The sequence below is a fragment of the Triticum aestivum genome, chromosome 7A (genome assembly GCF_018294505.1).
Source record: "Triticum aestivum cultivar Chinese Spring chromosome 7A, IWGSC CS RefSeq v2.1, whole genome shotgun sequence".
Taxonomy (NCBI): Eukaryota; Viridiplantae; Streptophyta; class Magnoliopsida; order Poales; family Poaceae; genus Triticum; species Triticum aestivum.
Window position 1 is genome coordinate 1,990,915 of NC_057812.1, and position 71,464 is coordinate 2,062,378.

Here is a 71,464-nt window from a genome sequence, read left to right on the forward strand (position 1 = left end):
TGCTCGCCTGAGTCGAGAACGATAAATTGCACACTTCAATTAGATTTATATTTTCAGGCAACCATGAAACATGTATGACAGAAATACAATGCATTATAATCCTCATTACTCCAACTATTTATAATCCAAATATCAGCAAAATCAGCGTGATGTAGCAATATCAGCAAGTACTGACTACTAGGAATTAATTATGGAAGGCCAACAGAGCAGCTAAACTGCATTCACCAAAGTCTGAATGAATATATGCTTTAACAATTGATCATGATAGCATCGTCTGTTACACTAAATACAAACAAAAAACCACCACAGTTCAAAGTTACAAACTGGAATTCAAAGAAGGCAATACGTACTCAAGCGTTAATTACATACAGAGACTAAAACATGGGTCGATCTAGAAAAAATCCAGAGCCAGTTGCCAAGAGTTCACAGGACCCTCCCTCCCTACCCACCTCATATGCAGAGTCTTCAGTACTAGCTAGAAGGCTGTTCCATGAAACAATCACATTATACTCACAGCCTTAGCTACAGGTTGGAATCAAATGCATCTCCACTTCATCCCTGAAGCAGAATTTGGATGGATGCCGAATTTGCTTATATACACACAAATTCTGAAGCACTCTGTACATCCAATCCAGGTGCAACTAACTGATGGCCAGAATTCAGTGATGAATCTATATGGATTAGAGATAGGCACATACATGTATGTATCTGTCAACACAACAAGCAGAAGGCTGAAGATGCAGCCACATTATTCCTCTTTATTCCAAAAACATGTGGAGCTTTATTCTTACAGAATTAACTAGGGGAGCTTTATTCAACAAAAGTGGTGAGGGTACAATCAGCCAATAAATAGGCTGCTAACCACAAAAGAAAACCAACTGCTCGTCACCGCAATGTATTGTACATGCTTTTGCTAGTGATATTACTATTATGTATACATATGACATTGTGATGGGAATGGATAGGATAGGGATTTTGATTGTACATGCATGCTGCACATTCTGCTTATTTATTCCTACTGGATTGATTACTGTTTGCTTTCTCCCTTTACACAAGTAATAACTAGTATACACACATGGCCTAGGAATTTCATTTCCTACCTGCAGAAACAGAGCTACTTCTCGCCATCCTTGTCGCCATCGTCAGTTGGCGCCAGTGATGGACCGTCATCGTTGCCATGTGAGAAGTGGGATTTGAGCCCAATCCAGCACTGGTAGTAGTCGAGGTCCCGGGACGGCGACTCGAGCGCCCAGCGGCACACGCGCGGGATAAGCGCAGACTCGAACATGAAGGCCAGAGTGCCGCTCAGCCTCGTCGGCGTGTTGGCGTCCGGACCGCCAAGCTTGCTGATGGTCGCCTCGTACGTCTTGGTGTCCGGCCCGTGCGGTGTCATGCAGCTGTGCAGGCTCGCGCCTCCGGGGAGGAAACCGTCGGCTTTAGCCTGTGTTGCAAAGTTCAGTTCAGTTAATGACTTCAGGAAACAGATAGCAAGTTCAGTTCAGTTTATACCGAGGCCAGAAATTTATTACCTCGTATACACCGTAGATCAGCCCCATGAACTCACTCATGCAGTTGCGATGGTAGTACGGAGGGCGGAACGTGTTCTCGGCCACCAGCCACCGAGGCGGGAATATCACGAAATCAAGCAGTGCCACGCCAGGCTTGTCAGTTGGAGCAGTCAGCACTGCAAAATGTGAGGAACAATTCATATGCATGAGGTTATCAGACACATAACACAAGAAGCAGCTCAAATGCTCCGCCAACTGTATTATCTCAGTCAGAAGAAGCAGTCACCTGTGTTCACTGACGGATCAGCGTGATCGAACAGGACAGTGTTAAACGGACAGAACTTGCTCAGATCATACTGAAAGGAAAACAAAAATCAAGTTAGGAACATGTGCCAAGATGTAGGGCCAAAGAAAATCATTCCACATATGACCACTTACAAAATTCCTAATCAATTATGTAAACAAGAGAAGACACATTTTAACAGTTAAAAGGGACTCGATAGATGAGGCGTCCACACTGCTGGAATGGTTTATTACCTTGTAAGGGACATAATTTCCATGCCATGCGACCACATTAAAGGGCGAGAAATCCTGTGTGGCGGTGAAAAGCTCACCACCATACTTCTGCACTATTACGTACCCAGGGCGGTGGGCTTGCTCGAACCATGCCGTGGGGGAAAGAAAATCCCTCGCCGAAGCCAAACCATTAGCACCTGCACCCCAACCACACATTAGGCACCTTATAACAGCACAGCATGCTGATTCAGACTTAAGTAGAATACAGAATGCAGAGGCACGAGTATATTACCAATTGGGCCGAGATCAGGGAGCTGGAAATGGGCGCCGAAGATCTCTGAAACATAGCCACGTGAAGGCCCGTCAGGCAAGTCGACGGCGAAGCGGAAGCCCTGAGGAATGACGACGATCTCGCCGGGCGGCACCAGCATCTTTCCGCATTCGGTTGTGATCAACAACTCTGGGCTTGACACCAAAACCGTGGAAGTAATGAGGATCGACGTTCTCATCAAAGGTAATCAAAACTTAACAGGCAGTGCATCATTACATAAATAAATAAAAAATCCTTTTTCTTTCTAGAACTTTTTAAAGAGAAAAGTATGCTGTCAAACGCACGTGACGACAGAAGACGACATAAGCGGGACACTGGAAAAGGACGGCGAGCACATAAGTTTGGGGAACAACAGTAAGACGTGATCATCGCCCTATTGGTAGTGGGGTCCGGTATATGTACTAACAAAGAATGTGTGACTGAATTATGAGGCAATTTCAGTCCAGATTTTCTTTTCAAATGCTATCAATCACACATACAACAACACAAGACGGTACGGGTGGGGCACTGAAAAGGATGTCAAGCAGAGATTGTTGGGGAACAAACGGTGGGATGTCCAGGTGATAATAACCCTGCTGGTGGCGTAGCGGGGTATGGTGTAGTAACAAAGGAAACGGCGGTTGTGTTGCTGAATTGTGAGTTAGTTTATCGGAATGAAGCATGAGGTTAGATGCAGGAAGATACTGGTACGTGTGTCTGAATTTAGTGGTTTGGAGTCAAAGGCGCTGCACTCACTCCCTTGCTGTGGCACGATGAGGAAGTCGCCGTCGGCGTTGCAGAAGGCGCACCCGTCCATGGACTTGTTGGCAGCATACCTGGAACAAGAGGGCATGAGCATGAGCACGAGCGCGAGCAGAGTCAATCGGCCATTCAATTTTGGTCTGAATTTGGAACAGCTGAATAGAGTCAACTGTGGAGTGGAGTGGAGTGGTGAGGTGAACAGTCTGAACTGAAGGATGGTTCAGTTCAGTTCAGCAATTAGTAAGCTACAGTAGGAAGAAGCAGAGCAGTTGGAGTAGCAGAGTGGAGGACATACATGTGGACTGCGAATCCGTGGCGGAGGAAGGAGCTGCCGGCGCCGCAGACGGTGTAGAGGCCGTCGACGAAGTCGAGGTCCGCATCCGCATCGGGGGGCGGCAGGTCGGCGGGCCGCCATCGGAGCTGGGTGGGGGTGGCGAGGGCGGCGCGCGGGTCGTGGAAGTCGGCGAGGAGGCGCGGGTTGGGCAGGGTCCGCGGGTGGAAGGGGTCGTGGGTCACCGACGGCTTGATCCGGTACATCCACCTGCAAACCAAATCGGAAAGAAGAAAGAGCGGATCTTGATTCAGCCTCTCCTCGACTGGAGGTTGGAACGGCGGGGGAGCAGAGCAGAGGAGGAGGGAGGAAGAAGAGCGTACGTGCGGAGGTTGCGGTGGCGCGGGGTGGTGAAGGAGGTGCCGGAGAGCTGCTCGGCGTAGAGGCCCAGCGGGCAGAGCAGCGGGCTGTTGTGGCCGTTGGCCGGGAGCGCCCCCGGCACGGCCTCCGACGCGAAGCTGTTGCCCAGGCCCGACAGGTACGCGTACCCGTCGCCGTTCTGCTCCGGCTGGTTTGGCGGGTCGGCGGACATGCTGTCTGGTGGCGGTGGCCCTTCGCTGACGCCGGCGAGGCGAAGAGGGAGCGAGTGGCGAGCAGGCGAGGCGTGTGGGAGTGAGCTCTCGCGGTCGTCGTCTTGTGCGCACATGAGATGGATGAAGCGTCCGAGTTGAAAACTCTCGATGGACCTTGTGCTGACTCAGCGCCGCCGTCGCCTCTCATCTCATCCCAGATGCTCTATTAGAGCAATTCCAATGGGACGATCAATTTCGTCCGTGGCCGTTCGTTTAGCTCGGCGCGGACAGAAAAGGCGGTCCAACGCGCCGATCCAAACGGACGAGTGTCTTTTTTCGTCCGCGGGCGACCTATTCCCGGTTCATTTTTGAGCTTGATTTGCGTCGGCGCGGACACGCGACGGACGCGCGCTCGCCTACTCCTGTCTCCGGACCCGCTCGTTTGTGGCACATTGGCCTCCCCTCTCCTCGGCCAACAAGCAACCCTCGTCCCCCGCCTCCTCCGTCACCGACGCCGCCGCCCATTTTACCGGCGACTCTTCCAGCTGCCGTCGCCTCCACATCCACCCAGCAACGCCGCCCCTGCCCCCAGTCGCCCGTCGCCGCCGTTTTGCCGCCGGGGAGCAAGCTGGTTCATGCCGCCGCTTCCCCCACTGCCCAGCCGCCCGCGACCAAGAAGACACCTCGCCGCCCCCGCCACATACGATCAGCACGCTCGTCGGACGCCGTCACACTCGTCGGACGCCGGCCGGGCAGCTAGCTGGTCTGTGGGCGCCGTGTCTCCCCTCTCCGATCGTCTCCTTCTTCGACGCCCGCAAGTTGTTCGACAGTTTGCCAAGGTACGAAAATGGACTCCGCCGACGAGTTCTTTTTCCACAATTTCCTTTGCGACTCCGACGATTCGTCGTCCGACGAGGAGGAGAAGATATTGGCTGCCGTGTTGGTCCATCACCACCTCAACAACCAGCGGCCGTTGTTCCGTGGCTCCATTCCGGGCCACCTTCCGTCGTTGAATCGTAACCGGGAGAGCGGGCATTTCCTTCTCTGGAAGCACTATTTTGATACAACAAACCCGTTGTTCAAACATCACAAATTCCGCCGCCAGTTCCGTATGAGTAGGCATGTTTTCAACCGTATTAGAGAGGGAGTGGCCGGCTATGATGACTACTTCGAGTGCAAAGAGGATGCCGTCGGCAAGATTGGTTTCTCCTGCTATCAGAAATGCACTGCCGCCATCCGAATGCTTGCATACGGAGTGCCTGATGATCTCATTGACGAGTACGTCCGTATGAGCGAGTCTAGATGCCTAGAGTCCCTGTATAAGTTCTGCAAGGCTGTGATTGTTGTGTTTGGCCCTGAGTACTTGAGAGAGCCGACAGCTGAAGATACAGCCCGCTTGTTGGCGATGAATGCTAGCAGGGGCTTCCCGAGGATGCTTGGCAGTATAGACTGCATGCACTGAGAGTGGAAGAACTGCCCTTCTGCTTGGCAAGGGCAGTATAAGGGGCATGTCAGGGCTTGCACTGTCATACTAGAGGCCGTGGCGTCTCAAGATCTCTGGATCTGGCACTCTTTCTTTGGCATGGATGGATCACACAATGATATCAACGTGCTTCAGCGCTCACCTGTGTTTGCTAGCAGTGACGGATCTAGGCCCCAGGCCGGGGGGGGGGGGGGCAGGCCCGGGGCGTGAGGCCCATTTTCTTTGTGGGCTGTAGGGAAAATACTGTAACAACTGCTACAGTATATAAAGGGGGCCCGGGGCACTGGGCTGGGCTGGATCCGTCCCTATTTTGCTAGGCTTGCCGAAGGCAACAGCCCACCGGTGAACTTTACTGTCAAAGGCCACAACTACGACAAAGGGTACTATTTGGGTGACGGTATCTATCCTCAGTGGACCACTATTGTAAAGACAACACCCAACCCTGCCGGACAGAAAAGGAAAAGATTTGCCCAAGAACAAGAGAGTGCTAGAAAGGATATCGAGCGTGCCTTTGGTGTTTTGCAATCTCGATGGGGCATCGTTCGGTATCCTGCTAATACTTGGAGCACGCAGAAACTATGGGAGGTGATGACTGCTTGTGTGATCATGCATAATATGATCGTAGAAGACGAGCGCCCGGAACGTTTATACGATCAAGGCTTTCAGTTTCAGGGTGAGAATGTTGTGCCTGAGCATGGAGTAGCGGCAACATTTGAGTAGTTTACTCAGTTTCATGAAGACATGCGTGATTGGGAAACTCACGTGCAACTGCAAAATGATTTGGTTTAGCATATGTGGACTCATGTTGGCAACCAATAGATGTATTTTTTTATTCATTTGCAAAACTATGTGAAACATTTTTATTTTATTTGGCCTGTATACTATTTATTTGGGCGGACTATTTTGTTTGTTAAATTTTCATTTCACAATATGTTGAATGCAATGCAAAATTGGGCGGCCAGCCGGCCACGCCTGCACATATGGGTCGGCGCGTTGGGCGCGCTGCCGACCCATATAAAAAACAGGGCGGACGTCGGGTGGGCGCCTGACCCAAACGGACAAAAATCGGACGAAATCACCGTCTGTTTGGGTCGGCCCGTCTCAAAATAAGTATCTCAACTTTATACTAATTTTAATAGTATAAAATTTTATTACTGATAATACATTTATTTTAGAACAGAAGGAGTACATATAAAGCTTTGTTGATTATGCACAATAAGGCAGCTTCATACATTGACCCGCAAAAAAGAAGAAGAAAAAAGCTCCATGCATTGATCAAGGAAGGAACAGTGTTCATCACAGATTCGCGGTACTGTGCATCACCATCCTCATCCATAGTTCAAAACACCGGACCAAACCGGCGGTCCGACCAGAAAAAACCAGAACCGACGCCTTGTCTGGTTTTTAAGGCGCACTCATCTTCTAAAAACAAAACTGAAAATATTCATAAAATGGTGCGTCAACTTGTGACCGAACTTTTTGTTTGTGCCCAGGCACACTATAAAGGGCCGTAAAACTAGGCTAGCAACACATTCGGTAAGGGGTGGCATCCAATATTGCATGTACTCGTTTGATTTAAGGTCAATTTTAATAATAAAAAAGAATAGCCTACATGTTTCAGGGTTTTTTTAAATTGCAAATGAACCGATGAACCAGTTGTCCGACCAATCAAAAACTAAACCGACAGCCTTCTCGGTCTGATTTTTGAAACTATATATGGTTTTAGTACACTATATGCCATGTGCTGATGAACAGACAATAGTTTGATCGACAGATCAAACGTTGACAACAGATTGAAGCACACAAATAAGATGAAAAACCAGTGAAGCAAATCGCATCAATCACTATATGTATGTGCCTTTCTCATGGTAACAAGCTGGAGCATGCGTTTTTACCTCTCACAGACTGTCTGCTGTTACAAATGCACCCTGACAGCAACTCAAAAAAGGAAAGAAAAAACCCACCCTGTCAGTCCTGAAGAATATGTAGTTAGCAGTATGTCTCGACAGACGGGACCCTCTGCTGCATGTGCTGAAAACAAACCACCAAATTGCAATGCTGCTGCACATACATTCATATCCCTAGCAAGCTATATGCAAATGCGCGTCTCTTCAACATCATCGGCGCCCTAATTCTTCCCTCGCCAGGCATATCCATGTGCCCGCCCGTCGGAATGTAAACAGAACAACAACGACAACTATGAATTCATATCGCATATCGCCTATGCCTATCATATGAAAATAAAAAGGGCATTTCTTCAACATTGTTCTCCGCACTTCCTATATATCTAGAACCGGGCAAGGCAACCTTGGCCGCCTCCATTTCCCAAGGAGCTGCATATTGACTCTAAATACAGTACAACAACTCTATCCCCTTCGACTTTTTTGTGTGTGTGGAAAAGGAGGTTAAAATCCCTTCCCAAGGAGCTGCATAATGTCTGCAACTAACAGCAGAAGAAGATGAGAAACCAGTGAAGCAAACCATCTATCTACTGACCCCTCCCCTGTTTCTCCACCCAGACCTACAAACCAGCAAGGGCCTGCCTGCCTGCTCTGCAACGGGAGCACCTAGAAGCAATCCTCCTTCCGGTCCAAAGCTGCTGCTCACACAAAGTGAACCCAGCCCAAGTATAACAAGCACTCACCTAACAGGCACCAAGCCACCTTTGCATTGCTTGCTTCCACTGCATTTGCATCCCATCCCATCCCAACCCCAACCTTGCTGCTGCCGGCCACCACCCCACCCCGCCGCACTCTGCTCACCCCTTCACCCACATATACACATCCCCAGCTGAAAACTAGCTGCCTCACACTCTGCTACCGTCAACCAAAGCCATGAGGGGTTTCCCGCTGGTCGTCATGCTGCTCGCCGCCGGGGAGCTGCATTGCGCAGCAACAGCGGCACCACCACCACCAGTAAAGGCATCAGCACCACCACAGCACGCACCACCATCGCCGCCGCGACGACACCGACCATCACATGGGCGAGCCCCGCCGGTTCCCCGGAAGCAGGACCCTCCATCGTCGCCGCCACCGCCACCGCCTCCGCCTCCGTCGCCGCCGCCGCCACAGCAGGACCCTCCATCACCGCCGCCACAGCAGATCATACCACCAATACAGGTCGTGCCACCAATTCAGGACCCCGATGCGGCAGCACCCATGCCACCAAGGGCTGGCAACCGCTCCACGGTGTGCACCACGCTCCTCGTGTTTGGGGACTCGACGGTGGACCCTGGCAACAACAACCGGCTGCGGACGACCGCCAAGGCCAACTTCCCGCCCTACGGCGTCAACTTCTACGGCCGCAGGCCGACTGGACGCTTCTCCAACGGCCGGCTGGCCACTGATATGCTGGGTAGCAAGAACACATTTCTTCCTCTGTCTGTCTCCTTTTGCTCCATGTGGATAGTGCTGCCGCTGTTTCAGGATACCTGACATGGCAGATTTGCGGTGGTTGTGCAGCGGACAAGCTCGGTATAATGAGGACCATCCCGGGCTTCCTTGACCCGACGCTCAAGCTGGGGCAGCTCAGGAAGGGGGTGAGCTTCGCGTCGGCGGGCTCTGGATACGACGATATCACTGCCAACACATTAGTACGTCATCAGACTCAACTGTTAATATTTTCAGTCATATCACTGCATGAAAATGTGTCTATTTGATAGCAATCTTAGTGAATGAATCATTAAAGCACAAAGTTCATATGTGTGGTTCATTCACATGAAAAACAAACCTGCCTCCTAATAGAGTTAAACTCATATAGTAGGCATGACTGGTCATGCAACAAGGTTGACCTAAACATGACCCAAAAAAGATTCAGTACTTGTTCGATTCACTTCACTGGCAAATAAAACTTCCCTGTAGGACAAAAAAAAAAGTAATGATGTTGAAGAAATCTAAATGAAATTGAACTACTCATTCATGAATATTAATGTACGTCATGATGGCAAATGATTTAATCAGGGAGATTTCGTAGATGGCATGGCAAGAAAATTGTGCAAGCTTATAACTGGAGGGTAATCAACAATTAGTGCTGTGGTAGCTATTAGCTAAGCTTCTTACTTGCAGAGCGCGTTGCCATTCAGGAGACAACTGTGGCACTTCTGGCGTTACAAGCAACTGATCCGAGCCCTGCTCGGACTGAGAAGAGCAGAGCGGATTGTTAACAGGGCTACCTTCATCATAAGCGCTGGCACAAATGACATGCTCCTAAACTTCATTGCGTCGAACCGATCAGCTGGCCCCATCGCCATGCTGCGGTACGAGAACCACCTGATAGCACGCCTCGGCAACTATACCCAGGTAAGCATGAATCTATGGACCAAACTACCTGGCATCAATCATGCACATGTATGTGTTGGGATTTTTGTGGTCAATGCTGGATGTATCATAATGCAGGTGATGAGGATGCTTGGAGCGAGAAGGTTTGTGTTCGTCGGGCTACCCCCGATCGGCTGTCTACCAATCGCAAGAACATTGCTCGGAAGGAATCCAGATGGATGCGACAGCAACCTAAACCAGCTGGCGGCTTCCTTCAACTCGAGACTGGTTCAGCTGTCGAATTTCGTCAACTACCAGCCCCGAATGAAGAGCGCCTACATAGATACCTACACAATCATACAGGCGGCAACAGACAACCCTCAGAATTACGGTAACGCCACTTGAGATCTCTTCTAAACATTAGCGTGCATGATTAGAAAGTTCTTGAGCATGGTTAACAGATGTGCTGCTTTTGCGGAATGAATGAAATGTAGGGCTGACGGAGGTGTCAAGAGGGTGCTGCGGGTCGGGGATGATCGAGGTTGGCCAGACATGCAGAGGGCGAAGGACATGCCCGGACCCAAGCAAGTACTTGTACTGGGATGCTGTCCATCCGACAGAGACAACAAACCAGCTTATCACAAGCCTGATGCTGGACTCCATTGCCGGAATCTACAGCTAGACTCTCAAAGCTCCAGAGCAAGGCCATTTCTGTTCTCTTTCTTTCTTTTACACCGGTGTCATGTGCTATACTCAACTGTACTGCCAATGCCATGTGCCACTGCAGTTCAGTTGAGTTGTAAAACTAGAACGTGTTACTGTAACCTTTGCAACTGAAGAAAAAGACACAGAATAACTACGGTGGATCAGCATGGGCAAATTACAGGGCAGGTCGATTCCTTACCGTGGTTCTTGCGGGGCTGTTCCCCATGAAGGAGAGGTCTAATACCGGAATCTACAGCTAGGCACCGAAGCTCAAGAGGATCCTGTGTGGATCAAGCCAAAGTGTTTAAGGCTACTTTGTACACCAGTGTCATGTGCTTTATTCAAACTCTGCTGCAGTTTAGTTGAGTACTAAGTAAGACTACAGTGAAGTTGTTAAAAAGAAACAGATTAATCATGTCGATCAGCATGAACAGATTAATTCACTAAGGGGGGTCAATTCCTTACCGTCAGGCCTTGCCGCTGTAACCCAGGGAGGAGAGGTCTATGCACAGCACCAAGGGTAGGAATATGATCCTGCTATGAAATCACAAATCTTAATCAGGTCAATGTTGTGACTTGCACTTTTCTTCGCAACATCAAAATACAGGGAAATCACAATTACCAGTACAAAATAGGCAACTACTAGAAGCAGTATGAGATGGCAGCAGACAACAGGTATGAGGACTCATGGCTGATACACATCTTCTATCTCCAACCTGGAAATTAAACAACCTGCAGAGCCGTAGATAGATAGACAGATAGATACTGTAGATAACAGTTGTTGACAGTTTAACTAACACTGCTTCTCATGATTCATTCAGAAGAGCACATCACTTGATAATCCCAGAATATTGCCATCAGAACAGCATCCAAAACTCCATACCAACAAAGTTTAATAGGCTGGCCAGTTACACGACGCCACCACCGACACAGAACACGATCCATCCATCCATAAACCCCAAAGAGACCAGGCCTTCCTTCCTGCTGAAGCCTTTTTCACTACTACTAATAGCGCATTCCAGGATAATGAAGCGAACCTACTACTGCTACCCACTGCCTCCCAAAATCTATGTCCACAGCCAGAGAGAGCCGGCCCGATCCGCCGCTCACTTCTTACGCTCCTGCTTCTTCGGTGGCACGCTCACGAGCTCGTACTCGATCTCCGACATGTTGTTGTCCTCGTTCACCTTGAAGTCAGCGGGCTCCTCGACCACCTCGATCAGGCCCCACTTGTCCACCGCCAGCCTCATCGTGTCCTTGAACATGTCGATCCTGGCGTTGCGGAAGATCACCGTGTTGCCTGGCTTCAGCATCTCAACTGTTGACAAGGAAATGCCACTTGTTAGATGAGTTGTCATGTGCTGCAACTTGTACACAGCACATAAATGTACACAAAATGTTATCCGTTCAAAATCAGATAAATAAACCATTAAAATGTGATGAACTAAACTGACTTTGGTTACTTATTAGAAATCTGCAGCAGTCATTATACATAGTGAAAACAGATTATGTAGTATGGTTTCTATCAGGAAGTGAAAGCGTAAATCACACATCGTCCCACCAGTTTCAATAATCAGCTTACGGGCATCCTCTATTTCCTACCACATGTGACAGATCATTTGCACAAAAGGCAACCTAACTCGGAACAAGAAGAAATTTGATGATGTGCACAAAAGGCAATCTAACTCGGAACAAGAAGAAATTTGCCCCATGCATGTCCCTCTACAGCATGCACAACAATTTTACAGATGTTTCAACAGGGCAGACAAATCCATCTGGGTTTGGCATATCAGCACATACAGCATGATAGACTCATCCTAACTACTGTGGTAGTAGCACATGGTCATAAGACAGATGTAACAGACAATAGAATGCTGCTAAGGCCCATATGGTAATTGCAAGCAAGTGGATTTGTGTCATTCATCTCCCACCCTGGTTACCCATCATAGATGTGAGTTTTACTCCGTCCGTAAAGAAATATAAAAGCGTTAGATCACTACTAACATTTCTTTACAGAGGGAGTACTTCAGTTAAGCATGCACACAAGTTTTATGTACTCAGAAATTCGAATTTCATGCATGACCCTTCAAATCATACATAAGCAAGTTAGTTTATCAGGTATTTTCCCTGATGCATGCCAACCCATATTCCATAGAGAAACCTATGCATTCTGACCAACATTAGTATACCAGAAAATCAAATGACGATGATTATGCCAATGGTAACTGTAACAGAGTCCCAACATTTGATGAATAAATAAGCGTGCAGTGTTAACAACAATACACGCTACATACCCCTTGAAATCATGTATAGGCAGGCAATTTCAAATATTTCTCCCCCAATGCAGGACCAATGATACCATGGTAACTGAAACTGATTCCGCGACAGTTGAAGAATAAAGAAGCACGTAATGCAAGCAAGAATGTAGCTTGGCTACATGCCTATTGAAATTATCATGTATACACAAGCTGATTTCAAACATTTATCACCCAAAATGTAGGACCCAAGACATCACTGCCAACTTTAGTGTAACACAGGAAATCAAACGATGACCGTACTCATGGTAAGCAACTACAAGCAATTAACTGTACAAGATGTTATCCATCAAACTAAAACTAAACTAAACTAAGATAAATAGACCATTAGCATGTGATGAACAAAACTGACTTTAATTAATTAAAAATCAGCATCAGTCACTATAGATATGGAAAACAGATTATGTGGTACGGTTTCTATATCAGGAAGTGAAAGTGTAAATCACACATCAACCAGCAGGTTCCAATAATCACTTTATGGGCATCCTCTATTAACAGGATATGAGCTTTCAGCATCCACAGTTTCACTTCAACAAGCCTTGATGATATGCATAAATGGCAATCTAACTCGGAACAAGAACAAATTTGCCCCATGTATGTCCCTCTACAGCCTATAGAGCAATTTTACAGATTCTTCAAGACTCTACAGCCTATACAGCAATTTTACAGATGCTTCAAGAGGGCAGACAAACCCAGCTTGATTTGGTATATCAACCCGTATATACAGATATCATGTTGAATAAGTAAAGTATGCATGATACACTCATCCTAATCAGTGTGGCAGTAGCACATTCTCATAAGAATGGAACAGAAAATAGAATGCTGCTAAGACCCACAGCAATTGCAAACAAGTGACTTTGCATACCCCCATTGGTTACCCATCACAAATGCTTCGTTTTACTTCAGTTGAGCATACATGCAACTTTTATGTTCTACAACTTGCAATTTTGTCCATGGCCCTTCAATCATACATAAGCACCTCAATTTCTGAGATATTTTCCCTAATGCAAGGCTAACCCATATTGCACAGGCAAAACTATGCATTCTGACCAACATTAGTACTATAACAGAAAATCGAATGCTAATGATTACACCAAAGGTAACTGCAGCTGAATCCCCAACAGTTGATGAATAAAGAAGCATGCACTGTTAACAACAATTTCAGGCAATTTCAAAGATTTCTCCCCAAATACAGGACTCAATACATCACTAGCAACATTAGTGTAACATAAAATCAAGCGATGATAGCATGGTAACTGCAACTGATAATACAAGCAACAATGTAGCTAGGCTACATGTCCCTTGAAATCATAATGTACAACACAAAAGTTGATTTCAAAGGTTTCTCCCAAAATGCAGGGCCTGAGACATCACTGCCAACATTAGTGTAACAGAAAATCAAAAAATGGCTGCACCCATGGTAAGCAGCTGCAAGCAATTGTCTGTCCTCAAACAGTCGATGGATCAAAAAGCATGTAAACAACATAAACAACAATGCAGCATGCCCCCCAGATGTGAGTTTTACTCCAGTTAAGCATACACCCAGTTTTATGCTCTAACTTGCAATTTTGTGCATGGACATCCAAATCATAAGTGCACAAGTCAGTCGATTTTACAGATAGTTTCCCTGATGCAGGCTAACCCGTATTCCACAGGGAAACATATGCGTTCATACCAATACTAGTCTACCAGAAAAACAAAATATGATGGGTATATATACACATGGCTACTGCAACTGATTACCCAACGATTCATGAATAAATAAGCACACACACAGCTTAAACAACAATGTAGGCTACATGTCCCTTGAAAATCAACATGCACATACAAGCTGATTTGAATGCTTCCTCCCCCACAATGCCATCGCTGTCAACATCGGTGAATCAGAAAACGAAATGATGACTGCACCCATGGTAAGTAACTGCAAGCAGTATTCTGTCCCCAAAGAGTCAATGGATGAACATGGACATCAATGCAGGTAGATGAAACTGCTCAATCGAACAGGACAGAAGGCACAAGAGCAAGTAGATCTACACAAATCATCTACAAATGTATACTAGGGGAGGGCGTTGTCAGCAAACAGCACGGGGCGAATCCATCCATGGGTCCAACAAACACAAGGGCAGAGGCAAGGTACATTATTCATCCACACATGGGGCAAGCAAAGCAAGGCAGAGCGGATGAGATGGGGCGGAGGGGAAGGGGAAGGGGAAGCTCACTCTGGCCGTTGCGGGCGGTGAAGAGGACGGTGGCGGTGGGGTCTCCGACGAGGCACTCAGCGACGCGGGTGCGGGCGGCGGGCTTGTCGAGGACGGTGCGGGCGGAGAGGACGCGCGCGGTGAGGTTGTGGCCGTGCGTCTGCGGCAGCAGCTTGTCGATGGTGGTGAAGACGGGCTTGCGCAGCACCACGGCGGGCTGCGCGGGGGAGGGGGAGGGGGAGGGGGCGGGGGCGAGGCCGCCGCGGGTGGCGGTGGGGCGGGGCTTCGCCGTCGACATCTCGCCGGAACCCTAAACCCTAGAGAACGAGCGGCGGAGGGGGGGAGATTCCGGTGGTGGGGGTGGCGGTTACTTGTGGGAAGAGGAAGAGGAAGAGGGAGGCGAATGGACGGGCTCGTATATGGGTCGCTGGACAGGCCGGCCCAGGTTGAAGTGTCTGTGAGCGGACCAACACGCTCCTACTGGACTGGGCTCGTGGTGGGATGTTGTATGTACCCGGCCTCTGCATAGCAGGGATGCACAGTTCGAGATGTGTGTGGGCACTAGTTAATGTGAGGAGCTAGCTCAGAGCCTGGTGTCGAACACGTAACCCAGCGCCAAGCAGTGGCTCTTCACCTTCATGCAGTCACTTGATCATAATCAGTTCGTTTTGTTGGCCGTCACACTTTGGGCGATATGGACTGCACGCCGAAAGGCTATACATGAAGGAGTTTTCCAATCGCCACAAGCAACTAATTTGTTCGTCAGGCGATTCATTGACGAACTCAATATGATTACCACGAGAAGCCCGACGACGACAAGTGCAGTTCCAGCTAGGAGGCAACCACGGGCGTTCCGCCCTGTTGGTTTCGCCAAGATCCATGTAGATGCTGGAGTGAGAGCAAGAAAGGGGGGATCGGCAGCGGCAGTATGCATGGATGGGCAAGGAAATTATCTTGGCAGTTCAGCATTGGTGGTAGCTGGCCTAGAGGACCCAGCAATTCTGGAAGCAATCGCTTGCCGTGAGGCATTGGCGCTGGCAGAATACCTTAACATACACAACTTTGTCATTGCATCCGACTCCAAACAAACGGTGGCTGATATTTCATGTGGAGGCAAAGGAAGGAGTGGTTCTATCATACAGGAGATAAAGAGTAGAGCTTTTATGTTTCAATGTAATTTTTGTTTTGAAGGTCGTGCGGCTAATGCCGACGCACACAAACTTGCCAAATACTCGCTTAGTCTCGGTCCGGGGCGCCATCTATGGTTAGGCCAACCCCATGATCCGAGCTGTATCCCACCCAGTGTGGTTTTTGATGAATAAAATTTGGCTTTCCCCTCAAAAAAAACAAGACAGACATGCACACAGGACATGCGGCAAAAAGCAAAGTTATATAAGACAAACAAGCTATGCATAAGCCATGAAAACAATTGAAGCAATCAAATCCGTGATCGAAAACGTACAATTATGACCCGCCCCCGAGACACGAAGGGGAGAGGGATTCCGGTGGCGGTTACTTGAAGAAGGCTTGCAGCGATGGGATGGGATGGGATGGGGATATCTCTCCCATCTTGTATCAAAAAGAGGAGGAGGAAGAGGGAGGCGAATGGACAGTTCATATACATGCCCAAATGTTTGCGGCATAGGAAGGCTCGTGCGGATGCTTGACGTGGCCTTGCTCGGGTTGAAGTGTCTGCGCAAAATACATGCCAAGTGGATTGGACTGGACTGGACTGGGTTGTGCCACGGTGTAACCGGGGCGAATCCGAAAAGGTCGACCCATTCTCTCAGCATTAACCAAATCGTCCAAAATCTAGCCCGATTGATTGTGGGGCCTCCTATTCAGCGCATAGGGCGTTGGGTGACCCTGTTTTGTTCGCAATTTCAAAAAATGCTTCTGTTTTCTATTTTTTAACTAAAAACTGTTTGCGATCTCAAAAAATGTTTGTATTTTTTGTAATTTGTTTGTTTTTTAGAAACATTTTTGAAAATTGTTCGCGTTTTGGAATCTGTTTTGGGTTTGCAAATTTTGTTCGTGTTTCAGTTTTAAATTAGAATTATAAAACATCTTCACTTTTCCAAAAAATTGGAATACGAAAAAATGTGGTATTTCAAGAAATATTTTCAAAATGTTTTCAACGCTGCTATCTGTTCTTATAGATTTATGTACCTTTATGTTCAGTTGGTGGTGTGTTGTGTAGTGGCTAATGGCTCACGGTTGGAGTGTGCGGTTGTGGTATCGATTCATGGTACCCGTTGTTGATTTTCAGCTTCTTTTGTCGCGCGCGAAAGGAAATGAAACAACGAGAGGGGTGGTGGGCTGGCCCAGTCGTGCGTCAACCCTGTGCGTCGAGCTGTTGTATGACACAAAATGCGTCACATAGGAGGTCCCTCTTTGGGAGCTCCTATTGGACGCATTATGCGTCAAATTGGGGGCGCAACGCATACAGGAGCTCCCGAAATAGGTCGGCCATTAGCGTGCGCCCGCTTTCGTAACTGTAGAGCAACGGAAAATAAGTTCAGAAAACAACCACTGTATACAGGAATTGAACCCCAGAACAGTCAGTTACAGATCCCCGTCGCTAACCAATGCACCGAACAATTGCACGTTACTAATCCTTCAAGCCAGCGCTAAAAGAAAAGAACTAATCACAGCACTTGAAATGAACACCTGTTGAAAACTTTCAAACATTTTTCTTGCAAATTGTAAAAATAAATAAAATGCAAGTAATCTTTCAAAATCTTAACATTTTCTGAAAGATGCAAACAAATTATGAAATTTCAATTTTTTACGAAAAAGAGATATTTTTTAAAAAAAATAACGTTTTCTGGAATATCAAATTTTGAATATTTTTTAACAACTCGAATTAACTTCAAAATATCGAAAACAAATCGACAAGTGCGAACAATTTTTGAAGGAAATGAACATTTTTTGAAACTACGAAAAAAATTAAAAATTATGATTTTTTAAGTTCTAACAATTTTAAAATTCTGAAGAAATTAGGAAATCTCTGAACAATTTTTTGAAACAACGAACACTTTTAGAAAATCTCGCACATTTTTTGAGTTTGGCAACAAAATTCTAAAAACAGGAAAATTATTTTAAATTTGTAAAAATGAAACCAGAACATTTTTCAATTTGTGAACAAATTTGGAAAAAAGGAACAGTTTTAAAGTTTCTGAACAATTTTTTAAAACAAGATTTGTTTTGAAAATCCTGAACATTTTTTGAATTCTTGAACAAATTTAGAAAAAAGGAACATTTCAACTTCTGAACAATTTTGAAAAGTTTGAAAACCACATTTGAAGCTTTCAAAGGTGGGTTTGTTTATACGTACTAGCTAGGTTTATATAATAATCACCTAGTGCCGTCCTGGGTAAGGTTCAAAGGTCCTCCGTCCATCTCTTTGACTGAATTCATATATCCACAGTCGATTGGTCGTGCTCTATAGCTAGCTTTACATCATCCAGGCTATAAATAAATCTCGCCGCAGTGCAAACTACAACTCCACACAGCTAGCCATGGCCAGCAGCATGAAGCTATCTAGTCTGCCTATCCTCCTGGTCCTCATCAGATGCCTCAGCCTTCAAAGCCCGGCCACCGGCAGCCAGGACCAAGAAAGCTTCCTCTACACCGGCTTCGCCGGCAGCAACCTCACCCTTGACGGCGCGGCCACCATCACGCCGGCCGGCCTCGTCAAGCTCACCAACGAGACGTTCCGGATCAAGGGCCACGCGTTCCACCCGGCGCCGGTGCGCTTCCGCGAGGCCCCCAACGGCACGGTGCGGTCCTTCTCCATCTCCTTCGTGTTCGGCATCCTCTCCTCATTCGGCGACATACGGGGCCATGGCTTCGCCTTCTTCATCGCCCCGAGCACCGACCTCTCCGCCGCCTTTCCCATCCAGTTCCTGGGCCTTATCAATGCCACTAATAATGGAAGCACGAGCAACCACCTCGGCACCTCTTCGCCGTCGAGCTCGACACCATCCAAAACACCGAGTTCGGGGACATCGACAACAACCATGCCGGCATCGACATCAACAGCCTTAACTCGGTGAAATCCAACACCGCCGGCTTCTACAATGATGAGCTTTTTTACGGTACCCTATACTGCTGAAGCAGGATGGACCAGTATAACTAAATCTGACCATTGAATTCTTGAAGGTAGAATAGGCATTAAAATTAAGGGCGGCATGTTTTTGCCACGGGCCTAGGTTTCAGCCCATTTTGTACGCACACGGCACACCCAGTCATTCGCCTCCTTCTCCCTGCCGCCGCCGCCAGTCGCCGCCGCTCGCCTCCTTCTCCCTGCCGTGGGCGCCGCCGGCAGTCGCTGCCACTCTCCCATGCACAGCCCTGCTCCTGCGGCCGCGCCACCCCGCCAGTCGCCGCCGCTCGCCTCCTTCTCCCTGCCGTGGGCGCCGCCGGCAGTCGCTGCCACTCTCCCACGCACAGCCCTGCTCCTGCGGCCGCGCCACCCCGCCAGTCGCCGCCGCTCGCCTCCTTCTCCCTGCCGTGGGCGCCGCCGGCAGTCGCTGCCACTCTCCCACGCACAACCCTGCTCCTGCGGCCGCGCCACCCCGCCAGTCGCCGCCGCTCGCCTCCTTCTCCCTGCCGTGGGCGCCGCCGGCAGTCGCTGCCACTCTCCCACGCACAACCCTGCTCCTGCGGCCGCGCCACCCCGCCAGTCGCCGCCGCTCGCCTCCTTCTCCCTGCCGTGGGCGCCGCCGCCAGTCGCTGCCACTCTCCCACGCACAGCCCTGCTCCTGCGGCCGCGCCACCCCGCCAGTCGCCGCCGCTCGCCTCCTTCTCCCTGCCGTGGGCGCCGCCGCCAGTCGCTGCCACTCTCCCACGCACAGCCCTGCTCCTGCGGCCGCGCCACCCCGCCAGTCGCCGCCGCTCGCCTCCTTCTCCCTGCCGTGGGCGCCGCCGCCAGTCGCTGCCACTCTCCCACGCACAGCCCTGCTCCTGCGGCCGCGCCACCCTAGTCGACGAAGCTGCTTCCGCCCTTGTATATCCACGCTTGCCGTCGTGGACCTCTGCGGCGCGTCCCTGTATCTGGACGTGGTAAGGATTACTCTTGTGAACACTAAAGTAGAATTGGCATGTCTTCAGTTCATGGACAAATCATGTTGAGTAGTGCTGCAGGATGGAAAAAATCACAGTTAATTAGATCTTGCATGATGGGGAAAATCAGAGTTAATTAGATCCTGCAGTGCATGCTCGTCAAAAGAAATGTTCTTACGGAATGCATTGTCATCTGGTACATGGTGTTTATCAGTGGGTCATTTGTGCTGGATAGTGGGGGGGAGGGGGGGTAGCCTCGGTTTATTAAGTGTAATGTTGTTTTGTGCTAGAATTCATATGCCTGTGTACTGCTGTCTATGAACGTCAAAACATCATGGCTCAGTTTCGGACAATAACAAAAATAGTACCAAATGTTGTTCAATGACATACTGGAGTATATGTAATGTTCTGTTTGATTATATACGCAAGCATTGTTACTGATGCATTTTGATCTTATTGTTCATACTTTTAGCACGACATACTAAGGCTATCTTATTCTTCGTACTGAAACGAGTTTCAGTTTCACAAGTGGAATTCAAATAAGTTAGATTTGATTCTTTATTAATTGCAGTGTTTGACATGGAATATGGGAGTGCCACCCTGGAGGACATTGCAGAAGACACGGTAGTCAGTCAAATTTTTGGCAGCGAGGAAGAAGGTTACAATTACTATAATGCATATGCTCGGTCAAAGGGTTTTGGTGTTAGAAAGGAAGAACTGACTAGGAAGTCGGACACGAACATAGCTTTTCGGCGCCTCTATGTCTGCTCTAAAGAAGGATATCGGGCGAGGAAGCACTTTGAGAAGACTAAACGGGTGCGAACTCCTAGGCCGCTGTCACGTTGTGGATATGGCGCTCGGATGGAGATCGAGCTTCGTATGGATAATGGTGAATGGTTTGTAAAAGATTTTGTGGACGAACATAACCATCCACTCGCTAAGCCTGAGCAGACAACTTACATAAGGTCACATCGTGGGCTGAGTGATGTGCAAAAGGCTGATGTCATTGAGTATGGAATTGGTGGCCTTCGAACACATCAAATAATGGAAGTAATGGAGAAGGATAGTGGTGGTTTCAGCAAGGTAGGCTTTATACCTCGGGACCTGTATAATTTTGTTGCCAAGTACAAGAAGGAAAGGATAGAAGGCCGTGATGCCGAATTTGTGCTCCGTTATATGGCAGCCCGAAAGGACATGGATGGCGAATTTTTTTACAAGTACACAACTGATAGTGAAGGGCATCTGCTGAACATCTTTTGGGCAGATGCACAGTCTCGGATTGACTACGATGCCTTTGGTGGCGTCGTGATCTTTGATAGCACTTACCGTGTGAACAAATACAACCCGCCGTTTCTCCCCTTCATAGGAGTGAATCACAATCGCAGCACGACCGTGTTTGGCTTCGGTATTGTCTCAGCTGAGACCGAGGCATCTTTTGTGTGGTTGCTTGAAGCATTTTTAGAGTCAACGCAGCAGAAACATCCTAGATCAGTTATCACAGATGGTGACCATGCAATGGCGAAGGCAATAGCGGCGGTTTTTCCCAATACAGATCATCGGTTGTGCAGCTGGCACATCGAGCAAAACATGATACGACACCTACGAAAGCAAAAGCTCAAGGATTTTAGGAAATTTGTTTATCACATCTGGGATGTCGATGAGTTTGAGAGACGTTGGGTTGAGTTTATGGTGGATTATGATATCTCTGAAAAAGATGCTTGGATTATGACGATGTACGGGCTAAGGAAGAAGTTGTCTAGGGCCTATACGAAAGGTAGATATTTCCTTGGCATGCAGAGCAATCAGCGTAGCGAAAGCCTAAACTCTAGGCTTCATAAGAATCTGGATAGGAGAATGTCACTTGTTGATTTGCTAGAGCACTCAGATCACTGTTTATCGCATATCCGCAAGAATGAGGCCGAGTTGGATGCTATAGCTTCATTGACAGTACCTTTTACTGAATTAACAGCTGATCCACTTGAGAGAAGTGCTGCTCTTATTTATACTCCAGTGATGTTCAAGAAGGTAAAACATCAAATCATGCAGTTGTCAAAATGGGAAGTAGCAGAAGTGACCAAGAATGATGCTTTTGTTCTGTATACAGTAGCTCGCAAAGAGAGTAGGCATGTGACGTATGATGTGAGGTTTGTCATGGCAGGCCCGTTGCTTCAGAGCTTGAATTGCCGTTGTCTGAAGATGGAATCGGAGGAGATCCCGTGTGCTCACATTTTTTCTGTTCTAAAATACCTTGGCTTAGTCAGCATTCCTAGGTGTTGTGTCTCAACAAGATGGACGATGGTAGGCAAGTCCGCATTTGACTCAGAGAGGAATGGTAATATGCATGAATGGTCTGAGCGGATGGATCGTTACCATGAACTCCGGAACATTTGTAGTCTGTATTTATTCAAAGCTTCAAACAGCCAGGAGACGTCACAGAAGGTGGTGGATTTTCTCAAGGGTATTATAGCTGAAGGCGGCGAAGATGGTGGGGAAAATGAGGCGGCATCACTGGGCCCTCTTCCAGCATATTTTTCAGGGTCAAGCCAAGCATGTCCAGGAAATGTCCGGAATCCAAAAATAATTAAACCGAAAGGTGCTCCATCCAAGACATCCAACAAGAGGTGGAAGCCGTTTAACGAGATTTGAAATGAAAACAATGTTCCGAAGAAGTGAATTTTATTTTTATAATGCCTGACTTTTATAATGCCAGACTTATATGAATTGATTTGTTTAGTGGTGGTGCCGCTCATGTACTCGTCTACTCATGCTATTGATGCATCTCCTGAAACCATTATTTTGTTGCGTTGTGTGGCAGAAGATTTATTGTGTTGGTGTTTCCTGAATGATTTATCTTATCGCATGAAGGTCATTTTATTGGGATTAGGAAGTGCATAGTAAGCGTGTTCATATGATCTCGCGAGTCAATTTCTAATTTCTTGGGTGAGTTATATATTCTGTTCTTGAGCTGAAAAGTTGGCTATGGCGGTATCTGGACGGATGGTTGCATGAAAAGGCCTACTAATGGCGCACCTAATTTGGCCATTAATGGCACATTAGTGGTGCGCCATTAGTGCCACGCCATTAGTATATTTTACTAATGGCGCACCTCAGATGCGCCATTAGTATATACAACAGTACGCCATTAATATGCCTCCCAGGGGACCATGTATACCCAGGTGCTTTGGCATACTAATAGCGCACAACAACAAGATGCGCCATTAGTAACTTCGGCATACTAATGACGCACTGTTTAATGATGCGCCATTAGTATCCTTTGGCATACTAATGGCGCACTGTGATGTGATGCGCCATTAGTATGAATATTATGTTTTTTTATTTTTTTATTTTCTATTTTTTGCACAGGTTACAAAATGTATAATTGGACAAAATATAGACAGCACACATCAACAACAGATTCATCGAATACAATAGAAGATTAGTCTCTGAATACAATTCATCATATTAGTCTCCGAATACAATTCATCATATTAGTCTCCGAATTAAAAAGACCGAACAAAGATAGAACATTATATTACAAGTCTCGAGACCACGAGTAGCGAGTTTGTCTTCACATTACAAGTCGATATCGATTATCTAAACTACCATCACATAGAAGAGAGCTGCGGTCATCACGATGAGCATCATCATGATGAAACTCGTCTTCATCCGGTTCCTCCAACGCTCCCTCCCCTCTCCCGCTAGATAGCGGGCGTATCTAGAAAAAGTCCTAAACTAAACCTATACTAAACTATCTAGTTCTTCATCTTCTGCTTCTTTCTTCCAGTTCATCAACCTGCAAAACAAGAAACAACAAACATGAAAAACTTGATCAAGGTTTAAATGTAGCATTCCCCTTACAAAATGCCTTTGCTGTAGGAGCTAGCACTTACGAGTTTGGAAACATTAGTCAAACCCCAATCAGATTAAGTTGATCAAAGAAACAGTAGAAGAGAGCCAACACTGCATAAATGGAGCCAATAACCCAAAAGACAGAAGTAGAGCCAGCAAAGTATAGATCAAAGCCAAACCCAAAGATCAACTCAAACTAGAAGTAACTCCATGATTAGGGGATCCCTCAATTAAGCTTGGGTTAGTTTTCAGATGAAATCCAACAAACCCACTACTAATCAACTAGCCCAGAGGTAGGGTTTGAAGTAGGGATTGTCCTCAGGCAGCCTAGTAGTGCTAGGACTATTGCATCATTGGATCAAGTAGTGCAACATCTTTAAGTAACGATGAGAGCCTCAGGACACCATCATTGGCATGGCAAGATTAAGGAGCACCTGTTCTTATCAGTGAGAGTAGGAGAGAAAGAAAGAAAGTGAAGAGACCAGTGCAGCATCTGTTCAAATCAGATTTAAGAGAGAGGGAATTGGCAAGGAAAGATATACTCCATAACTGCAAGAAGAAATAGGCCATTGATAGCACATTTACTAAACATCTGCTATAAGCAGAACACATACACCCACTTACACATGGGTACTATTCTGTATATAGGTACACAAGCACAACACATGCACCTGGTATAGATAGGAGTATAAGCATGCATCTAAATTATCTGAAACATATGAAATAGCTAATGTAAAGAAAGAATTATCACTACATGCAACCGTCAGGACTATGTCCTGTACAATATACAACTAAACCACCAGTAGATGATGTACTAAACCATACAAGAAATACCAATACATGGTATTTAGATAAAGACTAGTATATATCAAACACAGATACCAGCTTGAAAGAGAAACTATAATTTTATACCACTACAGGAGCAAATCATGAAGTACACAGAGTAATTGCAGTAAAGAGATGAATCAGTATATGTTGATCAATAAGAGAGTTACGGCTATATACAAATGAAGGACTATATCCTTTATAAGATAACAAAGAAACAATAGCACTTATGCATATGAACAAACAGAACCAGCAGCCAACCAATAAAGAAACTAGCATGTGCTATATGACAGGAACAATAACATCTATAAGACCAAGATAATTGAAATGATAGGCCAACATTAGGGTCATGCAATCATTCGATCCCATCATTGCAGCACTAGTTGAGCAACAAATCAAATATAACAGTAGTTCCATTGGTTCAACCAACAAGTTAACAAAAGTTTACTTCCCACTACTAATTTTGCAACTCGTGATAATAAAGAAAACAGAGCACAAATAAATAGGAATGATCTTTTCCATGACACAAGCACAAACAAAATCACCCATACGCATGAAACAGAGCAAGGTACTAATATAGCAGCACAAGAGCGGGAGCTACAGGTAGGAGACGGATTCACAGGAGAGGAGGTTGGTCGATGCCGCACACGACCACGTCGCCGTCACGCGGTGGATGTTGTAGTCGAGTTGGACCATGTGCGGGGTGTCGTCGTGGCGGTGGATGACCTGGTTGTCGTCATCGTCCACGGAGGATGCCTGCTGCTCCGAATCTAACAAACAAGTAAGTGCTAGTGTCGTTGATCTAGTACAGAAATTAAGCAAGCTAGTATAGGAGACACGCGTGCTGCTGCTAGTATCTACAAAAATAAATCAAGCTGCATGTGTGTGTGCTTGAGCTAGCTTAGTACGTACAGTCCATGGTTGGGCTCCAAAACTAATAGAGCATGCTAGCGTCAACAGAATCAATCACAAGGTTATTTTGTTGTTGTTGCTAGCAGTGCTAGCTGTATGTATTGATCCATCCATCCATGACCTAACTAATGTTGTTGTATCTCTAGACTAAGTGCAGCAACACAAGAAGGACTAAAACTACAGAGCACATGTGTACGTAACTACTATACTCATCCATGGCAAATTGTATCAAACCATCCATACATAGCCAGATTGCAATGGAGTGGATTTAACACAAGACATGAAAAATTGATGAGCCAAATGATTTTTAGTATTACTAACTTGAAAGGAAGCTCACTGTTTCCATCTTCTATCTATCCATGATTTTATTTTTCTGAAGCAAGCATCAAAAAGCACAATGACAATCGAATTTCACACAAAAATTGAACCAATACTTGCTGTTATGTAGTGTCCATGACAATTGCAATTCATGTCCACTCCAGATCAGATTTGCAAGGGCTAGAAAGAGAGGTTGTAGCTCACCATGTATGGGGGTAGGAGGTGGATGCAGGGGAGGGGTGGAGGGTGTCCTGCAGAAGAAGCTTCGCCATTAGAGCAACCTGCACAAAACAGAGGAAGGGGAGATGAATAAATCATGGTGAGGAAAAGGGCCTTCCACATGATTAGATCGGGAAGAGAAACAACAACAAAAATACCAAAAAAATCCCTTCCATGGCGTGCTGTACTAGGAGCAGCTCCTCTCTCTCCGCTAGGGTTTGGGGCGCTGGGAGGCTCCATGGTGCCGCTGCGTGGTGGCGGACAAGGGAATCCATCTCCATGGCAGCGTCCCGCCCCACGGAGGTGCGCCCCTCCTGCCGTCGTCGTCGGCAAGCCCATGGCGACCTGCAGAGAAGGAAGAGAAGATGAGGTGAGGTGAGGAGGAGATGGTGGGCGAAGAAGGAGGGGGAGGGGCTTACCAGTGCTGGATCCGGTCACCTATGGCCTCGCCGTGGCCTGCCATGGCGGATCCCGGTGAACAAAAGGGGATGCAAAACCCTAGCCAGTGGGGGAGCCGCGGATCTGCATGGAGGTAAGCCAGATGCGGACCAAGGGGATCTCGCCGGCGTGCTGCGCGCGGCCGGAGCTCGCCGGAACCGGGCGGCGTGGGTGGCGACGGCGGCGAGGGAGAGAGGGGTTCGGGGGGAAGAGAGGAGGCGACGAGGGTTTGGGTGGGTCCGAGCGAGAGAGAGAGATGGATGGATGGATGGATGGATGTCCAAAATATCTTGTTGCTGCCCACTTACTAATGGCGCACCAACTCTAAATGCGTCATTAGTAATCCAGGTTACTAATAGCGCACCTTCTGGTGATGCGCTATTAGTAGTTTTGCAAAAAAAAAACATACTAATGGTGCACTGTTTCACAGTGCGCCATTACTAGTTTAAACTAGTAATTGCGCACGGTGGAACAGTGCGCCATTAGTAGTTTTGCAAAAAAAAATATAATAAAAAAAATAACATTAGTGGTGCACTTTCCGACAGGTGCGCCATTACTGTGTCTGGATGCACCATTAGTATGTTTGGACAGGCGCACTAGATCAAAAAAATTGATACTAATGGCGCACCCTGGGCCAGGTGCACCATTAGTAGTTTCAGCTCTAATGGCGTATCAGAAGGTGGTGCGCCATTAGTATATACTAATGGCGCACCACTTGTCTGGTGCGCCATTAGTGTCAATCCCATCTATAGCCTTTTTTCTAGTAGTGGCACATGTATGCAAAGTATACACTGAAAAGGAGGCAATAGGTGAAAATCACAAAATGAATTACCGTTTTGGGCTACAGATAATAAAAAATAATTACAAGCAAAATATAAATAATGTCCATAATGGGATTCGAACCCGTGACCTTGAGGACATTACTAGACAACCTAACCAAATGAACAAATATTTTTTATGTAACTTTTCAGATATATAGTTATTTATGTCACTTCAGATAGCTTGCAATAAAAAAATACTCCCTCCATTCCTTGATATAAGGTGTATAGATCTTTTAGAAAAAGTTCAAAATATAAGGTGTCTTGCGTTGCCCCACTTGTTTGAATAATTTTTTTAGGGATTTGATTACATTTACTTATATTAGGCAAACTCCTCTATTTTCTCATGTCAATTAGTCAGGTGTAATCTCGCCTAAAACTTGTGAAATTTTCACTCCACGTGCGTTCTTTAATTTTCGTACCAAAAACTATACACCCTATATTTGGAAAATATTATAACTAGGGTCGCAAATTATTTTGTACAGATAATTGGAGTCACCTAATATCCTTCTGTACATCCTAAAAATTGGAAAAAGTTTGAGCTCATTTGGTTGAGTTGGAAAAGAAAATACCTTTGAGACTTGGCCTCCGGCAGACCCGAACGGTCCTGATTGCACATGATGTACGTGATGATATGGATGAAATGACACCAAATTTTGCCAGCATGTGTGCATGCCCAATCTATCCCTCCACGCATGATTTGGACGAAAACGGACACTGAACGCACATTGCGTCATGTCCGGGCGGTGTTTTAGGGTTTTTTCACCGGGAAAACCCTAAAATATGCATCGAACGTCGGGAATCAACAAAAATTGGCATGCATTATTGTCATGGTGCTGTGAGGGTGTGGAAAAAGTTTGGGCTCATTTTTGGTTGAGTTAGAAAAGAAAATGCCTTTGAGACTTGACCTCCGGCAGACGTGAACGGTCCTGATTGCACATGATGTACGTGATGGCATGAATGAAATGACATCAAATTTTTCCAGCACGTGTGCATGCCCTATCTATACCCCCCACGTAAAATTTGGACGAAGCCGGACACCTAATGCACGTTGTGTCACGTCCGGGCAGTGTTTTAGGGTTTTTTCACCGAGAAAACCCTAGAAAATGCATCAAACGTCGGGAATCAACGAAAATTGGCATGCATTCTTGCCATGGTGTCGTGAGGGTGTGGAAAAAGTTTGGGCTCATTTCGTTGTGTTGAAAAAATACATGATGGCATGCATAAAATGACACAAACTTTTGCCAGCATGTGCGCATGCCCATTCTATACCCCCACACAAGATTTGAACGAATTCGGACACCGATCGCACGTTGCGTCAGTCCAGATGGTGTTTATGGTTTTTCAGCCAAAAACCATTAAAAAAATACATCGAACGTCGGAAATCAACAAAAATTGGCATGCATGCTTGCGATGGTGCTGTGAGGGCGTGGAAAAAGATTGAGCTCATTTGATTAAGTTGGAAAAGAAAACGCCTTTCAAACTTCATCTCCGGCAGACCCGAACGGTCTTAGTTGCACATGATGTACGTGATGGCATTGCATGAAATGGCATCAAATTTTGCCCACCATGTGTGCACGCAAGTAACCTAGCAAGGTCTCAGCCTGCAAATCACACAACTGAACATATAAGTGGCTACGAAATTCAGGAACAAGTTTTAGCTTGATCTAAACTAAATAGAAGGCAGTCATGGGGTGCGATCCCTATTTTTGAATCATTTAGTCATGACAAAGTAGACAGACTCAACTGGAGAAACTTATAATTATAAAGCACGTACATGAGTATTTCAGTGGGAAATCTCAAGCACATGGTTTCGCACAAAATTTTAAGTTTGATCGGTTTCTAGTGACAGCAAGCATTGTTTGACCTGGAGGCCTCTTTGACTTGTAGGACAGAGAGCACTCATCCTCCTGTACTTGCAAGGTTTAGCAGATCCTGGACTGTAATTAATAAGTGTGAAGTTAAACAAGTGAATATCTCGGCCATGTGAACTGAATGTACAAGTCAACACCTTCTTGATCAGTACTAGCATGACAAAATACACGTCGATTTGGGTATTTTTGAAGACCAGAGAGAAGAAATCTACCAAACACTCAAGTACATGCACGCTCTAACTGACGAATTCATTCGACGCTGTTCAGTACAATCACAGTTGCATCACAAGCTCAGACCTTAGACTGATATGTCAATAAGTACTCATACCAATCGCCAATTGTTGCAAATAGAATAAAACAAGAATTTTGGGACGAGGGAGTATATACTAACAGTCAGTATTTCTAATCAAGCAACCAATTTCAAAAAAAAATAGATGGCAGGAAAAATATGTTCAAAATACTTAGTAATTGTCTACGGAAAAAAAATCTTAATGATTGGCTTTCCATCTCAGGTACTCAACCATGTGGTGTACTACCATGAGCCACAACTCAGGCTACATATTACACAGGTGTTGATCAATCCTAAAGTATTATTGTTGTTCAGATCAAAGATAAAAATAATTACTTGAAAACCCTCTTCTCATAAAAAGCACTGAAAACCAGAGTATGCACGATATCCCTCCAACAGGATTTTCTTGGTATGAAGATCAATTAATGACAGGAAAAAATGACACGGTGCAAACCTATATATAGAGGTACCTCATTTAGTATCACAAACAGGGAAGGCCCTGCTAATTACAATGTACATACATGGCCCCAAATTTCAGATGTGACATGAAGAAACTGCACGCACCCAAGACTGAAAACTACAGAAAAAACTTCGAAGAAGTCATGAAGAGACATTTTCCAAGTATGGAGTTTTCTTAGAGCAGAAACAAATGGAAGAAACATAGCAAGAGAGAGGCTCCAATGAACATCATTCTGTTTTCTACAGAATGCATTATATAGTATATCACAGATTCAAGAAATAACTATAGAAGATGGAGCTGAGCTGCTTCGTGATGCTTTTCGTCCATTTGCTGCTGGAGCCCGAGAGTGAGAAGGGAGGATAGCACATCCAAGAGCTGGAGCACGAAAAACTGATCACCAACAGATAATAAAATTCAGACACTAAAAAAGGTGTATGTATTTTGTGAGGAATGGTATTAGAGGTAGGCAAATACTGAACGACAACTATTCTATAACTTCAGCAATAAGGTTTTTCTTTATTCAGAGATGTACATGTGAACTTGTACAATCAACGGCAAAATACATGTCGTAGTAGGTACAACTACTGCTGTAATAATCTCTCATACTACGTGCTCGTGCTATGAAATATATATTTCTCAGAAACTACTACTGGAATTAAGCAAATCACATCCAATTTCAGCCTAAGATTTGCAAGGAGGATTAGAACGTATACCTAGAGCTTGGCACGAGCAGAGCCGGACTGTGAGGGCGCAATATTGAAATTGCCGACGCGGCCAACTGGGTTCGGGCGACGCGTGCTGCCGGAGGGGAGGTCGGCCCAAAGCTCCGGCGTGGACTGTCGGCAGGGGAGCTCCATGGAGAAGACGAGGCGAGAGAAGTCAGGGGTGAGCGCCGGCCTGTCCCGGAGCGCGACGGGGTCCAGGGGAGCAACGGCGTCGGGGGACGGCGAGTCCTCCTCGAGCGCCTCAAATGGCAGGCCCTCGCCGGCGGCGGCCGGAAGGGGTGAGCGCAGGCCAGTCCCGGAGCGCGACGGGGTCCAGGGGAGCAGCGGCGTCGGGGGACGGTGAATCCTCCTCGAGCGCCTCAAATGGCAGGCCCTCGCCGGCGGCGGCCGGAACCCTAGAGCCCGGTGGAGATCGGGGCCAAACGGTGGGGACGAAATCGGATTTTTTTTAGGGGAGGGAACAAAATTGGATGGGGAGGACGGGGTGGGCTAGTTGGACACGAGGGACGGATGGGCCTGTTCGACAGGCGGCCGGACTGATTACCTCTGTCGATTTTTTCTTCCCAAAATGCCCTCAGGACATCTATACTGGAGGACGGGAGCTCACCAGTGCATGGTCTACCGCTCGCGAGAACTGGAGCAGTATATGTCACCACACACCGTACGATTTCACGAACAGACGGTCAGAATTTACCCCAGGGTACCATAAAAGAGCTCATGATGATAGTAGGGGCGATGGCATGCTCTCAAACATGTCCCTTATTGGCTCCGGGCCAATACAAGTTTGGGTGGAATACCATGGGGAGTCCACACAAATCAACGTGACCTTAGCACCCCTTGGTGTCACAAAACCAGTGAGGCCATTACTCTCAACCACCTATGACCTCTCACCGGTGCTCACAGACCAAGCCTACCTTGGCTTCTCATCTTCAACAGGTTTAAGCACAGGCCATCACTATGTGCTTGGTTGGAGCTTTGGAATGAACACCCCTGCTCCATTTATAGATACCACCAAACTACCCGGGCTACCTTACCTGGGCCCAAGACCTCAATCCAAACTCCTAGAGATAGTTCTGCCGATAGCTTCCGCGTTGTTTGTGTTAGCTGTCGGCATTCTATGTGTTATAATGGTGAGGAGACATATTAGGTATAAGGAGGTGCGTGAGGATTGGGAGGTTGAGTACGGCCCTCGCCGATTCTCTTACAAGGATCTGTTTCGTGCCACCAAGGGATTTAAGGACAAGAATTTGATCGGCGTAGGCGGGTTCGGAAGGGTGTACAAAGGGGTTCTATCGACATCTAAATCGGAGGTTGCCGTAAAGAGGGTATCGTACGACTCGAAGCAGGGCGTAAAGGAATTCATCGCTGAAGTCGTAAGCATTGGCCATCTTCAACACCGTAATATCGTGCAGTTAGTTGGATATTGCAGGCGGAAAGGTGAACTTCTCCTAGTATATGACTACATGGCAAATGGAAGCCTCGACAACCACTTGTATGGTCAAGAAGGAAATGCTACTTTAGGGTGGGGGCAAAGATTCCGGATTATCAAAGAGATCGCGATGGGTTTGCTCTACCTTCATGAAGAATGGGACAAAGTTGTCCTCCATCGGGATGTCAAGGCAAGCAACGTGCTTCTTGACAAACAGATGAATGGAAGACTAGGAGATTTCGGTCTCGCGAGGTTGTACGACCATGGTACCGACCCGCAGACCACACATGTTGTTGGCACAGTAGGATACCTAGCTCCAGAGCTGGTACTCAGAGGTAAAGCAACCACTCTCACCGATGTATTTGCCTTTGGCATCTTCATTCTTGAGGTTACCTGTGGGCAAATGCCTATCAAGGAGGACCCACAAGGCAACCAGCTCGTCCTGGTCGATTGGGTGCTTCAGAACTGGCACAAAGGATCACTTCTTGATGTAGTGGATGCCAATCTTCAAGGTAGCTATGACACCAGTGAGGCGTGCCTTGCGCTAAAACTAGGGCTCTTATGCTCGCACCCATTTCCCGAAGCAAGGCCCAGCATGCAGCAAGCTATGCAGTACCTTGACGGTGACATGCCACTCCCGAAGCTGCTGCCGGCGTACTTCAGCTTCCACATGTTGGCCCTGATGAAGAATGAAGGCCAAGTTGACTCGTCCACAATGTTGCCCTATCCTTCGCCGATGATGACGAGCTTTGGCTCAATATCAGACTTCTCGGTACATGGGAGGTGATATGTGCACACATGGCCGCCCTCAAGTTATGATGTTGGGTGTTTGTGCGTAGCATTTTTTTCTTTGACAAAGGGTGGGTTTATGTGTAGTACTCCCTCCGTTCCAGTTCCACAATGTAGTGCTTATAATTTTTTTTAAAAATCAAACTTTACAAACTTTGATCAAGTTTATACAAAATATATATTTATATCTATAATATCAAATATATAAAATATGAAACTATGTCTTATGATGAATCTAATGATATATGTTTGGCATACTAGATGTAAATATTTTTCTCCATAAACTTGCTCTAAATTTGTGAGGTTTGACTTTTGAAAAAATCTATATGTGTTGTATTATTGAACAGAGGGAGCATATAGTTGTAAACATGATACTGGATGTATATATTGTTAACTATATTTCTCCTTTTGTAATGAGATATAGTAGTCATATCTAGATAGATTCTCCATTGACCCTGTAAACCTGGGAAGCTGGCCTCTCAACATCGGGCGATGGAGCGCTTGTTTGGATTTAAAAAGAATGAGCTGACTATTTGGGCGTGGGAACCGGGCAACTTGTCGTTATCATATGATGATGCTCAGCTTGTTCAAACAACCCATGAGAAACAAACACATCATCACGCACGGGACTTGACTTGCCATTGTTTTCTTCATGTTTTCTTTCTTTAGTGAGAAGAAGGTGTAGATGGTGGAAGACCTACAGCACCATGAATATGTGAACCGCCTGCTTTAATAATTTTCGAAGAAATACACCGAAAGGGACCGGCTGCCATTTCTGCTCCGTTCAACAAAGACAATGAAATCGACGTCTAAGAAGCAAAATGTCTACAGCTCTTGACTAGTTACCTTCCTCTTGGTCTTTTTGTGTGTGCGTGTGTGTGTGTGTGGGGGGGGGGGGGGGGGGGGGTTTGATTCATTCTTACCTGATTCTGATGTAGGGTAGAATAATGCGACACTATGAATGCGAGGCAGCTCCAACGGTCGGCTTCAATTGAGAAAAAACTCGAGCTAGCTGGCTACGATGAAAATCGCTTACGCTCTTTCCACCGAGACATGGAAAGAAAAGGTAAATCGCATCATTAAACACCTATCCCTACAATACCCTTCATCTTATGCTAGCATTAATGCTCCGGTGGAGACAAATTCTTCCGCTCTAGACTTGACTATTTTTTATTTCTCTTTCGATGATGTAATCAATAGTTAAATACTTTCTCCATCCCGCAATGTATGTTGTTTTAGCATTTGTCCTAGTCAAACATTTTAAGTTTGACCATATTTATAGAAAAAATTCTAACATTCACGACACCAAATTGGTAGTATCATTAGATCCATTATCAACCATATATATTTTCATATTGTACACTAATTTTTCACACGACATAGTTTTGTAGAAATTAATGGTCAAAGTATCACCGTGGAGGCGTGTCAATGTCTGAAATTGCTTCATATTTTGAAATGGATGTAGTAGCAAAACATGATTCGATAGGGGGGGGATTCTACAATAACACAATGAGCAATATGTTGGAAATATGCCCTAGAGGCAATAATAAAAGCATTATTATTATATTTCCTTGTTCATGATAATTGTCTTTATTCATGCTATAATTGTGTTATCCGGAAATCGTAATACATGTGTGAATAACAGACACCAACATGTCCCTAGTGAGCCTCTAGTTGACTAGCTCGTTGATCAACAGATAGTCATGGTTTCCTGACTATGGACACTGGATGTCATTGATAACGAGATCACATCATTAGGAGAATGATGTGATGGACAAGACCCAATCCTAAACATAGCACAAGATCGTATAGTTCGTTTGCTAGAGTTTTCGAATGTCAAAGTATCTTTTCCTTAGACCATGAGATCGTGTAACTCCCGGATACCATAGGAGTGCTTTGGGTATGCCAAACGTCACAACGTAACTGGGTGACTATAAAGGTAGACTACGGGTATCTCCGAAAGTGTCTGTTGGGTGACATGGATCAAGACTGGGATTTGTCACTCCGTATGACGGAGAGGTATCACTGGGCCCACTCGGTAATGCATCATCATAATGAGCTCAGAGTGACCAAGTGTCTGGTCACGGGATCATGCATTACGGTACGAGTAAAGTGACTTGCTGGTAACGAGATTGAACGAGGTATTGGGATACCGACGATCGAATCTCGGGCAAGTAACATATTGATAGACAAAGGGAATAGCGTACGGGATTGATTGAATCCTCGACATCGTGGTTCATCCGATGAGATCATCGTGGAGCATGTGGGAGCCAACATGGGTATCCAGATCCCGCTGTTGGTTATTGACCGGAGAGTCATCTCGGTCATGTTTGCTTGTCTCCCGAACCCGTAGGGTCTACACACTTAAGGTTCGGTTACGCTAGGGTTGTAGGGATATGTATATGCAGTAACCCGAATGTTATTCGGAGTCCCGGATGAGATCCCGGACGTCACGAGGAGTTCCGGAATGGTCCGGAGGTAAAGATTTATATATGGGAAGTCCTGTTTCGGGCATCGGGACAAGTTTCGGGGTTATCGGTATTGTACCGGGACCACCGGAAGGGTCCCGGGGGTCCACCGGGTGGGTCCACCTGTCCCGGGGGGCCACATGGGCTGTAAGGGGGTGCGCCTTGGCCTAATGGGCCAAGGGCACCAGCCCCACATAGGCCCATGCGCCTAGGGTTTAAGGGGGGGAAGAGTCCTAGGAGGGTAAGGCACCTCCTAGGTGCCTTGGGGGGGAGGGAAACCCCCTTGGCCGCCGCACCCCCTAGGAGATTGGATCTCCTAGGGCCGGCCACCCCCCCTTGGCACCCCTATATATAGTGGGGGAGAGGAGGGACTTCATACCTGAACGCCTTGGCCTTTGGTTGCCTCCTTCTCCCTCCCCAACACCTCCTCCTCCTCCATAGTGCTTAGCGAAGCTCTGCCGGAGTACTGCAGCTCCATCAACACCACGCCGTCGTGCTGCTGCTGGTGCCATCTCCCTCAACCTCTCCTCCCTCCCTTGCTGGATCAAGAAGGAAGAGACGTGGCTGTTCCGTACGTGTGTTGAACGCGGAGGTGCCGTCCGTTCGGCGCTGGTCATCGGTGATTTGGATCACGTCGAGTATGACTACATCATCACCGTTCTTTTGAACGCTTCCGTGCGCGATCTACAAAGGTATGTAGATGCATCCAATCACTCGTTGCTAGATGAACTCCTAGATGATCTTGGTGAAACGAGTAGGAAAATTTTTGTTTTCTGCAACGTTCTCCAACAGTGGCATCATGAGCTAGGTCTATGCGTAGTTCTTCTTGCGCGAATAGAACACAATTTGTTGTGGGCGTAGATTTGTCAACTCTCTTCCCATTACTAGTCCTTTCTTGCTTCAGCGGTATTGTGGGATGAAGCGGCCCGGACCAACCTTACACGTACGCTTACGTGAGACCGGTTCCACCGACTAACATGCACTAGTTGCATAAGGTGGCTGGCGGGTGTCTGTCTCTCCTACTTTAGTTGGAGCGGAATCGATGAACAGGGTCCTTATGAAGGGTAAATAGAAGTTGACAAATCACGTTGTGGCTTTAACGTAGGTAAGAAAACGTTCTTGCTAGAACCCTAATTCAGCCACGTAAAACTTGCAACAACAATTAGAGGACGTCTAACTTGTTTTTGCAGCAAGTGGTTTGTGATATGATATGGCCAAAGTTGTGATGAATGATGAATGATCTATATGTGATGTATGAGATGTTCATGCTATTGTAATAGGATTCACGACTTGCATGTCGATGAGTATGACAACCGGCAGGAGCCATAGGAGTTGTCTTTATTCTTTTATATGACCTGCGTGTCATCGAGAAACGCCATGTAAATTACTTTACTTTATTGCTAAACGCGTTAGCCATAGTAGTAGAAGTAATAGTTGGCGAGCAACTTCATGGAGACACGATGATGGAGATCATGATGATGGAGATCATGGTGTCAAGCCGGTGACAAGATGATCATGGAGCCCCAAGATGGAAATCAAAGGAGCTATGTGATAATGGCCATATCATGTCACGTTTATTATTTGATTCCATGTGATGTTTATCATGTTTTGCATCTTATTTACTTAGAACGACGGTAGTAAATAAGGTGATCCCTCACACTAATTTCAAGAAGTGTTCCCCTAACTGTGCACCGTTGCGACAGTTCGCTGTTTCAAAACACCACGTGATGATCGGGTGTTTTATTCAGACGTTCACATACAACGGGTGTAAGACAGATTTACACATGCAAACACTTAGGTTGACTTGACGAGCCTAGCATGTACAGACATGGCCTCGGAACACAGAAGATCGAAAGGTCGAGCATGAGTCGTATAGAAGATACGATCAACATGAAGATGTTCACCGATGTTGACTAGTCCGTCTCACGTGATGATCGGACACGGTCTAGTTAACTCGGATCATGTAATACTTAGATGACTAGAGGGATGTCTAATCTAAGTGGGAGTTCACTAATAATTTGATTAGTTGAACTTAATTATCATGAACTTAGTCTAAAATCTTTGCAATATGTCTTGTAGATCAAATGGCCAACGTAGTCCTCAACTTCAACGCGTTCCTAGAGAAAACTAAGCTGAAAGACGATGGCAGCAACTATACGGACTGGGTCCGGAACCTGAGGATCATCCTCATAGCTGCCAAGAAAGATTATGTCCTACAAGCACCGCTTGGTAACGCACCTGTTCTCCCTGCGGAACAAGACGTTATGAACGCTTGGCAGGCACGTTCCGATGACTACTCCCTCGTTCAGTGCGGCATGCTTTACAGCCTAGAGCCGGGGCTCCAAAAGCGTTTTGAGAGACATGGAGCATATGAGATGTTCGAAGAGCTGAAAATGGTTTTCCAAGCTCATGCCCGGGTCGAGAGATATGAAGTCTCCGACAAATTCTTCAGCTGTAAGATGGAGGAAAACAGTTCTGTCAGTGAGCACATACTCACTATGTCTGGGTTGCATAACCGCTTGACTCAGCTGGGAGTTAATCTCCCGGATGATGCGGTCATTGACAGAATCCTCCAGTCGCTTCCACCAAGCTACAAGAGCTTTGTGATGAACTTCAATATGCAGGGGATGGAAAAGACCATTCCTGAAGTATTTGCTATGCTGAAATCAGCGGAGGTAGAAGTCAGGAAGGAACATCAAGTGTTGATGGTCAATAAAACCACTAAGTTCAAGAAAGGCAAGGGTAAAAAGAACTTCAAGAAGGACGGCAAGGAGGTTGCCGCGCCCGGCAAGCAAGCTGCCGGGAAGAAGCCAAAGAATGGACCCAAGCCCGAGACTGAGTGCTTTTATTGCAAGGGAAGCGGTCACTGGAAGCGGAACTGCCCTAAGTACTTAGCGGATAAGAAGGCCGGCAAAACAAAAGGTATATGTGATATACATGTAATTGATGTGTACCTTACTAGTGCCCGTAGTAGCTCCTGGGTATTTGATACCGGTGCAGTTGCTCACATTTGTAACTCAAAGCAGGGGCTGCGGAATAAGCGGAAACTGGCAAAGGACGAGGTGACGATGCGCGTCGGGAATGGTTCCAAGGTCAATGTGATCGCCGTCGGCACGCTACCTCTGCATCTCCCTTCGGGATTAGTTTTAAACCTTAATAATTGTTATTTAGTGCCAGCTTTGAGCATGAACATTGTATCGGGATCTCGTTTAATTCGAGATGGCTACTCTTTTAAATCTGAGAATAATGGTTGTTCCATTTTTATGAGAGATATGTTTTATGGTCATGCTCCTATGGTGAATGGTTTATTCTTTATGAATCTCGAACGTGATGCTACACATGTTCATAATGTGAGTACCAAAAGAAGTAAGGTTGATAATGATAGTCCCACATACTTGTGGCACTGCCGCCTTGGTCACATAGGTGTCAAACGCATGAAGAAGCTCCATGCTGATGGACTTTTAGAGTCTCTTGATTATGAATCATTTGACACGTGCGAACCATGCCTTATGGGTAAAATGACCAAGACTCCGTTCTCAGGAACAATGGAGCGAGCAACCGACTTATTGGAAATCATACATACCGATGTGTGCGGTCCAATGAGTGTTGAGGCTCGCGGTGGCTATCGTTATGTTCTCACCCTCACTGATGATTTAAGTAGGTATGGGTATATCTACTTAATGAAACACAAGTCTGAAACCTTTAAAAAGTTCAAGGAATTTCAGAGTGAGGTTGAAAATCAACGTGACAGGAAAATCAAGTTTCTGCGATCAGATCATGGAGGAGAATACTTGAGTCACGAGTTTGGCACACACTTAAGAAAATGTGGAATAGTTTCACAACTCACGCCGCCTGGAACACCTCAGCGTAATGGTGTGTCCGAACGTCGTAATCGCACTCTATTAGATATGGTGCGATCTATGATGTCTCTTACCGATTTACCGCTTTCCTTTTGGGGCTATGCTTTAGAGACCGCCGCATTCACTTTAAATAGGGCTCCGTCGAAATCCGTTGAGACGACACCGTATGAATTATGGTTTGGGAAGAAACCTAAGCTGTCGTTTCTAAAAGTTTGGGGATGCGATGCTTATGTCAAGAAACTTCAACCTGAAAAGCTCGAACCCAAATCGAAAAAATGTGTCTTCATAGGATACCCAAAAGAAACTATTGGGTACACCTTCTACCTCAGATCCGAAGGCAAGATCTTTGTTGCCAAGAATGGGTCCTTTCTGGAGAAAGAGTTTCTCTCGAAAGAAGTAAGTGGGAGGAAAGTAGAGCTTGATGAAGTATTACCTCTTGAACCGGAAAATGGCGCAACTCAAGAAAATGTTCCTGAGGTGCCTGCACCGACTAGAGAGGAAGTTAATGACAATGATCAAGATACTTCTGATCAAGCCCCTACTGAAATTCGAAGGTCCACAAGGACACGTTCCGCACCAGAGTGGTACGGCAACCCTGTCTTGGAAATCATGTTGTTAGACAACGGTGAACCTTCGAACTATGAAGAAGCGATGGCGGGCCCGGATTCCGACAAATGGCTAGAAGCCATGAAATCCGAGATAGGATCCATGTATGAAAACAAAGTATGGACTTTGACTGACTTGCCCGTTGAGCGGCAAGCCATAGAAAATAAATGGATCTTTAAGAGGAAGACAGACGCGGATGGTAATGTGACCATCTATAAAGCTCGGCTTGTCGCTAAGGGTTATCGACAAGTTCAAGGGGTTGACTACGATGAGACTTTCTCACCGGTAGCGAAGCTGAAGTCCGTCCGAATCATGTTAGCAATTGCCGCATTCTATGATTACGAAATATGGCAAATGGACGTCAAAACGGCATTCCTTAATGGTTTCCTTAAGGAAGAATTGTATATGATGCAGCCGGAAGGTTTTGTCGATCCTAAGAATGCTGACAAAGTGTGCAAGCTCCAACGCTCGATTTATGGGCTGGTGCAAGCATCTCGGAGTTGGAACATTCGCTTTGATGAGATGATCAAAGCGTTTGGGTTTACACAGACTTATGGAGAAGCCTGCGTTTACAAGAAAGTGAGTGGGAGCTCTGTAGCATTTCTCATATTATATGTAGATGACATACTTTGATGGGAAATGATATAGAACTCTTGGACAGCATCAAGGCCTACTTGAATAAAAGTTTTTCAATGAAGGACCTTGGAGAAGCTGCTTATATATTAGGCATCAAAATCTATAGAGATAGATCAAGACGCCTCATAGGTCTTTCACAAAGCACATACCTTGATAAGATATTGAAGAAGTTCAATATGGATCAATCCAAGAAGGGGTTCTTGCCTGTGTTGCAAGGTATGAAATTGAGCTCAGCTCAATGTCCGACCACGGCAGAAGATATAGAAGAGATGAGCGTCATCCCCTATGCCTCAGCCATAGGTTCTATTATGTATGCCATGCTGTGTACCAGACCTGATGTTAACCTTGCCGTCAGTTTGGTAGGAACGTACCAAAGTAATCCCGGCAAGGAACACTGGACAGCGGTCAAGAATATCCTGAAGTACCTGAAAAGGACTAAGGAAATGTTTCTCGTTTATGGAGGTCACGAAGAGCTCGTCGTAAAGGGTTACGTCGACGCTAGCTTCGACACAGATCTGGATGACTCTAAGTCACAAACCGGATACGTGTATATTTTGAATGGTGGGGCAGTAAGCTGGTGCAGTTGCAAGCAAAGCGCCGTGGCGGGATCTACATGTGAAGCGGAGTACATGGCAGCCTCGGAGGCAGCACATGAAGCAATATGGGTGAAGGAGTTCATCACCGACCTAGGAGTCATACCCAATGCGTCGGGGCCGATCAATCTCTTCTGTGACAACACCGGAGCTATTGCACTTGCCAAGGATCCCAGGTTTCACAAGAAGACAAGGCACATCAAGCGTCGCTTCAACTCCATTCGTGAAAATGTTCAAGATGGAGACATAGAGATTTGTAAAGTACATACGGACCTGAATGTAGCAGATCCGTTGACTAAACCTCTCCCTAGAGCAAAACATGATCAACACCAGAATTCCATGGGTGTTCGATTCATCACAATGTAACTAGATTATTGACTCTAGTGCAAGTGGGAGACTGTTGGAAATATGCCCTAGAGGCAATAATAAAAGCATTATTATTATATTTCCTTGTTCATGATAATTGTCTTTATTCATGCTATAATTGTGTTATCCGGAAATCGTAATACATGTGTGAATAACAGACACCAACATGTCCCTAGTGAGCCTCTAGTTGACTAGCTCGTTGATCAACAGATAGTCATGGTTTCCTGACTATGGACACTGGATGTCATTGATAACGAGATCACATCATTAGGAGAATGATGTGATGGACAAGACCCAATCCTAAACATAGCACAAGATCGTATAGTTCGTTTGCTAGAGTTTTCCAATGTCAAAGTATCTTTTCCTTAGACCATGAGATCGTGTAACTCCCGGATACCGTAGGAGTGCTTTGGGTATGCCAAACGTCACAACGTAACTGGGTGACTATAAAGGTAGACTACGGGTATCTCCGAAAGTGTCTGTTGGGTGACATGGATCAAGACTGGGATTTGTCACTCCGTATGACGGAGAGGTATCACTGGGCCCACTCGGTAATGCATCATCATAATGAGCTCAGAGTGACCAAGTGTCTGGTCACGGGATCATGCATTACGGTACGAGTAAAGTGACTTGCTGGTAACGAGATTGAACGAGGTATTGGGATACCGACGATCGAATCTCGGGCAAGTAACATATCGATAGACAAAGGGAATAGCGTACGGGATTGATTGAATCCTCGACATCGTGGTTCATCCGATGAGATCATCGTGGAGCATGTGGGAGCCAACATGGGTATCCAGATCCCGCTGTTGGTTATTGACCGGAGAGTCATCTCGGTCATGTTTGCTTGTCTCCCGAACCCGTAGGGTCTACACACTTAAGGTTCGGTTACGCTAGGGTTGTAGGGATATGTATATGCAGTAACCCGAATGTTATTCGGAGTCCTGGATGAGATCCCGGACGTCACGAGGAGTTCCGGAATGGTCCGGAGGTAAAGATTTATATATGGGAAGTCCTGTTTCGGGCATCGGGACAAGTTTCGGGGTTATCGGTATTGTACCGGGACCACCGGAAGGGTCCCGGGGGTCCACCGGGTGGGTCCACCTGTCCCGGGGGGCCACATGGGCTGTAAGGGGGTGCGCCTTGGCCTAATGGGCCAAGGGCACCAGCCCCACATAGGCCCATGCGCCTAGGGTTTAAGGGGGGAAGAGTCCTAGGAGGGTAAGGCACCTCCTAGGTGCCTTGGGGGGGAGGGAAACCCCCTTGGCCGCCGCACCCCCTAGGAGATTGGATCTCCTAGGGCCGGCCACCCCCCCTTGGCACCCCTATATATAGTGGGGGAGAGGAGGGACTTCATACCTGAACGCCTTGGCCTTTGGTTGCCTCCTTCTCCCTCCCCAACACCTCCTCCTCCTCCATAGTGCTTAGCGAAGCTCTGCCGGAGTACTGCAGCTCCATCAACACCACGCCGTCGTGCTGCTGCTGGTGCCATCTCCCTCAACCTCTCCTCCCTCCCTTGCTGGATCAAGAAGGAAGAGACGTGGCTGTTCCGTACGTGTGTTGAACGCGGAGGTGCCGTCCGTTCGGCGCTGGTCATCGGTGATTTGGATCACGTCGAGTACGACTACATCATCACCGTTCTTTTGAACGCTTCCGTGCGCGATCTACAAAGGTATGTAGATGCATCCAATCACTCGTTGCTAGATGAACTCCTAGATGATCTTGGTGAAACGAGTAGGAAATTTTTTGTTTTCTGCAACGTTCTCCAGCACAACAGGGTATCTTTCTGACCACCTTCTTCAATAAAAAAATGAGGTGGTTGCTACTATGCTCTAAACAACATCTGCCTTTTTCCACAATGTCGCCCTATCCTTCACCGATGATGGCGAGCTTTGGCTCAATATTAGACTTCTTGGTACATGGGAGGTGAAATGTGCACACATGCATGGCCACCCTCAAGTTATGATATTGGATGTTTGTGCGTAGTTTTTTTTTTTTTTTGAGAAAGGGTGGGTTTATGTGTAGTACTCCCTCCGTTCTAGTTCCACAATGTGGTGCGTATAGATTTCTGCAAACTTTGACCACGTTTATACAAAAAAAATATCTATATTTATAATATCAAATATGTAAAACATGAAACTGTGTCTTATGATGAATCTAATGATATATGTTTGGCATACTAGATGTAAATATTTCTCTCGATAAACTTGGTCAAAATTTGTGAGGTTTGACTTTTCAAAAAAATTATATACACCACATGATGGAATGGAGGGAGTATATAGTTGTAAACATGATATTGGGTGTATATATTGTTAACTATATTTCTGCTTTTGTAATAGATTCTCATTGACCCTGTAAACCTGGAAAGCTGGCCTCTCAACATCGGGCGACAGAGTGCTTGTTTTGATTTAAAAAGAACGAGCTGACTATTTGGGCGTGGGAACCGGGCAACTTGTCGTTATCATATGATGATGCTCAGCTTGTTCAAACAACCCATGACAAACAAACACATCATCATGCACGGGACTTGACTTGCCATTGTTTTCTTTCTTTACTGAGAAGAAGATGTGGATGGTGGAAGACCTACAGCACCATGAATATGTGAACCGCCTGCTCTAATAATTTTAGAAAAAATACACCGAAAGGGACCGGCTGCCATTTCTGCTCCGTTCAACAAAGACAAAGAAAACGACGTCTAAGAAGCAAAATATCTACAGCAAGCCACGAGACTTGACTAGTTACCTTCCTCTTGGTCGTTTTTCTTTTCGGGGGAATTTTGATTCATTCTGACTTGATTTGATGTTGGGTAGAATATTGCGACACCATGAACGCGAGGCAGCTCCAACGGCCGGCTTCAATTGAGAAAAAACCCGAGCCAGCTAGCTATGATGAAAATTGCTTACACTCCTTTTTCCACTGAGGCATGAAAAGAAAAGGAAAACCGCATCCTCCAACACTTATCTCTGGAATACCCTTCGTCTATATGCTAATATTAATTCTTGGGTGGAGACAGATTCTTCCACTCCAGACTTGACTATTTTTTGTTTCTCTATGGATGATGTAATCCATAGTTAAATACTTCCTCCAACCCACAATGTAACTTGCTTTAGCATTTGTCCTAGTCAAACCTTTTAAGTTTGACCATGTTTGTAGAAAAAAAATTCTAACATTTATGACACCAAATTAGTAGTATCACTAGATCCATTGTCAACCATGTATATTTTATATGGTAAACTAATTTTTATTTCACACATCATATATTTATAGAAATTAATGGTCAAAGTATCACCGTGGAGACCATCTCATTATCAGAAATTGATTTATATTTTTGAAATTGATGTAATAGTAAACACGATTCGATAGGGGGGAAAATTCTACAATAACACAATGAGCAATAGGGTATCTTCCTGACCACCTTCTTCAATAAAAGAAATGAGGTGGCTGCTAGTAAGCTCTAAACAACTTCTGCTTTTTCCCACCGAAGATAATGAAGGGACATGATGCCAAAGAGGGTTGATATGTCATCTTTCACCTAGCCGCATGCTTTTTTGTAAGTTTGATTCATTCCTGACAATGAAAGAAAATCACATCATCGGACACCTATACCGCTAGACTAATTAATGTAAGTGGAGTGTGCTCGAGACTTGACTTGTCAAGGTTTTATTGTTATTTCTTTCAACTTTGTAATCCATGGGTAAATAATGAACCCGGTTTTGATAGGGGTGGAGTTCTATAACACCATCAAACAGTGGGGTGTCTGTGTCTCCCCGACCAATGACTTACATAAATAAAAAAATTCAGAAAATAATACTACATACGACCTCTCTCGAGTTTACTAGACCCACATGTTAGACCAATAAATATGAGTTGTGTGCTCCAAAAAATGTATCACTGAAAACTTCTTTTGAATACAAATTTAGTAGTACTTTTTATGACATTTTTTTGTTGGTCAAATTGGTTGGCCTCAAAATATATGGAGCCTTTGTAAACCTGAAAGGAGGGAGTAACCACACAATGAAATTGAATTCGATGGGGTAGTATTTTGCAGCAAACCCCGAGCAATCAGATGTCCACCTGACAACTGAAAACGACTTTAACAATAAAAATGATACCTTGAAAAGACATAGTAATGAAGTGTGCAATAAAAAATTATAGATTGGGAGCCTCTTGAATGACCCTAGCTTTATTACGCAAAAGAATGATCCTACCTTTTTCGAAAAGGAGGATGACCTCATGCCTCTGCATCGATTGATGCACATATCAATACTATGCTAGTCAAAGCCAAGTATCGTTGCCAATAAATTGGCTTATAAAAAATAAAGAAAACCCAAGACCATCCAATTTGGACATGCCTTGCAGTAGTCTCTCCACAATCCTACCACGAACCCTATGACCATGGACCATATTCCACCGGTCGAATGACATGTGCCGACATAATGAAAAGTTCGCTACTCCTAGACAAAGCACTCAAGAAGGGATCACAATACGTGGGCCAATGTTGATGGGCCCAACCAAAAGTCGAACTTGGAATTCTCTTTCCCAGAGCCTAGCCTCGAACCTACACCTTCAACAAGTGCATGCCGCACGCATGTCGACATTGCCTGATCTAGCAGGAGATGCGAGATAATAGCAGGAGATGCGAGATAATAGGCTTTCACTGAGATAGTGTGCATACTTGATGTCAAAACCATCATTTCTAGCACCTCTCTACAGACTGACGCCTTCTCGCTAACCGGATCCTGGCACTAATAGACCTCAATGCTTGCCCGTGTCGATGGAGAAAACACTAGAAGCAGCTTCAAGACCTCGCAGATCGTCTCCGACCATAATATCGTTACCTTCAATCCTCGTTGTTGGGAGAGGGAGGGGTGGTGGACAAAGGGTTATGACCAGATCAAAAAATCCCAAAATCGTGCAATGCCCAATAAATGGCCATCGCTGCATCCACCTCGTCTTGGGACGGCCTGGCCCAACATCCTACTGGGGCACAGCCGTGAAAGGCTACTGGCTCGATCCCATCGCCATCGAGACACCTCCATGTCCATGCCTAGATGTGCACGTTGACCGCTGGTCCGAGAGCCCGACTACCGCCATTGTCAACCCCAGGACTTCATGTCGCACCATCGGCCTCCCCCACCATGTTAGTGAGGGACACCACCACTAGATTGATCCATGTCGGACCGCCTCTCCCAAAACCGCCATTGTTCCGTGTGAAGCGCATCGGTCAGGCCCGCCTCGGTGTTTTCCAAGAGAACTAGGCCCTGCTGCCACCGTTAGCCATGCAAGCTTCACTCATCAACATCCTATGGTGGTGGTGAGGGTAGCGAGGGGGGGGGGAGGAAGATAGGGACAACGGTTAGGGTTTTGCCCGTACCATCCCTAATGATGATGCGAGCGACCCATTCGTGTGTTTTGACGGTTAGATCTTCAAATGGACCTACCTTTATACTGAACTACATAATTTTGCCCCCTTTTCATACCTTGACTATAGATGAGCACTACATTTGAATGATCCATATCTACGACCAAGGCATCATAGTGGTTAAACATTTGTCGGTGTCAGATTTAGAAAAGAGTGCCAAGCATGGTTAATGTCAACAGAAAATGTGTTCACAGATATAAAATAAGCCCACGGAAGATTTTAAACGTCATATCGTTATAAAAAACTGGTATAAATCCAGGAATTCACAAATTTTCCTTCCCTAGATAGAGAGTAAAGAATATTCTAAGGGTGTTCCCTAAATTAATTTTGTGTGGATCATCGAACTAATAATAGTTCCATAGTAAGGATTAATAATAAAGAACAATGCAAATGATTGACCTGCAACTTCCACTGTTGGAAATTAAAGATTCGAAGATGTCTAAACAGAGAAATAAACAAAGTGAAAGAAAAGCAAGATCAGATCAGATCGGCAGAGCCGTAGAAGATAGGCGAGGAGCAAAGCAAGCCGTCAGCTAGTGTTTCCATCTGTTTCCCTCGCCTCTAATAACCTACTATTTGGCACCGGTAGGTAGGGGAACCACAAATTAACATCGAATTATTATTTAAGTTTCTTCTATGCTACTCCATCTGTCCTAGAATATAAAAACGTTTTTGACACTATACTAGTGTTAAAAACGTTCTTATATTTTGGGATGGAGGGAGTAGGTTGTTGTATCCTTGGTGGCGATATGTCTCGACTGTGGAGGCGGAGTCGTGCAGAATAAAAGTCTCGCGGCTCTATCCCCCCATCCTAGTGTGGTCATTGTGGCCGACAGAACCATTACAATGTTTCATTTCTTTTGTGTCCCCGGTCCTCTTCCCTGACAATACGGCAACAAAGTATCCTTTGGACATCCTGCCATTTAGGGCGTTTGTCCCCGCCATAGTGTGTTCATCGATCTCAAGTGCTCAGCTGGTGATATGGGTAGCTCATGCGGCTCTTCAAAACGTTTGAGATTGGTCTGGGCAGGCAGGTGCAGGTTTGGTCTTCTGCAGTATCTTCTAAACATTTTATTAGGGCTTTGTGTTGTTCCTGTCTGCCAAGAGAATGTGTGAGTTTTCGACCATGACAACTTTCGTGCTGAAGAGCAGCTGGAGAAGCTACCTGCTTTTATAGTGTGCGTCTGTTTTTCTAAATATAATAGCGAAAGTTCAAACTAATATATTTGTTGAACCGAGCGCCAATAACTTTGCAGTTCTTGCACCAATATCTTTTTTTTTTGCGAATACGTGCACCAATATCTTTGAAACTACATCATATGTTGATATATTTTGAAAACATATTGACCCTTTTTTTTCACCCCCCAAAAGATGACCCTATTTTTCTAGTGTGGCTGCTTCTACGCTGTAGGTGTCGTGATCGTATGCCGAAGTGCCTGTGTTGGCAACAGGCGCTACACCGAATGTTGTGTTCAGCGAATCCGTTCTGTGACCTATGTACCCCTTTCATTGTTTATGTGAATGTTGACGCCCCGAATGCTCTGTGAGCCGGTGTAGCTGGTAAGTGGTAACACGCGCCATTCCGAATGCTTCCTTGACACATTGTGGTCAAAACTGGAGGAGAAACAAAGAAATCCGCACAAAAAACATCCGTCCACAAAAAACCAACCCTCCACGGGATAAGTGCCAGCGCGAGTGGTTCCCAACTTAAACAGGCAGGTGGGTAAAGAAGAACCGGTGTAAGAATTTAACAAATGAATGCTCCCTCCGTTCCAAAATAAGTGTGTCAATTTTGTGCGTACTAAAGTTAGTACATATAGTTGACACATTTATTTTGAGATGAAGGGAGTATAATAATATGTGGTATGTTATCTGAACATTTGATCAAACAAATAAGTATAGTACGTAGCAACAAACAAATGGCGTTCAACTACTAGCTGTTGAGGACAATGACAAATATGAAATAATAGGCAAAGGAAGGACTTTTTCTTCTTGACGATTGAAGTAAGCTACGTACGTGGCCTTCAAATTTCTGGACAATGACAAATAATATGAAATAATAGGCAAAGGATCGACTCGTACAACACACGCAGATGAAAGTGACGTACCCACAAGCCACCCTTCCCTCCATTTCTGCATCTTGTCAAGCAGAATAATCTATCTATGGCCTACCATGGATCGGAGCATCTACCCTCCTGTCTTCCTCCTCCTCCTCTCCCATGCCCCAAACAACCTCGCATCCTCCACCACGGTCACCGGTGGATTTGTCTACTCCGGCTTCTCCAGCACTGATGGCACGGCCACGGTCACACCAGACGGGGTTCTCACGCTGACCAGTGGCGCCGTTCGCAAGGGCCACGCGTTCTACCCGACTCCATGGCGGTTCCGAGGCAAGTCCACCTTCTCGGCCACCTTTGTGTTCGGCATGGTCCCCGTCTCCCCTGATGCCAACCAGTGCACTGATGGCATGGCTTTCCTGATATCTCCGAGCAAGGACTTCTCAGGTGCACACCACTCCCAATACCTGGGACTCCTCAACAAAACAAACGATGGAAAAGCAAGCAACCGCCTATTTGCAGTCAAGCTCGATAGCAGCCAGAATATGGAGTTCGAGGACGTCGATGACAACCATGTCGGCATTGACGTCAATAGCCTCACCTCCATCAAGTCGCAACCGGCTGGCTTCTACGACGATGACACCAACGTCTTCACAAGCTTGTCCCTCGTTAGCCGCAGGGACACGATGCAGGTGTGGGTGGATTATGATGGAGACACCGCGCGGATCAGCGTGACCTTGGCTCCCCTCAAGGTGTCCAAACCGTCGAGGCCGCTAGTCTCGGCTACCTACAACCTCTCAAAGGTGTTGCAAGATGAGTGGTCCTACGTCAGATTTTCGGCTTCCACCGGTCCGATCGACTCACTCTATTGTGTGCTTGGTTGGAGCTGGGCATAGACCGCCCCGCTCTGGACATCGACATCACCAAGCTGCCAAAGCTACCTCGGATTGGCACAAAACCTCATCAGACGTCCAAAGTGTTGAAGATCGTCCTGCCAATAGCCACTGCCACATTCATCTTTATTGTGGGAACATGTATGGTTGTATCAGTGCGGAGGCGAATGAGGTATGCTGAGCTACATGAAGATTGGGAGGATGAGTTTGGGCCACATCGGTTCTCCTACAAGGATTTATTCGATGCCACACAAGGATTTCACAGCAAGACTCTACTTGGCCACGGTGGGTTTGGGAAAGTGTACAAAGGTGTTCTTCCGGTCTCTAGATTGGAGGTTGCCGTGAAGAGGGTGTCCCATGAGTCAAAGCAAGGAATGAAGGAGTTCATCGCCGAGATTGTTAGCATCGGTCGTCTCCGTCACCGCAACATCGTCCAGTTACTCGGTTACTGTAGGAGAAGGGGTGAACTCCTGTTGGTTTATGACTATATGTCAAATGGTAGCCTTGACAGGTATCTACATATCCAAGGACAAGGAGAGGATGATAAACCCATTCTAGATTGGGCTCGGAGATTTGAAGTCATCAGAGGTGTTGCGTCTGGCTTATTCTACCTTCATGAGAGGTGGGAGAAAGTTGTTATCCACCGAGACATTAAAGCAAGCAATGTGCTTCTTGATAGTGAAATGAACGGGCGCCTAGGTGATTTTGGCCTCTCGAGGTTGTATGACCATGGCACCGATCCACAAACAACACGTATTGTCGGCACCATGGGATATTTTGCTCCGGAGCTTGCGCGCACCGGTAAGGCAACACCTCTAACAGATGTGTATTCATTTGGCATTTTCATTCTTGAGGTAACTTGTGGACGAAGGCCTATTATCAGCAACAATCACAACCATGTAGAGGTAGAAGATGATCGTTCAGAGATACTAATTGACTGGGTTGTCGAGCATTGGCGCAAAGGGTCACTCACAGACACACTTGACAGAAGACTACAAGGCAGCAACTGCAACCCTGATGAGGTATGTCTAGCGTTAAAGCTAGGATTGTTGTGTGCACATCCATTTGCCAATGTAAGGCCCAGTATGCGGCAAGTCATGCAATACCTCGACGGTGAGACGCGGCTCCCAGAGTTGACGCCGATAAACTTTAGTTATAGCATGATAGCCGTAATGCAGAATGAAGGTTTTAGCCAGTACACATGCAGCAATGGAACGATGACCTCCACCCTCTCAAGTGGAAGATGATCGCTAGTTAAGATTCGGCTGCCATCTCTGCTTCTTCTCAGTTCTCAGCTTGACTTGAATATATATGGGTAATACTTGTAAACAGTTCTAGAGTTTCTACTTTTGTGAAATTAAAAGGAGTGCCAGGGAGTGTATAAGCTAACCCAGTCAGGGTACCAGGTGAAGAATTAACAAATCGTTGCAGTCTATCCAGGCTTTGAATGTTTAGAAGAATTCAGACATTCTGAACTTTCTGATACAAATACTGAATGCCTTCTATTTGAAGAACTATAGTCACTCCCTCCCATCCATATTATTTTTTACTCAAACGGATGTATATTCCATTGAAATACGTCTAGATATATCTATTTGAGCAACAAGTAATAAGGATCAGAGGGAGTAATCATTTTCTGCTAAAATGAATGATACAATAAAAAACACTTAACTTCATGGCATTAGAGCAGTAACCTAGGTTAGAAGGTAAAATTCACAAATAAAAAATCACAAATATGCTTCACATTACGTTTTTCAATTTTGTGGTTTTTAAAAAAATCATGATTTTCCCCGAATTCTTGAACATTTTTTAAAGTTCTTGAACGTTTTTAGAAATCCATCGATTTTTTTATTCGACCAATTTTTTCAAAACCAAAAAAAGGCAGTGGTCGTATATTCCCACGATTGGAGAAAGAAAAGCTACGACGGATCCTATTTGGCGCGCGACCAGGCACCTACCCCCCACCCCTCACTTTTTATGGGCCGGCCCATTACCGGATTTCATCCCCACCGGTTTTGGGGAACGCTCTAGGACCTTCTCTGAATCGTTTTTTCTTCCTTTTTTCTTTTTATTTTTTCGTTTTTGTTTTCTTTTTATTTCCTTTTCTTTTTTGTTTCCATTTTCTTTCTTTAGTTTCCCTTTTTCTTCCTTTTTCCACTTTCATTTCTCTCTTGTTTTCTTTTCATTTTCAATTTGCGAACATTTCCAAATTAGTGAAAATTTCTGAAATCGTGAACATTCTTTGAAATCATAAACATTTTTTAGAATGCATGAAGTTTGTTTTGAATTGCGGACATTTTTTTAATTCATGAACAGTTTTAATAAATCATGATTATTTTTTAAATTCACGAATACTTTTTAAAATCAGCATAAAAAATTGGAACACATGAACAATTGTTTCGAGCCGGTGAACATTTTTTGGAATTCAGAAACATTTTTTTTACGAGTATTATTTAGAGTTCTTGCATACTTTATGAAATAGCAAACATTTGTTGAATTTGTTGAACATTAGTTGAAGTTTGGGAACAATTGTAGAAATTCCCGAACATTTTTTAATAATGTGAACAGTTTATGTAAATTCATATAAATTTTCTAAATAGAGGAACATTTTTTGAATCCATGAGCATTCATCATTTTCTTTGAATAGGCGAAAAAAATTCAAAATCGCGAGCATTTTAGAATTTTCTGAGCTTTTTAAAAATCATGAACATTTTTCAGAATTCACAAACATTCTATCACTTTTACACTTTTATCCAAATTTGCCTTTTATTTTAAACTTAAGAAGTTTTTTGAAATCCTGCATTATTTACAAAAGCAAAAACAAATAGAAAATAGAAATGAAAAAAGGTGGGCATCTCGCCCCGTACATGAGCCGACCCATAAGGTCATAGGGTGAGCCGCGGGGGGGGGGGGGGGGCTATATCTCGGCCGGCCACGTCGCGAACATTAAAATGGTAAAGGCGGCGGCCCAAGCCATACCCACATATGCGATGAGTGTTTTCAAATTCCCAAAGAAAATTTGTGAGGGTATCACTGATGCAATGTCACAGTATTGATGGGGAGATGAGGATGATCATCGGAGAATGCATTGGTTCTCTTGGTGGAAGATGTGTATACCGAAAGAGAGGGGTGGCATGGGATTCCGAGATGTCCATTCTTTCAACCTTGCCATGCTAGCTAAGCAATGTTGGAGGCTCATTGAGAACTTTGATTCCCTTTGCGCAAGAGTACTTCGAGCTAGAGATTACCCCTCTGGTGACATATTAAACTACACCTTGAAGAAAGGGTCTTCATTTGTGTGGCAGAGTATCTTTGCAGGGATTCAAACTTTCAAGAAGGGAAGCATTTGGAGAGTGGGAGATGGTGTAAAGATAAACATTTGGGAAGATTGTTGGATTCCTAATAGTCCATCAAGGAAAGTAATTACGGTGCGCGGTAACCGGGTTTTGACATATGTCAATGAACTGATAGATCCCACCTCCGGTGAATGGGATGAATTGCTTGTGCGTGATAATTTTTGGCAAATCGATGCAGAACGAATTTCACTAATCCCACTTGCACACCATGAAGAGGAGGACAATATCGCCTGGCATTTTAAAAAAAGTGGAACATTTAGTGTACGGTCAGCATATCATGTGGAATGGGATGATCGGTTTGGATCCGTTGAAGACCAAATCCAATCCAATCCACAAAGATGCTTCAGGGATTGGTGGGGATAACTAGCGTATAACTAGGAGATAATCTAAGTCAGGATTGGTGGGGAGGGGGCACTAGGCCCCCGTCCCGTCACCCTCTCATACCGCTGCTATACTATTTTCTAGAATATCCCCACTACTATTAAAAGCTTGAGTTGTGTTGGATTCATATAACAACTAGCTTCGGGTGTTTGGTTACCGAACCGATGAATTGAACCGCAATTAACCGAACCGTAACCAAATAGCTAGTTATTGCGGTTAGGGCATTGCTACTTGTGATATTGTTGGTATTCCCCGAAGAGAAAAGATGATGTCGTATAGTAGAAGATAATATTTCCCTTAGTGAAGGACCAAGATTTACCGAACCAGAAGGAGACGGCGCACGGACAGCTTTAGCACTACCTGCACATACACAAACAAATGTTTGCAAGCCAACAAGGCAAGGGGTGGTCACTCACCTTGTTCTTGCCAATTGCAAGTATCAAATTTGGTAGTGGTAGATATAATAAATAAACATAGAAGAAAACAACAAGGAATTGTAAGATTTGTTTTATAATAGAGGTGAATGGACCCGAGGCCATAGCTTCACCGGAGGCATCTCTCTATTAAATAGTATTTGTGGGTAAACAAATTACTGTTGGGTTGTTGACAGAATTGTGCATAGTTATGATGATCATCCAATGCATAATCAATATATAGGCATTACGTCTGTGACAAGTAGACCGCAATCCGACTGCATCTACTACTATTACTCCACTCCAAGACCTCTATCCAGCATGCATATAAAAGTATTAAGTTTATACAAACAGAGTAATACATTAAGCAAGATGACATAGTTACTATTGGTGATCAAGACTTCAAAGGTATCGGCCCCTTTGCCCGTTATTGGATAACTTCTTTTTTTGTAAGTGCGCTTTGTACAAAAAAGGTGACACGAGTGAATATGCAAGAATGTTAAGAGCTGTCTTGATGATACTAAATGTTCTAAAATGTTCAGTGTCTTTAGGAGTTAGCAATGTGCAGTTTCTTTTTTTGGTTGCTTGCTTTATATGTATATAAATGGAATGATAAGTTATGGACGTTGTCACTCATGTAAAGAATAAAGATTAAAACATGTCAGTAGAGCATGTTTGATTCTTCATTGTTGTTACCGGCGCAACAAAGCGCGCCTTTTCGCTTCTAGTTAAGTACCATGTTAGCTTAATGCTTGCATGCATAGATGCACCATTAGATATCCTCTGCACAACATGACATCACCAAATAATTTACGACAGTAAGACCGAACCATTTCCCAACCCTCTCATACATCCTCACTCATGAGCCGTCGGATTTCATGTTTGGAATGTCCATGCCCGTCCGATCTGAGTTTAGATCGTGAATTGAGTCCAATGTCCTAATGGGCTTCTAACTCACATTGCATTTTTGGAAGCCCATGGTTAATATGAGTATGGATTGTATTGTTGACCCGTTAAGCAATTTTTTGGGCAACGCCAAGCACCCATCAATCCCCTCCGGCTTGTGGGATTCCGGACGACATCCGAATTGGCTCATGGACATTTGGTGACTCCCATTCGATGGATGACCAAATGTGTCCAGACATTTAGGGGCAGATTTGGTACGCCGCGTCGGAGCTGCCCTCACCATCGATGCCATCCATCCATGTGTTGGTGCATGGAAGCGAAGCCCGAGAGCAAACGTCTTGCCCGCACAAGTTGGGCAACTGCCGTGGGTCGTCGGCCGGATGTTATCCAGAGAACTCACACACACCCATTGTGACGAGGCAAGCAAGGAGAAGCATGAGTAAGTTGCACCGTTGCGGAAGAAGTTTGGCATGTATGATGAGGGTTCGTCCCATTGATAACGAAAAAAAAACACAACATCTTTGCGATACATGCATGTCCCATGTATATGATGACATCATGATGGGCCATGATAATCCGAGTTTCCGACAAGTTTTCCCCCGTTCCATCGCTTAACTATTTAACCGGGCACAACAGTCCGCGTGTACACAACAACATATATAATCTTTGTAAAACGGAACACAACAAACATATAGTTTAGCTAGCAACCATGAACGAACTTGAACTTGGACTTGGACTTGGAAAGGAGGACTCTTCGCGTGGAAATGAGGGGAGTACGAGCGGTGACTGGTTGAGCCAACGCGACATCCAACGGTGTGAATGAATGAGGGACGAAATAAACAAAACCACACGTGATGCACAACACGATAATATAATAATAAGCAAAGGGAGGGAGGGAAGGGAAATCCTTTTCTGAGCCCGGGCTCATCTACACCCGTGTTGGATAAAAAATCAAAACAAATACTAGACAAATTAAAAAAATCCAATTTTTCCCCATGGTAGACAATTTAATGCGTGAGGGCCGTCCCAATTTTCAAATCATTTGGATAACTGAGCAACTCTCGGCAAAAAAGACACATTCAGGATCTGTAAAATAGTTTATTTTACTGTTCATGTACTGTTTTGACCCGATTTATCATTTTTGTTGAGAGCTACTCAGATGTCCAAATGAGCTAATAATTGTAGCGAACCTCATGCAATAAATTGTCTACCATGAGGAGTTTTTGAATTTTTCTAGTGTTTATTTTGATTTTTTTTCTGACTAGGTGCAGATAAGTCTGGGCACCGAATCGCTACACTCACGGAGGGAAATCAATCCCAATTGCAATAGTGGTATCACTGCTACCCTGTCGGCCATCTACCTACCCAACACATCCATCCTACCTCTACCGGGAGGAAGAGACCTGTAGCGGCACGCACCCGCCCACGCCCACGCCGCGCAGGCCATTAATACCACCTCCCATGTGCTCCGCCCAGACACCACACACCACCACACCCTCGTGCTTCTCGCCCCCAACCACCCACGCGCCCGCAACTAGGAGGACTAAGATGGCGGCGGCGGCGGCCGGAGGAGGGGAGCCGAACCACCTGGCGGGGGAGAGGGCGACCACGCAGTTCGACGTCGACGGCATGAAGGTCGCCTGGGCCGGCTCCCGCCACGCCGTCGAGGTCGCCGACCGCATGGCCCGACTCGTCGCATCCGACCCCGTAAGCAGCAACCCCAACCCCCTCCCCCGTTCTAGTCAGCAGTTCGAAAGCTAATATTATCCTTTTCATCGAACAATATTACGTAGGTTCAAAACTTGCAGGGCAAGAAATTTTATTACTTGAGTTTTTGACCTTGATTTGGTTATAATACTCCCTCCGTTCCTAAATGTAAGTCTTTTTAGAGATTTCAACAAATGACTATATACGGAGAAAAATGAGTGAATGTATACTTTAAAGGACCGCACTATTTGGCACATGTGTGGCAGATAGCAAAACTGCCACACACCTCTTTCTTTCCTTCTAATTACATGCATGCATGCATTAGTATGACTCACTCTCTTCTTTCATCGTTTATTTTTGTTCTCTAATTACGTACATGCATTAGAGGACAAAAAATTGATGTCATGCTAAATTCTCCTTATTTCGAAATTTAAAATGTTTTGTAGCCCAAACCGTCAATCCGATGCAAATACTGTTATCACATAAAAGATTCGTCTCGATAAGATCTTCGAAGTTAGATCCCATGTTGCTATGTTTCGACAACTTTTTCTCGGGTCAAAAGTTATCACGCTTGGGCTGTATAAGTTACCGCGCCCGTGGTATATAAATTATCGTGGTATTTTCACATAAGTTACCGGGACATAAAAATGGTTCTCACACGCTTCTTCACGTGTACATTTATGTATGCACTAAGGGCAAACAAGCTGATGTCATTATAGAATCTCTTTATTTCGAAAATTCAAAAATGTTTTGTAATTCAAACCGCCGGTCCGATGAAACCTTTTTCGCATAAAAGGTTCGTCACGACGAGATCTTCAAAACTATATCCCATATTGGTATATTTCGATGAGTTTTTTCGGGTCAGAAGTTATCATGCCTCTACTACATATGTTACCATGCCTGTGGTATGCAAGTTATCGTGCTATGTCCATATAAGTTACCGGGGTTATAATTTTCAATAACTCCCCCTTGGTAAAAAATTACCGCATTGTTTGCACGTAAGTTATTGGATATGCGGTTCATATATTACCGTGCTATTTCACATAAGTTATGAGGGGTATGTTTTTAACTTGTTTCCCTCCTTGGTCAAAGTTATCATGGTGTTTCTACGTAATTTATCCGGTATGCCATTCGTATATCATCATGTTATTTTCATATAAGTTACTGGGGTTATATTTGAAAATTAACTTTTTTTATAATTCAAACTGTCAGACCAATTCAAAAATCTAATTTCGCATAAAAAAATTCCATCACAATTAAGACCTTCAAAACTCAATCTCATGTTGGTATGTTCCAATGACTTTTTTTGAGAGTCAAAAGCTACCACGCCTAGGCTAATGAAATTATCACGTCATCGGTGTGTATATTATCATGCTATTTGCACAGAAAAATTACCATGAATGTTTTCAACAATTTTTTCCTCAAGGGTGAAAAGTTACCATGGTATTTTTGAGTAAGTTATCAGATATATTGCGTGTATGTTACCAAGGTATTTACACATAAGTTAGAGGGGTATATTTTTAACAACTTTTTTACCACGGGAAAAAGATTACCATGGTATTTGTACCTAAGTTATTAAGTTTATGACGTGTATAGTATCATACTATTTACACAGAAACTACTCAGGATATGTTTTTGCAACAATTTTTGGCCCCTGGTTCAAAGTTACCACATTGTTTATACGTATTTCATTGGGTATGCGGTGCATAAATTATCATGATCTTTACGCAAAAATTATCGGGGGTATGTTTTCAATATTTTTCCCCAAGGATCAATGTTACCATGGTGTTCATATGTAAGTTATCAGAGATGCAGTGCGTAAATTATCATACTATTTACACAGAAATTACCGAGGTATTTTTCTTCGAATAAAATTCCTCGGTAGAAATTAGCACAGTGTTGCAAATAAGCTATTAGGTCTATGATGCATAAATTAGCATGCTATACACATAAAATTTACCGGCCTAGGCTGCATAACTTATTGCACCTACAGTATGTAAAATTATATTTCAAGAATTTTGTTCCAAGGTCCAAAAAATTATCTGGCCTAGGCTGCATAACTTATTGCACCTACAGTATGTAAAATTACCATGTTGTTTATGTAGATGTTACCGGACATGAAAACATGAACTATTTTCAACATTCCAATGGGGCTTTTTAGGTCGCAAGTATCGTCCGGTACAACCAATCGTTCCCAATATTGTTTACATGTTGCTTCCAATAAAACATCGTTTGAGTTGGCGGTCTACTTGTGGGTTGTTAGGACCAGAAGTGTGCGAGATTTATGCCGTCTAGGCCCGATTCAGGTTGATGAGCACCGATATAGTGGTAAACCTGAACTCAGTGCAGAAATTTACAGAGGTTTGACGTTCATTTTCTACTATATAAGTAGAGGAGAGGAGCGTCAGTGCGTCACCATCGTGCTGGTCAAGGGATCCCAAATCAAACTCCCTGAATCTTAATGCTAGTGTTTCAGGCCTTTGTATAGTGGTTTGGTTGGAGCCTTTTGCATTCCGTCGGTCATGCAAGTAACTGGACCTGATTGGAATGATTAGTCTATTCACCCAAGTTTCAGAGAACACACTGAATCTTAAAAGGGGTTGCAACAGGGAGGTGAGTAGCAGCAACAACAAAAGGCGTTGGTGAAAAGAACAGGAGCACCAAAGGTCTATGGATATGAAGCCGCCTTGTTGCAGAACAAGAGCAGCAAGGACGATGATCAATAGGAGCGGTAGTGTAAAAAATCGAGCCGCCTCGCCTCCATACTTCTGCTATGTCACTATGTGCTCTGCTGCGCCCCGCATCATATGCAAATCTAATAAAAAAAACAACAACAAATCAAGCCGTCTCGCTGTCCTAGGGAGCAAAACGAGCACAACGGGGAGCTTCCAGTCCTGGGCTGTCGTTGGTGCTGAATCCGATGAGATGGGAGGGGGTTTCCAGTCCTGGGCGTACCTAGGCATCGCCGTGGCCATCAAAGAGGTGCGACGAGAGGCGGAGCTAGCGCGTTGGCGTTGAGACCCAGCCCGTCGAGGTCGTGGCGCATGGTGAGCAGGCGCACAGGCATGTCAGCGAAGCGCGGGACTGTGGCGCAGGCGTCCTCCATCTCCCCGCTGTGGCCGGGTGGCCGGGTGGATGAGCGCATCTCTTCAGGCCGGTGTGCCTTGCGGGCCAAATCCACGGCAAGGGAGATTCATGCGGTGGTGCGGGGATGAAGCCGAGCGAAGGGGAGGAATAGCCACGCGATCGAGATCAGACGTCGCTCGGGTGGTTAGGTAGTTTTAGCAATCTGCCACACGATTGTCATATACATATTTCGTACTTTAAAATATGTCTACATGCATCCGTATGTTGTAGTCCATTTAAAACGTTTAAAAAGACTTATATTTAAAAACAAAGGGAGTACATCAAACGGAAACGGGAGGAAATTTCCGTTGACTTGGATTGCTTTTCCGGCCAGAGAGAGAGACCAGCCAAGAGTCAAAAGGAGAATGGTCGGCATCCTTCTCCGTATTCACACGTGCATCCATCCTAGCTCAGTTGTAGCCAATCATCTCATACACATCAGTATCTTATCTAGTACTATTGTATCCTTTTTGACGCGATGGTGACTTTCTTTTTTCTTTTTTTGCTTTGTTGAAGGATGGTGACTATTGCCAGAATGCATGAGTAGGACGGAGCAACCAAGCCAACCGCCAACCGGCCCACGGATCCCTGCCGGCTGCCGCAAAAACTATGGACGGACCAAGTCGTTCTAACTTCTAAATCCAATCTTCTAAGCTAAACATCACATACGAGGATCGACTAGTAGCATGCATACGCCTCCATTTTGATCTGACTCTCCATGTGTAGAATAGTTATATATATATATATATATATATATATATATATATATATATATATATATATATATATATATATATATATATATATATGTTGTGCACGGCAAATTTTTTTTATGAAAAGGCCTAAGACCGTATATTAAGTATCACAAGTCCTTACAAATACACCCTTATAGTACTGCGGTATGGCTGGGTTCAGGCTTGAATGAGATTGTAAAACTAGTGTTGTCTGCTTTGCTGCCTTAAGTAATAGACTCCCCTTCACCCCGCAGAAAAAACCTTATAAAAAATGAAAATCACGTCCATATCAGGACAGTGCATCCTAGCTATAACGGCCGTTGTTGTCGGATGTTGGAATGCCCTTAGCCTCCCGAGTAGTTGCGCAAATCAATATGATGTAGATGCGAAGCTGAAAGAGAAGCAATAATTCCTATAAAAAGGTTGAACTTTGATATGTTATGCTAACCACAACTGCAAGAATTAGGAGGAGCCGACCGCCTCGTCCCTACGAGAGGTCATGAAGTATGACATGCCAGCAATATGTCTAGTTGGCATTGCATGGGTCTGCGTGATACTTGCTATGATACCCCCGCTATGAGAAGTCTTGGAAGTATGAATTGTTATGAATACATAAGCGTACAACTAGGAGATAATTAAGTTGGGATTGGTGGGGAGGGGGGCACTAGCCGCCCGCCCCCTCTCATATCTCTGCCATACTGTTTTCTAGAATATCTCCACTACTTTTAAAAGCTTGAGTTGTGTTGGATTCATATAACAACTATTCCGGCTATTTGGTTACCCAATCAGGGTAAGAGGTGACGAATTAACAAATCGTTGCTCTCTGTCCAGGCTCTGAATGCCTAGGAAAAAACAGGCATTCGGCACCTCTGATACAAACACTGAACGCCTTCAATCTGGAGAATTTTAGCTAACCAGTTGCGGCTAAAATGGAAGATAATAAACAGTTAACTTCATGTCATTAGAGCAGTTACCTAGGGTTGGGTTAGAAGGTAAGATTCACTGACATTTTCTAAATTCATAAATATGTTCCAAAATTTTCAACTTTTCTTCTAGTCCGTGAACATTTTCCAAAAATCATGATTTTTTTTCCAAATTATTAAACATTTTTAAAATTGGTGAACATTTTTAAAAATCCATGAACTATTTTTCCAAATTTATGATCTTTCTTTAAATCCTTGAACATTTTTTTAAAAAAACCATGAAATTCTTTACTTCACCAAAAAATTTAAACAAAAAACAAAAGAGGTGGCCGTATTTATCCTAAACCAGTAGGACCAATCAGAGAAAAAAAATGTACACACACATTTGTTTTTTTAGGCAACCACCGTGGATGCATTCTCAAAAAAGAAAAGAAAAACGTCTGAGACCTCCTTTTTGGGGCCGGCCGAACTTTATTAATCACTTAAACACAGTACATAGTTCTCCGAAAGAAAACCCTTAAACACAGTACATCAAAATGAGCAAACTGAAATAAGCATGACTACCAAGGATCCACGATTAAATGAAAGCTATACCACAAAAGGTTCTTCAAAGTCATTGTCTCATGATACCCATATTCAAGCGGGTTGAGATCCTCTGTGGTACTATAGGTGATGTAGTGCGGATAACATGTGAGGCCGAGTCCATACAACAGTGACTGTACTGCATGGTGCGCTACTGCATAGGATCCTAGCCTGCTGGGGCAGGGGCTGCGCCAATGTGGTTCTTTGCGATGTGATTGGCTCGAGTAGAAATAAAACAAAGGCTAAAGAGCTAGCGGGGCAACCTGACCCGTTCTAGTAGTACGAATTCGAAGTTACGTGTATAGTAGTCAAAACATGCAAGGAAGACATTTGTCCCCACGAAAGCTAATACTTTAGTGGAACAAAAGATAGGACGTTCGCCACTGAATACTATGGATGTCAATTCTTCGTGAAACTTCATATGTAAGTACTGGGTGGAACACCCTACCAAGTGAAGCATAATCTTCTTCTTTGTTGCCGATTTAAGTTTTGTGTCCAGACTATACATACTCGGTCGCTGTGGCGTAATTGGACCGAGTAGAGATAAACAAGGGTGGGGATTGGGGAAATCAACCCGTTCCAGTCAGTAGTACGAAGTTGTGTACACAGAGGAGTCAAAACATGCACAGGGGGGGGGGGGGGGGGGTATTTGTCCCTGCGAGCGGCGTTCGAAAGCAAATATTTAGTGGAACGGAAGACATGACACCCTTTTCATCGAACGATATTACGCAGGTACAAAACTTGCATGGCAAGAAATATATTTTTTATAAAAGAAACTTTCAATCAATTTATCTTCAATTATGATAGCACAACGAACATTAAAAATAATAAAAATTACATCCAGATTCATAGACCACTTAATATTATGACCAGAAATAATAACCGAGCTTTGGACTTTGACTTGATTAACATCAAAAGGAAACGGGAGGATACTTTAGTTAGTACACTTTACCTGCTTGGGTTTGACTTGGATTGTTGTTCCGGCCAGAGAGATAGATCAGCCAGAGTCAAAGGGAGAATGGTCGGCATCCTTCTCCGGATTCATTCCTGAATTCACACATGTATCCATCCTAGCTCAGTTGCAGCCAATCATCTCATACACATCAATATCTTATCTACCAGTCTTTTTGGACGCGATAGTGACTATTTTGTTTTTTGTTTTGTTGAAGTGTACGATTAAGGGTGGCAATTTTACCCATGGGTATGGGTACCCGCGGATACCGTACCCGTATGGGTAGGGTATGGGCACAATTTTATACCCATGGGTAGTACCCATACCTACCCGTTAAGTCATGGGTAGAGTATGGGTATAGCCTTTTACCCATGGATATACCCATACCCTACTCATTTATACTAACATATGAGTTTTACCCGTGATTCACAAATGTACCTATGTTAAAGTTGTGTCATGAGCTTATGAACCTATGTTAAAGTTGTCACCAATTGTCAATTTGAATTGAGATAATTATGATGTACTCATCTAACTGTTATTGAGTTGAGATCAATATTTTTTGTCAAATGTGCTATAGATGAATGTAAAATTGCGAATAAGTTGTGTATTATTTGATCTACCCGTTGGGTACCCAATGGGTATGGCTACCCATCGGATACGGGTATGGGTAAAGGTCCATACCCATGGGTACGGGTATGGGTAGAATTTTGTACCCATTGATTACACGGGTATGGGTATGATATTGCTCTACTCGCCCCATCCCCTACCCATATTGCCATCCTTATGTACGATGGTGACTATATTTCTAAGCAACCAAGCTACCCGCCAACCGGCCCACGGATCCCTGCCGGCTGCCGCAAAAACTATGGACGGACCAAGTCATTCTAAGGCCCTATTTGGTTCGGCTGTGGATTTCTAAAAGCAACTGTGAAAAATCTGCTGTGGAAAAATAGCTGTGGAAAATCTGATGTGAAAAGATGTAGGTCATTTGACAAACCAGTTGATACAGCTTTTTCAGATTTTTGGCCCGCAGCGGAATCATATTTTGGAAAGCACGTCCTGAGCTGCTTTCGCTTTTGGTTCAGATTTTGGCAGCGGATTTCTGGAATCGGATTCTGCTGGGTTCGTCCTTTGGTTCAGATTCTGCCGCGCTGCAGCGGAATCTGTTGATAAAAGCTGAACCAAACAGGGCCTAAACATCGACTGCATGTCGCATACAAGGATTGACTAGTGGCATGCACCTCGTTTTGATTTGACTCCCCATGTGTAAAACAGTTATATATGCTGTGCATGGCAAAAAAATAATTACGAAAAGGCCTAAGGCCGTATACTCCATCCATTCCATAATATAGTGCGCCTGCATTTTCCCGAGATCTAAGTTTGATCATAAATTTAGCAAACAAGACCGACTGCGACGGGAGCACAAATTAAAAAGATATATGGAACTTTCAGTTTTTTCCATGTGATTTTTTTTCTTGGATGCAATATTTTGTTTAATTTTTGGTAGATCACAATCTTACAAATTTGTGTTGTCGGTGGATGCAAATTTCTATTGTGTTGGAAACAAAAATGAAGTGTTAGATACAAAGTTTTCATTTTATTGAAGTAATTGCAGAAAAGTTTATTAGCATCCAAAATAATTGTTTACTAGTGAGCAACGGAAGCAAGAGGAAAAAGTTGGTTCTAGGAAAGGTTGAGCGATGGAACAGAAGCAGGAAGCCGACAACTTGTTTCTAAGAAACAAAGGCTCCGAGAAGTTTTTGTTAGAACAAAGGCTCGTGAAGAGCCCGGTTTTGAATTATCAAAGCCATCAACCGGTCAGAAAATATAAACACATACAAACCACCTCGGCCAAATGATACAAAGGGACACTCTAGAAGGCTTACAACTCAATGGAACGCACAAGCTCAAAAAGAATACAGAAAAACAGAGCTCGAAGCTTGTCCTAGCCGAAGACTATAGTCAAACAGACATCTAAGACAGGGACACATACGAGCACGACGAGGACCTGCTTACAACAGAGTGTGGTAAGTGAGCCCGATCAACGCCCCAGGAGAAAGACAACACGCATCCCCCGTCTCGCTCGCCGCAGAGGGACCCTTCCCTCTCGCCATGGCTCGCCAGGTGCCGTACAGTCGGACTTGAGAGACGCTCACCCTAGAGCAGGGAAAGTGCAAGCTTCGAGCCTGGAGCAGCCACAGCACACAACTACTTGAACATTCAAGCACTCCGTGACTGCCGCATCGCCACATCCTAGAACCAATAGCGGGACCTGGATGCCCATATTGGCTCCTACATATTCTACGAAGATCTTTATCGGTCAGACCGCATAACAACATATGTTGTTCCCTTTGTCATCGGTATGTTACTTGCCCGAGATTCGATCGTCGGTATCTCAATACCTAGTTCAATCTCGTTACCGGCAAGTCTCTTTACTCGTTCTGTAATACATCATCCCGCAACTAACTCATTAGTTGCAATGCTTGCAAGGCTTATAGTGATGTGCATTACCGAGTGGGCCTAGAGATACCTCTCCGACAATCGGAGTGACAAATCCTAATCTCGAAATACGTCAACCCAACAAGTACCTTCGGAGACACCTGTAGAGCACCTTTATAATCACCCAGTTACGTTGTGACGTTTGGTGGCACACAAAGTGTTCCTCCGATAAACGAGAGTTGCATAATCTCATAGTCATAGGAACATGTATAAGTCATGAAGAAAGCAATAGCAACAAACTAAACGATCAAGTGCTAAGCTAACGGAATGGGTCAAGTCAATCACATCATTCTCCTAATGATGTGATCCCGTTAATCAAATGACAACTCATGTCTATGGTTAGGAAACTTAACCATCTTTGATCAACGAGTTAGTCAAGTAGAGACATACTAGTGACACTCTGTTTGTCTACGTATTCACACAAGTATTGTGTTTCCGGTTAATACAATTCTAGCATGAATAATAAACATTTATCATGATATAAGGAAATAAATAATAACTTTATTATTGCCTCTAGGGCATATTTCCTTCACTCGGAGGGAAGCCGGCTGGAAGCAGTGGGGACGAGGGAGACAGAGGAAAGGAGTCCGACCTCAGATCTGACGAGGAGGGGAAGACCTCTGCGCCGCCGCCGCCACCCGCCGTTGTCTCACCACCCGTGTGGTCGAGTCCATCGGCCAGAGAACACCCGCGACCGATGCCAGCCGAGATGGCGCCGCCGCCTCGCCAAGGAGGGCCGCCGCCCCAGATCTGAGGTCCTCCTCGAGGGAAGGAGCGATCGAGGCCTCGCCGGCGGCCGCGCGAGCGAATCCGGCGGCTTTCTCAGGTGGCGGCGAGGGAGGGAGTGGTAAGGGAGCGGCGGCGCGAGGGGGGAACCATAGTCGCAGCCCGTGTCGCCCGAAGCGGACGACGCGGGGGCCGGGGGGGGGGGAGTCACCTCTTCGGCTCTGAGAAGTTAATGGGAGTGGTTACAAGAAGCACATAATTTAAGGAGGACGTTACTAAAAATCTAACAAACAATCAGCATCATTTCCCTACAGGATCCAATGGCTTCTCTGCTACTAATCATATGGCCATGGACTAGTCTGATGAAACAGTAAGGATCAATAGTCTGATCCCTAGTGGTTCCCTTAACAGAATTGTGCATAGTTATGATGATCATCCAATGCATAATCAATATATAGGCATTACGTTTGTGATAAGTAGACCGTAATCCAACTACATCTACTACTATTACTCCACCCCAAGACCTCTATCCAACACGCATATGAAAGTATTAAGTTCATACAAATAGAGTAACACATTAAGCAAGATGACATTGTCACTATTGATGATCAAGACTGCAAAGGCATCGACTCCTTTGCTTGTTATTGGATAACTTCCTTTTTTATAAGTGCACTTTGTACAAAAAAAGGTGACACGAGTGAATATGCAAGAATGTTGAGAGCTGTCTTGATGACACTAAATGTTCTAAAATATTTGGAGTCTTTAGGAGTTAGCAATGTGCTGTTTCTTTTTTGGTTTCTTGCTTTATATGTATATAAATGGAATGATAAGTTATGTACTTTGTCACTCACGTAAAGAATAAAGATTAACACATGTCAGTAGAGCATGTTTAATTCTTCGTTGTTGTTTACCGGTGCAACAAAGCACGCCTTTTGGTTCTAGTTAAGTACAATGTTAAGAGCTGTCTTGATGGTGCTAAATGTTCTAAAATGATTGGTGTCTTTAGGAGTTAGCAATGTGTAGTTTCTTTTTTGGTTTCTTGCTTTGTATGTATATAAATAGAATGAGAAGTTATGTACTTTGTCACTCATGTAAAGAATAAAGATTAAACACATGTCAGTAGAGCATGTTTGAATCTTCGTTGCCGTTCACACGCCTTTTTGCTTCTAGTTAAGTAGCATGTTGGCTTATTGTTTGCATGCATAGATATACCATTAGATATCTCTCTGCACAACATGACATTGCCAAATAATTTATTTAGGACAGTAAAACCAAACCATTTCCCAACCCTCTCATGCATCCTCACGCATGAGCCGTCGGATTTTGTGTTTGGAACGTCCATGCCCGTTCGACCTGAGTTTAGATAGTGAATTGAGCCCGATGTCCTAATGGGTTGCTACTCCCATAGCATTTTTGGAATCAAGTGGTTAATATGAGTATGCGATTGTACCGTTGACCCGTTAAGCAGTTTTTTGGCGAGACCCCCACACCCATCAATCCTATTTGGTTTGTGTGGGATTCCGGACATCCGAACTGGTCCATGGATATTTGGTGACTCCCGTTGGATTGATGACCAAACGGTCTTGCAGACTATTTGGTCCGGATTTTTAGGGGGGCAGAAATGGTGTGCCTCGTTGGAGTTTCCCTAACCCGCGATGCCATCTATGTATGTATCGGCGCATTGAAAGCGGAGCCCAAGTGCGAGTGTCTCTCCCGCACAAGATGGGCAACCGTCGCGGGGTGGCCGGCTGTTATCCGTAGAACACGTTCGCGCCCATACCGACGAGGCAAGCGACGATAAGGATGTTGGATAAGTTGTGCTGTTGCGGAATCGGTTGCCGAGGGTTGGTCCCATCGTTGACCGGGAAAGAAAAACACAACAACACCTCTGCGATGTGGGGCCATAATGGGTGATGCTAGTCCTGATTTTCTGACTAGTTCTCGCCCGTCCATCATTATTTGACTATACACAGCAACATAATCTTTGTAAAACTGAATAACACAAGATAGTTTGGCAATCGCAAAACAAAACTTGAAGTTGGATGGAAAGGAGGATTGTTGATGGAGGAGGGGAGTACGAGGGGTGACTGGTTGAGCCAACGCGGCGTGGGTGGGGGTGTGAATGAATGAGCAAATAAACAAAACCACACGTGATGCACAACACAATAAGCAAAGGGAAATCGCAATAGTATCACTGCTGCCTGCCGGCCATCTACCTAACCTCACCATACGTCCATACCGGGAGGAAGAGAGGAGAGGAGACCACGCCGCACACTCCATTAATACCTCCCTCCCTACCTCCGTGCTCCGCCCAGACACCACACCACACACCACCAAAACCTCGTGCTTCTCGCCCCCAACCACCCGCGCGCCGGCAGCGAGAGCTACGAGGACTAAGATGGCGGACGGCGGAGGGGAGCCGGACCAGCTGGCGGGGGAGAGGGCCACCGCCCAGTTCGACGTCGACGGCATGAAGGTCGCCTGGGCCGGCTCCCGCCACGCCGTCGAGGTCGCCGACCGCATGGCCCGACTCGTCGCATCCGACCCCGTAAGCACCAACCCCTCCCCGATTCCGCCGATCTCCCTCTGTTCCCCTCCATGGACGGGCATGATAGATAGATCTCACTTGTCCAGATTGGATTCCACCTACCACCTCCCCAGCCCCGGGATGGGATACCAAGCAGCGACTAGTAGTATTCAGTACCACTACAATTATTCGCCAATTCGTCACCCTGCCTGCTTTGTTAATTCAGATAGATTTGACTAGAGATTTTGCAAAATAACACTGGACGGGTTGATCCAGTCCGGTCCACCGCGCTACCGGAGGAAGGATTAATTCAGTCATGCCCCTGCGCGATCCCTTTCCTTTTTTCGCCGACCTGATTCGGTTGCTTGGTACTACTAGTATATTCCATTGAGGAGGGGACAAGCTGTGCAGCGCAAAGGACTTCATTCTCTGTATTTAGCACGCGCTAGTTTAATAATTGCTGGCGAAACTGGCTGTCAACTTCAGCCATGAGCACACAGCTTTGGATGCTCCACCTCCCTACTCTGGTTGTGATTCGCACCAGGAATATGCTCAAGGATTCCACTCATTCTCAACTTTTCCAGTAGCCCCTTCTGCTTGGCGCTTCATGACTTACAGCAAATAGCTTTCATGAGCATGCTTATTCGGTTACCAGGCCTGCGCTTTACCTCTTCGAAGCTTCACAGTACACCCACCGTATGGCCAATGTTTAGATACTGCCACAGCTACCTATTTATTTCAGTCCTCCCAAAGACTCTTCTTAGCAAATGTTAAACACCAAACCAAACTGTCGCCTAGTTTTGGATTCTGTACTCTACTTGAGATGTTTCTATCAGGTTGAAGTATGTTTTGTTCATGTCATGCTGATGACGGCTGGCAGAAAAGGTTCGCTTATATTGAATTGCTTTGCAATCTATCCAGGTGTTCCGCAAGGATATCAGGACGATGCTCTCCAGGAAGGAGCTGTTCAAGGACACGCTCAAGAAGGCGGCACACGCCTGGAAGCGCATCGTCGAGCTGCGTCTCACAGGTCCTGCGGATGCCCAGCACCAACCCCAAGCCTTTTCTAGTATTTATTTGTTCTATGTATGTATGTATGTACTCTTGACTGATATACTTCCATGTTATTTTTTGTGGATTAACAGAAGAGGAAGCAAACTTGCTGAGGCTATACGTCGACCAGCCTGGTTATGTTGATCTCCATTGGGTATGCTATTGATTCCTTCCATCCTCATTCCTCAATGCATACAGTGTTCACACATTTGGCTGTTCTTCACCTGTGTTATGCCTTATGTGCTGCGGATGTGCTCAAGCCTACAGATTGCTTCTCACATAGATGTAGAATCCTTTGCCACTCCGGCCTTCCTAGAAGTAGTTTATTTTAGAAAAACATACCACATTGGTCAACAGATAGATTCTCTTTGTGCAGGCTTCATCCGCATTTTTGAATTCTGATAAGTTTATCCTCAGTGCTCTTCAAACATCTTTGATTTTATGACTGCAACTAATAGAATATAAATTATTTATGACTGCAGGGCATGTTTGTTCCTGCCATAAAAGGGCAAGGAACTGAAGAGCAACAGAAGAAGTGGTTGCCGATGGCTTACAAGTTCCAAATAATTGGTTGCTATGCTCAGACTGAACTTGGTCATGGTTCAAATGTTCAGGGGCTTGAGACAACTGCCACATTTGATCCAAGTACCGATGAGTTTGTTATGCACAGCCCGACTCTGACCTCTAGCAAGGTAACATCTTGTAAACCTACTTAATTTACTTTATTTTATGACTTTGCTTCCTTAATTATGTTTCCCCGGCAACCTGAAATTTCTCAAGGGCCTCCTTTTGCATGGTTATTGATTTCCCCTCTCAAATGTGCAGTGGTGGCCTGGTGGTTTGGGAAAAGCTTCCACGCATGCAGTCGTGTATGCTCGTCTCATAACGGAAGGAAAAGACTATGGCATACATGGTAAAGCCTTCTGCATTTTATGGTGTCGTTTAAGTGGGTTTTCCTTTGCGAACTGTAACTCAAGTACATCCATATTTCAGGTTTCATCGTGCAGTTGCGAAGCTTAGATGACCACTCTCCGCTGCCTGGCGTTACTCTTGGTGATATTGGCGGAAAGTTTGGCAGTGGGGCTTATAACAGCATGGATAATGGTGTTCTGCGCTTCGACCATGTGCGCATCCCAAGGGATCAAATGTTGATGAGGTTGGTCCGTTGGCATGCTTTTTGTTCTGCCACTTTCTGTATTTACCAATATATCCTGTTAGTTTGCTGTAATTCCTCCTAAAATATGCCATGGTTATTTCTTCTAGGCTTTCCCAAGTTACAAGGGAGGGAAAGTATGTGCACTCAGATGTACCAAAGCAGCTGCTATACGGGACAATGGTTTATGTCCGTCAGACAATTGTCGCAGATGCTTCCAAGGCTTTGTCACGTGCTGTTTGCATTGCTGTAAGGTATAGTGCTATCCGGAAGCAGTTCGGTTCCCAGGATGGTGGCCCTGAGACTCAGGTACTACAGTCAGCCTTTGTGATTGTCATTCTCAAGTAGTAATCTGTTACTCTGGCCAACACTCGGAACTAGAAGTAAAAGAAATTGGATAAAATGGCAAGACAACTTCCCACTACGAACAAGTGGCTAATGTATTTACACTGTTTACAGGTCCTCAATTACAAGACTCAACAGAGCAGGCTCTTCCCTTTGCTGGCTTCAGCTTATGCATATAGATTTGTGGGTCAGTGGCTGAAGTGGCTATACACGGACGTCACACAGAAGCTGGAAGCAAAGGATTACTCAACACTGCCAGAGGCTCATGCCTG

General features: G+C 45.1%; 4 protein-coding genes, 1 long non-coding RNA gene and 2 pseudogenes across 5 annotated transcripts in view; 4 read left to right on the forward strand and 3 right to left on the reverse strand.

Moving 5' to 3' along the window:
- Positions 1-787: 787 nt before the first annotated feature.
- Positions 788-4,127, reverse strand: LOC123151102 (homogentisate 1,2-dioxygenase). The gene is made up of 8 exons (XM_044570878.1): positions 3,751-4,127; positions 3,392-3,637; positions 3,091-3,170; positions 2,317-2,484; positions 2,046-2,221; positions 1,795-1,864; positions 1,530-1,684; positions 788-1,441 (listed from the first exon to the last, which is right to left on the reverse strand). Exons 1-8 carry the CDS (start codon positions 4,071-4,073, stop codon positions 1,115-1,117), a joined length of 1,545 nt encoding a protein of 514 aa, XP_044426813.1. The 5' UTR covers positions 4,074-4,127; the 3' UTR covers positions 788-1,114.
- Positions 4,128-8,108: 3,981 nt separating this feature from the next.
- LOC123150396 (GDSL esterase/lipase At5g45950) lies at positions 8,109-10,558 on the forward strand. The gene is made up of 5 exons (XM_044570252.1): positions 8,109-8,776; positions 8,884-9,014; positions 9,487-9,720; positions 9,817-10,069; positions 10,173-10,558. The coding sequence occupies exons 1-5, from the start codon at positions 8,257-8,259 to the stop codon at positions 10,358-10,360; spliced, it is 1,326 nt and encodes a 441-aa protein (XP_044426187.1). The 5' UTR covers positions 8,109-8,256; the 3' UTR covers positions 10,361-10,558.
- A 634-nt stretch (positions 10,559-11,192) lies between these two features.
- Positions 11,193-15,273, reverse strand: LOC123150397 (uncharacterized protein At4g28440-like). The gene is made up of 2 exons (XM_044570253.1): positions 14,918-15,273; positions 11,193-11,701 (listed from the first exon to the last, which is right to left on the reverse strand). The coding sequence occupies exons 1-2, from the start codon at positions 15,192-15,194 to the stop codon at positions 11,490-11,492; spliced, it is 489 nt and encodes a 162-aa protein (XP_044426188.1). The 5' UTR covers positions 15,195-15,273; the 3' UTR covers positions 11,193-11,489.
- Positions 15,274-18,417: 3,144 nt separating this feature from the next.
- LOC123150395 (L-type lectin-domain containing receptor kinase SIT2-like) lies at positions 18,418-32,906 on the forward strand (annotated as a pseudogene).
- LOC123150398 (uncharacterized) lies at positions 29,963-30,712 on the reverse strand. Its single transcript, XR_006475088.1, has 2 exons — positions 30,679-30,712; positions 29,963-30,340 (listed from the first exon to the last, which is right to left on the reverse strand). It is a non-coding gene; the product is annotated as an uncharacterized lncRNA (long non-coding RNA).
- A 16,126-nt stretch (positions 32,907-49,032) lies between the features above and the next one.
- Positions 49,033-51,056, forward strand: LOC123150006 (L-type lectin-domain containing receptor kinase SIT2-like; annotated as a pseudogene).
- Positions 51,057-68,315: 17,259 nt separating this feature from the next.
- LOC123148870 (peroxisomal acyl-coenzyme A oxidase 1) overlaps positions 68,316-71,464 on the forward strand; it is a 5,218-nt gene continuing 2,069 nt past the window's right edge. Inside the window, exons 1-8 of the mRNA XM_044568386.1 lie at positions 68,316-68,662; positions 69,563-69,671; positions 69,787-69,848; positions 70,177-70,386; positions 70,520-70,607; positions 70,688-70,850; positions 70,958-71,156; positions 71,307-71,464. The exon at positions 71,307-71,464 is cut by the window's right edge and continues 40 nt beyond it. Of these exons, the coding sequence (XP_044424321.1) occupies positions 68,513-68,662; positions 69,563-69,671; positions 69,787-69,848; positions 70,177-70,386; positions 70,520-70,607; positions 70,688-70,850; positions 70,958-71,156; positions 71,307-71,464 (1,139 nt within the window). The 5' untranslated portion in view covers positions 68,316-68,512. The remainder of the gene's footprint in view (positions 68,663-69,562; positions 69,672-69,786; positions 69,849-70,176; positions 70,387-70,519; positions 70,608-70,687; positions 70,851-70,957; positions 71,157-71,306) is intronic.

Bases quoted from the DNA above. Each gene is read 5' to 3' on its own strand.
- LOC123151102 (XM_044570878.1), bottom strand. From the start codon at position 4,073: ATGTGCGCACAAGACGACGACCGCGAGAGCTCACTCCCACACGCCTCG. The intron at 3,638-3,750 runs GTACGCTCTTCT...TTTGGTTTGCAG, and splicing joins CGCCACCGCAACCTCCGCAC to GTGGATGTACCGGATCAAGC. The intron at 3,171-3,391 runs GTATGTCCTCCA...CTCTTGTTCCAG, and splicing joins CACGGATTCGCAGTCCACAT to GTATGCTGCCAACAAGTCCA.
- LOC123150396 (XM_044570252.1), top strand. From the start codon at position 8,257: ATGAGGGGTTTCCCGCTGGTCGTCATGCTGCTCGCCGCCGGGGAGCTG. The intron at 8,777-8,883 runs GTAGCAAGAACA...GTGGTTGTGCAG, and splicing joins GCTGGCCACTGATATGCTGG to CGGACAAGCTCGGTATAATG. The intron at 9,721-9,816 runs GTAAGCATGAAT...ATCATAATGCAG, and splicing joins GCCTCGGCAACTATACCCAG to GTGATGAGGATGCTTGGAGC.
- LOC123150397 (XM_044570253.1), bottom strand. From the start codon at position 15,194: ATGTCGACGGCGAAGCCCCGCCCCACCGCCACCCGCGGCGGCCTCGCC. The intron at 11,702-14,917 runs GTGAGCTTCCCC...CCTTGTCAACAG, and splicing joins CACCGCCCGCAACGGCCAGA to TTGAGATGCTGAAGCCAGGC.